Genomic DNA, 72,089 nt, shown 5'->3' on the forward strand with positions numbered 1-72,089 from the left:
AGAACTTCAATCATTACTACCAGTTCATATCATTGTAAACTAAACTTAATATTCCAAAATTTTAAATATGAGAGATCTTTTACCACTTTTACACGATATATCCATTCAGGTTCATCAACAATATTTCATTACATACAAAATATGCTTATACAACAATAACATAATAACCAACAAGACTTGCCCATAATTATGAATAGCTCTTTACTGCCTCAGCCCAATTCAAATATCTCAAAGAGTGACAAGCTAACCTAAAATACTTATATAACAACGGAGTGAGCTAAACACAGCTAAGCAAGTGACAAAACATATCCAGAACGAAAAGGAATAGTTTCAAATAAGTAAGGTATCACAATGCAAGGCAGAATACAAGATATTCAAGGGTACCATCTCATTATTTACATAATCACAATGTCATTTTATTCAAAACATATTTGGTTCATAACAAATGGAATAAAGAGTAATCGGAGCATATCAATAGCATAAGAAATGTTCTGGAGCATATAAACGGCGTATGGAACATTTTGAAACATATCAATGGCAAATGAAACATTTTGGAGCATATCAATAACAAATGAAACGTTTCGGAGCTTATCAAAGGCGTATGAAATGTTTTGGAACATATCAATGACAAATGGAACATTTCGGAACATATCAATGACATATGAAATATTTCAAAACGTATCAATGGTATATGAACATTTCAAAAGCATAGGGAGCATTTCGGAACATATCAATAGCATATGAAATATTTCAGAGCATATCAATGACATATGAACCATTTCGGAGTATATCAAAGAACAAATACGAAACAGAAGCTCAAACATCGTATTTGACGTTGCATTCATATCATTCTTATCCAAAGCATATATAGAAACACATAGCCAAAGCTATGGATATCATATCAAATATACAGAAGGTGCAGTGAAACCACAGACAGAATGTGATTCATCCATTTCTGAATGACTACCAAACAGAAGTCTAGAACATCACGGGCTCTAGACACATACCCTTTATCTTTTCTGGCAAAGTTTCATATTTCCCACAAACACCAGAGTCAAAAAGGGTATTGTGAACAATAAATTGAGACATATCAGAAATACATGCGGAATAACGAAACATACATGTGCCTTTATGAGTCAATATGATGCAAACATAATCTTTCACAAATGCATTCATACTTGAAAAGAACTAAAGGCAAGAGTATACAAGGATTTTGGCATATATCGTAAGCATATGCGGAACAACGGAATATACATGTGTCCATACGAAACAATGCGATACAATATAAACTTTACATAAAAGGTTTCAAGAATGCAAATAATTTAAGAACAAGAACATGAAAGAATTCAAAGCAGTAATATAAAGCTTAATTGAAGAAAAAATACTAGATAAAATCAATTTCCAAAGGGAATGGAACAAAAACAGGTGAAATCGACCAAAGCTCGATTTTTAGTAGAATTTGAGATGCACATTGAACAAATGATTCAAACTATCAATTATACTCTAATTTACTCAAAAAAATATATCATTAGAAATATATTTCAATCTAATTTCAGATAAAACAAGCATCATATGAATTGAACTTTCCACCAGAGAGTTACGAATAATTTGATAACCAAAAGTTAAAGAACAAAATCTCTGTTTTGTAAAAAACTGGGCAAACATTTAGACTCCAAATCTTTCGATCCAAGTATCAAAAGAAAGATCTACGAGTCTAGTTTCTAATGAAATAAGTTTTGAATAAATCAGAGTTTCCAACAAGGACTTATAGGCATTTAGTATCAAAAGGTCAAATGTTACGATCCCTGTTTTGCAAAATCCATAGGTTCAACTGAAATAGAAGTTTGGGCAAGAAAACTTACTCCAAATTCTTCAAATAAGCTATCAAAATAATGATTTAATAGTATATATTCTGATCAAATATGTTTTGTCCAAATTAAAAATCTATGCAGGGATTTATAACTAAAACAAGGTGGAAGGATCAGAATCTGGGATACTTTCCAGATTCAAATTGTTACGCCTAAACAAGAGATGTATTAAATGCAAGGCAAGAACAATTTAAAGTTTCTCATATTCAAAGCAAATGCAGAGATAAAATCACACTAAAGAATGATCAGGATACTTATAATAGGAAAGGTCAAAACACTTATAATAGTAAAGATCGAAACATTTGACTTTCAAAAATTTTGATCCAAATACTTGAAGAAAGTGTATACCCAAAATTTTGATCCTCTCACTGTTTCGTTTTCAACATCTATCTTCCTTTTTTTTCCAGCCTGCCATTGCCACAGTTACAGCCGCAACCGTAGCTACGGTCACAGCCGCAACCACCGCTGCAGCCCCTTTCCACTACAACACTTTCTTTTTCCTTTCTTTCATTCCTTCTTTTTCTTTCCTAAACACAGCCTGCAGCCACCTCGCTGTCGCAGCCACGCCGCAGTCGTATTGCTGCCGCTGCCGCTGCCGCAACCGCAGCCACCTTCCCCTCTTCCTGTTCTTCTTTCGCCAACGCAGCTACTACAGTCGCAGCCGCAGCCTTTTTTCCTCTCCTGCTCTTCTTCCTCTCCTTCTCTTCCAGCTGCAGCTGCCTTCGCCGCAGCCGCAGTCCCTTCTTCCCCTTCTCTTCTTCCTCTCCTTCCCTTCTTCCTTCCTCTTCCTCTTTCCCTGCCACAACTGCAGCTGCCACAGCCGCCGCCGCAATGTGGCAGCTGCAGCTCTCCTTCCTCTCTTCTTCCTCACCTTTTCTTCCTCTCCTTCTTCTCTTCCAACTGCCACCGCCGCAGTCGTAGCTGCAGCCCCTTCTTTCCCTTCTCTTCTTCTCCTATTCTTCCCTGCTTCTCTTCTTCTTCCCTTCTCCTCCCCGACGCACAGCGCCTCCCCCTCTGTTTCCTCCTATGGGAAACAGAGTTGCCGCAACCACCTCCTCCCTCTTCTTCTTCTTCTCTTCTTCTTCTCCTCCTCTTCTTCTTCTTCTTCTTCTCCTCCTCCCTAACGCCCCACACATCCTCTCCTCCTCTGTTTCCCTCTGCCCTAACTGCTGCAGCTACCTCTCTCTCCTCTCCCTCTTCCCTCTCTTCTCCTTCTTCTTTCCTTTCTTCTCCCTCCTCTTCTTCTTCTTCTCTTCTCTTCTCCCTCTTCTTCTTCTTCTCCTCTTCTTCTCTTTTCTCTTCCTCTCCTCTTCCTCCCTTCTCCACTCCGATGGAGGTGGTGGGAGAAAACCATAATTTGTAGTTTTTTTTTTTTTTTTTTTGACAGCCTAACCCTTTGATCACTGGATTTATTATGTTTACATATAGCATCCGAGTTTGAAATAGTTCCTTATAAAATTTTTTTTTTTTTTTGGAAGTGAGGGATATTAGACTCCCTCGTCTTTAAAAGAAAATTTAATCCTCTAAATTGGTCAATACCTCAATCGATGAAAATATGATGATTACGTTTTCTTCATTTCCTCCTCCAGCTTCCAAATAGTTTCATCAATATAATACAATTATATAATTATCCAATAATGATTGAAAATCCTCCTTGATCTTTAATAGATCGTAACTCGACATTCGATCAATCTTGGAAAGTACTTATGCACCTGTAATTCATCAAACAAGTCATCACTTCTGGGTAGAGGATACTTGTTTTTTATGATCACCTGATTCAATTATCTATAATTAATATAAATCCTGAATGTTCCATCCTTATTCTTAACTAACAATACCAAAGCACCTCATGGTGAAACACTGGGTCAAATAAAACCTTTATCTAATAGTCCTTCTAGTTTTTTTTTTTTTAATTCTACTTACACAAATGATGTCATTCTATAGAGAGGCTTAGATATTGAGATTGTCCCAAGGATCAAATCAAAAGCAAATTCACCCTCTTTGTCTGGAGGTAATCCGGGCAAGTCATCTTGGGATACATGAGACAAGGAGATAAATCATACCTAATACTCTCAAAATAAAAGATGGGATAATCTAGTATACAAAAAATGATCATTTTGTATAACAATCTATACTGGTATGATAGGAAGATAGTCAATCCATACCAAGTATAATATCAAAACTCAAAATCTGTATGAGAACCAAATCAACAAGAAGTTCATGTTCTCCAATAGAAATCAAACAAGATGACTAGTTCAAGTTTGTTATCAAACAATCCCCAATGGTCATATTTACATATAGCATATAATCCAGTGAGCTAGGTTGAATGCCCAAGTGATAAGCAAAATATTACGAATCAAATCATAGACAGGACCCATAGTCAAACAAATTTTTTGTATTCTTTCAACATAGATAATACCTTTGACCACTGATTCAGAAGCTTTAGAATCATATTCTGTGATAACATACACTCTGACAGCTAATGATTTAGGAGATAGTGACTTTTTTTTTATTCAAAAAGGTAATCTTTTAATTTATGATCCAACTTTGCATAAGCAAAATAGGCTCCAATCACCTGAAAACATAGACTTGTTTCATAATTTAACTCACATCTTACACAGGTCTTTTGTGGTGACTTCCCTTTTCAAATCCAAATGTATTGACCCTTTTGTTATCACTTTCTAATTCATTTTCAATCGCATTTTTATTGGTAAACTTGTCCTTGCCATTCTTGTCCTTTATTTCTAAAAATTCTTTTATTATCAGAATAATTTCGTACATCAAATATCTCCTCCATTCACATCATTCATTATTCTACCACCAATGGACTAGGTTCACCATGCTTCCGCTATGCCACTCTGATTTGATATCTCCAATCAACTCTTTTATCCCACTTAATTAATTAAAAGCAAATGAAGTAGGAAGACCAAATGTCCTCGTTATCCTATATTCCTAAAAGACATCAAAAAAATTTTCCACCAATCACTATAGTTTGCTAGACCTCAATATATTTTACACATCAACAAATCAAATATTTCAGTAATCCTCAAATAATGCTCTGATACCACCTCTGTCATGCCCCCTCAAAATATCGATAATATTAAAATTTTTCATCACAAATCAATCCATGATCTAAACTAACATTTGAGGACACTGAGAAACATTCAATCAAATTCACATCTATAAAACATGTGAAGTTTATAATCATATATCTCATCACTCGATAATTCACATTTATGAAAACCCAAACCAACTTAATAAAACATTAATGACACTTATAAATCCACAAGCTAAACAATTTATACAATCAGAACTTCAATCATTTACCACCAGTTCATATCATTGTACACGATATATCTATTCAGGTTCATCGACAACATTTCATTACATACAAAATATGCTTATAGAACAATAGCATAACAACCAACAAGACTTGCCCATAATTCTGAAAGAGTGACAAGTTAACCTGAAAGATTTATATAACAATGGAGTGAGCTAAAAATAGCTCAGCAAGTGAAAAAATATATCCATAATGAAAAGGAATAGTTTTAAATAAGTTATCACAATGCAAGGTAGAATACAAGAGATTCGAGGGTACCATCTCATTAGATACAGAATCGTAATGTTATTTCATTTAAAACATATTTGGTTCATAACAAATGGAATCGAGAGTAATCGAAGCATATCAATAGCGTAGGAAATATTCCAAAGCATATAAACGATGTATGGAACATTTCAGAAAATATCAACGGCAAATGAAATATTTTGGTGTATATCAATACCAAATGAAACATTTCAGAGCTTATCAAAGGCGTATGAAATGTTTCGGAGTATATCAATGACAAATGGAATATTTCGGAACATATCAATGGCATATGAAATATTTCAAAGCGTATCAATGGCGTATGAACATTTCAAAGGCATAGGGAGCATTTCGGAACATATCAATAGCATATGAAATATTTCAGAGCATATCAACGACATATGAACCATTTCGGAGCAAATCAAAGAACAAATACGAAACCGAAGCTCAAACATCGTATTTGACATTGCATTCATATCATTCTTATCCAAAGCATGTATAGAAACATATAGCCAAAACTTTGGATATCATATCAAACATACAAAAGGTACATTGGGGCCACAGACAGAATGTAATTCATCCATTTCTAAATGACCACCAAATAGAAGTCTAGAGGAACGCAGGCTCTAGATATATACCCTTTACTATTTCTAGCAAAGATTTATTTTATCCCACAAATAACAGAGTACAAAAGGGTATTGTGAACAATAAATTGGGACATATCGGAAATATATGCGGAACAACGAAACGTACATGTGCTACGATGCAAACAAAATCTTTCACAAATGAATTCAAACTTAAAAGGAACTAAAGGCAAGAGTATACAAGGATTTTGGCATATATCGGAAGAACATGCGGAATAACGGAATATACATATGTTCATACGAAACAATGCAATACAATATAAACTTTACATAAAAGGTTTCAAGAATGTAAATAATTTAAGGACAAAAGCATTCAAGAATTCAAAACAGTAATATAAAGCTCAATTGAAGAAAAAATGCTAGATGAAATCAATTTCTAAAGGAAATGGAACAAGAACAGGCAAAATCGATCAAAGCTCGATTTTTAGCAGAATTTGAGAGGCACATTGAACAAATGATTCAGACTATCAATTATGCTCCAATTTACTCAAAAAATATATCATTAGAAATATATTTCAATCTAATTTCAGATAAAACAAGTATCATATGAATTGAACTTTCCAACAGAGAGTTACGAATAATTTGGTAACCAAAAGTCAGAGAACAAAATCTCTGTTTTGCATAATTCATCAAGTTGACTTCAATAGAAAACTAAGCAGACATTTGGACTCCAAATCTTTCAATCCAGATATCAAAAGAAAGATCTACGAGTCTAATTTCTAATAAAATAAGTTTTGAATAAATCAGAGTTTCCAACAGAGACTTATAAGCATTTAGTATCAAAAGGTCAAATGTTACAATCCATATTTCGCAAAATCCATAGGTTCAATTGAAATAGAAGTTTGGGCAGGCAAACTTACTCCAAAATTTTCAAATAAACTATCAAAAGAATAATTTATGAGTATATATTCTGATCAAATAAGTTTTATCCAAATTGAAAATAAGTTTTATGCAAGGATTTATAGCTAAAACAATGTGGAAGGGTCAGAATCTAGGAAGCTTTCCAGATTCAAATCGTTACGTCTAAACAAGAGATGTATCAAATGCAAGGCTAAAACAATTCAAAGTTTCTCATATTTAAAGTAAATTTAGAGATAAAATCATAATAAAGACGGATTAGGATACTTGCAAGAGGAAAGATCATAACACTTACAATAGGAAAGATCAGAACACTTACAATAAGAAAGATCAAAACACTTGCCTTTCAAAAATTTTGATCCAAAGATCTGAAGAAGGTGTATGCCCGAATCCTTCTTATATTTTTCCTCTATGTCCTCTCCTTTGTTCGTTTTCTATATCTATCTTCCTTTTTTCCTAGTCGCTACTGCCACTGCCACAGTTGCAGCAACAATCATAGCCACGGTCACAATCGCAACCACCGCTGCAGCCCCTTTCCATTGCAACATGTGTTTCCCATATGGGAAACAGAGTGCATGAGAGGCGGTGGGATAAAACCATAATTTTTAGTTTTTTATTTTTTTATTTTTGGCAGCCTAATGCTTTAATTATTGGATTTATTATATTTACATATAGGTCATCCAAGTTTGAAATAGATGCTTATAATTTTTTTTTTTTCGAAAGTGAGGGATATTATAATGTCGGGAATCGATTTCTCCTTATAATGATGGAAGGTCACGTGGGTCAATCTAATTGCTTTACACTTATCGACTTAATATTATCGTGAGAGATTATTTTGATTCAGTCTCATAATATAATGTGTCATATGTTAAGACCGTATCGACACTAAAAGGGGGGGAGGTGAATTAGTGCTTTCGTAAAACTTATGTCGATTCGAAAACTTCATTCAATAAAGTCATATCGAAAAGATGTTTAACTTAAAAGCATAGTGAGAGTAAGAAATCAATTTGCAATGTAAACGAAAAGCATAAAGTAAATACATACTAGATTTTATAGTAGTTTGGTTGTCCCAACCTACGTCCACTCTCGATTCCTCTTCACTTGAGACCACCGGCTTTCACTACCGATCTTCTTTTTAATGGGTGAAGATAAACTATCCTTACATCTCTTTCTCCTTTTCACAAGCTCAGAAGAGAACCTTTACATCTCTCTTTTTTAGACCTCACTCCTCCTTTAGAAACCTTCTAACTCTAGGAGGAAGAGAGATTCTAATACTTTTTTTCTCAAGTATATTTTCCCCCTTTTCTATTCAATTTCATGCTCTTCCAAGCAGAAATAACATGGGTATTTATAGACCCCAAATGACTTAAAAAATAGAGCTAAAAAAGGTCTCATCTTAGGTTTCCCGGGTCCTAGCGGTACCACCACTTGTGCTGGGCGGTACCATCGCTTGCAGTATTGATACTATGTGGTAGCACTGCTCAGACTGGTGGTACCATCAATTGACATAGACTGGGAGACTGTGTCTAGGCGATACGATAGCTTGACAGCTTGGAAAATTGTGCTCTTGACTTTACCAACTCATAGGTGGTTCCACCTAACCTTGCATCACCGAATGAGCCTTTCATTTGACCCAAAACAGTCTCAAATCAGGCCCAATAGGCTCCTAATTGAGTTAGTATGGTTATTCAAAAAACTAACTCAATTACGACCTAACTACGACCAGTTAAGACAACCGATTACAAGACTAGAATTCTATGTTGTTCGTTATATCATTGGTTCATCCGGCGCATCGTCCTCTCCTACAGTGTATTACCTAATCGGCATGTTGACCTCTCGTAACTTTCGATCTCCTTGGCGCAATGTCCGATCCTTCGACCTGATGCCCGAACTCATGCAACGAAGTCCTTCTAGCACGTTGACCAGTCCTCCGACCCGACGTCTAATCTTCTGACATGTTCTACTCTGGCCTAACATTTTATTCTTCCTACTTTAATCAATTTGTCTTTTCTGATCTAAGTTAGTCCTATGCCACTTATCTCAAAGCACATATTATATCATAATTTCATCAATTGATTTTATCATCAAAATTTGAGATTCAATAATCTCTCCCTTTTTTTATGATGACAACCAATTGATGTTGGAATTTAAACTAAACTCCCCCTATCAATATGTTATAAAAACTTAAATTCAAAAGGGTAATAATTTTTGAATTCAAGTGAAATAATTTTAATCATAGTAATCATATGCAATATATCATATCAAAATTTCATATATTGTGCATCATCATAGTTTCAAATTATCAAGGCATAACATGTACAATTTCAAAACACCATCATCATACAATGTATGATTATCATCATAACTTCTCCCCCTTTGTCATCAACAAAAAGTAACAAAGTACAACTAGCATATTTTTGAAACATACAAGTTCTACTTCACTATAGAACATATAAGCTAGCAAGTTTTGAGATGTGCAAGTTAGCAATTTTACTATTTTTGAGATAAGCAAGCTAGCAAATTATTTCTTCTCTTTTGAGAAGTGCAAGCTAGCAAGTTTTTTCTTTCTTTGTGAGCTAGCAATTTTGCCTTTCTTGATATATACAAGTTTAGCAATTTTTGCTTCTTCTTGAAGTGTGCAAGCTAACAATTCTTTCTTCTTGAAATGTACAAGCTAGTAATTTTGTTTTTCTTTGTGATGCGCAAGCTAGCAAGACTTACTCCCCCTTTGTCATTGTCAAAAAGAAGGGAATAATACAATATTGTGATTCTTTTTTTTTCATTAATTTTTAAATTATGATAAAAAGGATAATAAGAAAAATTAATTCAATAATGAGATATATACTTCATGAATACAATGAAGTAATAAGACAACTTTCAAGTTGTGAATCGAATATCAAAAAATCAAGAGAAAAAATTATGATTTATTTGGATAAATCAAATAGTGAAAAGAAGAATAATAGTAAACAATCTTGATTCGTAAAAATCTAAAATTATAATTATCAAAGATCATGATTTGGATAAAAACTCCTCATTTGTAAAAAGCAAAAAGAATCATAGGAGAACAAATAATAAAATATCTCGATTCATATATAAGAAATCTCAAGTTGTTAAGATAAAACTTCTCTTTAGTAAAGAAATATAGCAGATCAAATAAGAGATCTTGATAAAAAAAATCTCAAGTATCAAATGAGAGATTTGGATAACACTCATTTAAATTTAAATCATCAAAACATCAAAATTATTTTCATAGATTTATAAAAAATAATATAAATAGATTCATTAATCTCTTTTTGAAAGATTCGATAAACTTTTAGGGATAGAGACATTTTTAAGAATAATGCATTCCTTTTTTATTTCAATTTAAGCGATTGATTTCATATAAGCATGTCCTTGTTTTCTATGTCAAATCCATGCATCATTGATTAAAACTGAAAAACAAAAAATCATCATAAAAATAATCATCAATATCAATAAGCCATAAATCATAAAAATCATCATGCATAATTTCAAAATATAAACTCATTAAGCATGATTTCATAAAGCATATTGCATTTTCAATCAAAATCATTTTGTTTCAGCTAGTGAGCTTTGTGAAGTGTGTTGGATCTCCGATCATAAGTCTTGAGCATCCACTATCAAAATTTTATTTTTGCTCCTAGCTTTTGATTGTAGGGTTATCTACAAGAAATGTGGGTTTGTTATAGGTATACCTATTTGACTTTGGGTCCCTAATCTACTCATCTTATTTTTTAACATAAGGTCATTTATGGTTCTTTTAGGAACCCAAACTAATTTATGCAAGTCATATCTTTTAAATGAATATTTATATACAAAATGACCACGTCTATCATAAAAATTATATTTATTTTTAAAGGAAATATTTAATGTGTGTCCTTTATGCAAGCCAATTACTTCTTTTCTATGAATATGATTCTTACGAGCAAGAATCATGTTTAAATATTTACTACCAATTTTAAATTTATCTAACATTTATTGTAATAATAAATTTTCCTTTTTGCATGAATCAAATTCTTCACATTTAGTACAAGAGTTAATATGTAATTATCATACTTATTTTTAAAATTTTCAAATTCACTAGTAAGAGAAGCATGATCCATTTTTAACAACTTATATTTTTTACCAACTGACTTACATCCATCAAATAAATCATGGAAAGCATTTAGTAATTCATCGTAAGGTAAAGACATTTCGGTTGATTTGTATACCTCGTCGTCGAAAGCCATTAAGGCATAGTTCGTCACTTTGTCTTTGTTAGTTTGCTCCTCGTCTTCAGATGTACTCGATTTGTCCCAAGCCGCCTTGAATACTTTCTTTTTCTTTTTCTTTGGCAACTTCTTCCTTTTAAGTTTATTTTTATTTTTTGATTCTTATTTTATGAACCTTTTAAATTTACTTGTGAGGAGTTCAAAGTCATCATCACTTGAGCTTTCGCTCGAGTGGTCTTCTTTTGTTCTATGTGTCAAATCCTTCCTATTCTTTGGAATGTTGTTTGCGAGTTTGTCTTGTGCCATACAAGTCATTTCATAGGTAATTAAAAACCCAATATCTTTAATAGAGAAATTGTTCAAGTCCTTTGTCTCTTGTATTGCCGTCACTTTCGGATCCCAGTATTTTATCTATCCTTGCAAAATCTCAATTTTATAAGAGTGGACAAAGGAGATCAACTGTCCTCCTCTATAGTGGTGATCCACACGGCAGATGCAGCGAAGATGCTCCTCAAATTATTACACGCTCTTCCTCTCTACACGCACCACGTGATCAAGAAGGGGTCGACCCTTCTTGCTATCCACATGCTCCAAACTAGGGCTATCAGCTGGGAGGAGAATAGGAGGTGGCAGCTAAAAAGAATTTAGTCTATGCTACTTTGGTTCCCTCTTATTTATAGAGGTCCCTATCAACTTAACCCTAATAGATCCTACCTTATTAGGTACTGAAAATCCATCTAACTACCCAAGCTTCTTGAATTAATAGATCTCTACCCAATAATCTTTAATTAGCTCTTATTGGATCTTATTCATAAGATCCAATAATTTATGGGCTTATTGGATATCCGATAAGATAGAGATTCTAGCAAATATCTCATATCTGTACCTCTACTCGTCGCAACCCCTATCATATGTGTGTGACCCTCTTGGCTCAATATCGAGCTGGCCATGAGTCATACTTGTTAGAACTTCTTCTGACTCGGTGAATTATCGTCTCTTATAATAATTCAGCCAAATCATCAACTACGGACGTACTATGCCACTATGCTATAATCCCTAGATGATATAGGGGAATTCAATCTATTGGACATGTCTGTCCTTAGTTACCGTATATCTATAGTCTCTCATCCATTTAATATCCCAAAGACTATATATCGGGTATGATGCTATCAGACCCATATGAAATCTACTCGAGTCTCGCTTTAATCGAATTCTCCCGGGGAACTCTTTCTCTCTCAATCCGAATGACCTTGGTCAGAGATTTGCCATAGCAAGAATACATAGAATATTTTTCTCATGATACCGAGAGCGGATGATCCTTTATCGACACTCAATTACCTTTGTAAGGTGTCTTACCACTCCTGATGATCGTCTGTACTAGATCTAGAACCTCCAACACCTATAAGTCTGGTATCAAAGGGTGGAGTACTCATATAGGGCATCCTTCGTATCTCAAGTCTAAGGACCAAATATATAATTAGGACTACGGAATTGTTATCTGACAATAATATATCATTAGCTATTCAGTATTCCGTGAGCGGATTAATTAGTGAACTCATTATCCATAGTGTCCTCACACAAGCAATTGTAAGATCAATCGTCTCGATTATATGGACGGGTATATATTACACCAGTCTATTTGATTATCTCGATTCCTTCTTTAAGTAACCTACAATTGAGATTATTTATGATCTATATTTAAAAACGAATCAGTCTAATTATCATGATCTCATCATGATTTGATTCTCATTGAACAGATTCATGAACATCACAATATATATAATATGCAACGTAAAATAAGAAAATACCAATAATGATAAGCAAAAAAAATATGTAACGTATCATGTACTAGCATATTTCAACAATTAATTCAATTTTTTTATTTTTTAATATACTTTTACTATTTGAGAGAGAATATTTAAATCACTCCACCATCGTGCTCAATTGAATCTTAAGATAAAATCCTTATAATCTCAGGACAACATTTGCGTGCTTCCAAGTTCATTTTAAACTTTATTCTTTTATTTTTATTATTTTATTTATTTCTTACTTGAAATCCGAATCTTTTAATTTTTACCCAACAAATTTCACAATAATTTCTCAAACATTTAAATAATAGATAGAAAGGTATGCATATTTAGGAAGGAACCGACATGTCTAGTAGATAGATGCTATTCGTGAAATAGAAGTTCTAAGAGTTTACCATAAAATAATTTGGTAAACTAAAAATGTGTCGGTTACAGATTGAGTGAGCATCACCGCGATGCAGGTTAGACTGAATTGAAAGAATCCGATAGGTCTGATGGAATAAATAAGAGACAGAACCCTTCTTCAGATGAGGGTGCTTCATGCTGCTTCTATTCAACCATATGGCTGCCTCCACTGACTCGTTCCATACCTACACAAACTGTTCAGATATTAGTGAACGACATATGGAAGCTGAGTATTTGCTAATAATTTAATTGTGCTTATGACTTCATTTGCTAAAAAACCACCTACAAGAACTTTTTGCCGAAAATATGCCACTAGCAACTATATTTATATATATGCTGCAAGTGGTCTTGTAATCTGAAATACCTCATGTTTTGTTGGATTTGTAGGTTGGCAAGTTTAGTAGAGCTTAATGGAATGTAGTTTAAATATGTTAAGTTAGTGGATTAGACTTAAACAAAGTTAATGTGTCTATCATAAATTCTATCAAGATCCATTGAGCATTAACATGAAGAGTGAAAGTAGGAAATAACTATCAATATATGCCCTAGAGGTATGACACAATATAGCGTCACTGCTAGACTGCACTTCATGCATTTAATCCTAGAAATTCTGTGTTATATTTGTACTTTGATTAGCACATCAAGTTTCTAAGTGTGAAGATAACTGAACCTTATATTTAGTAAGGCTTAACGAGATGCACTAGTTGTGCCTTAGTATTTTGTAAGCAACAATTGATATCCAAGCATGTTCGTCATGTCGATATGTATCAGGCAATATATATTGATCCAATAGGGAATCAACATGTGGATCATCCTACACTGAGCAATCCATAACAAGGGACTCCGTATCACTTGATACGAGGTCTATACTAGTCGAAACAGTCAAAACTGATTGTTACTAATATATACCGATTGATAAGAGTCGAATTTCGATCGATATCAATCAATGGTATGAATTTATTGAATTTAAATGGTAAAGTAGACCGTTTCAATCAAATCTAAGGGTTTTAAACTATTCTACCCGCTTATCCTTTTACTCTCCATAAAATCTAAGGGTTTTAAACTATTTCTCTCATTTGCTTGAACTCCATAAAGCTATAATTTATGAATTAGATCAAGCTTACTAGGCTAATTAAAGAGGATTAACACCTATATTAGAGGAAAAACTCTCTAATTAAAGGTATATAGATAACTTATCAATCGCATTCGATAACCCGCTCAGTCCAAAGATATAGCAATGACATGAAAAACAATGTCCCGACCAATGATTATGACGATACCAAGGAGTCAATGGTCTCATCTACATTATTTAAGGGTGGTGCATGGACTGAGAAATAATATTTTACACATACCACTTAAGATTTAGACCATGAAGCTCGATATGATATTTGGTCATTCTTCTTTGAGCAATAATGTAAAGATTAATTTTATGATACATAACAACATATCAGTGATGAAAAGTAGAAGTTTTGGAATTCTCCATACTATCGCACTAATATATGCCACAATCATACTTGCATCAAAAGTCGCACTAGACATGTGTGGTTCACGATGATTAAACTGACTATCACTACATTGATGCACTAATAACATATGATATATTAGTATACTATATCATAGGATCAATTTCAAGATTAAATCTGATAAACATATCAAATTAATATACAAATACATAGGATCAAATTAACCACTGATAGAATTATATCATTATTTCTTGTAGTAGAGCTAGATATATCCAGATCGATTACTTGATTCATTTGAATCTTAAGATTTAATTTTTTTAATAAATAATTTAAATCATTTCTTTATAGATAATTTAATATCAATGAAAGAACAATCTAATAAATAATGTCTGTCCATTCTTTTGCACGAACAAATAAGGAAACAAATAAGGATGTGTGATCAGTTTATTGGGTCTCAACAATTGTACATGTGTAAGTCATAGGTACATGTTCTCTTTCTTCGAGATGCTTAAATCTAAAAGCAATCTAACTCCTAAATCATTTTTAACTTGTAAGTCCAACATATTTTAACAGTGGTTAAAATCTATCAAGTTAACATCAGTGTGTTGTGACATGAATGCATAGGTTTAGTTTACACATGATGCTAGATGTTAGTAGGAAGTATTAGAGATGAGATCATAATGGTTACCTGCGGTAATTGGAGGAGGGACTGTGGTAGGCTTGGCGATGGTGGGAATGGTTGTCATTGCGGCACCAGTAGCAGCGTTTGTGGTAGGGAAGCAGTGGGAATAATGCACTCCCATGCCTTGATGATATTGCAAGTGGTAGAGTGGGTAGATTGGCATCATCCCATTGGGAACAACCATTCCACCTTGTGCTGGGTAAGGGAACTGCCCCTGGAAGTATCGTCCCCCACCAATGATGCCCAGCTTCTGCTCATCAAACTAGAAAAGAAGCGGGCACGTCATTGAACAGCAGTTATCTCTCTGGTGCATTCAACAATCACTGATACGATTTATTTGGTAGATTTAGGATCTACCATATAATATTAGGGACACTCGCACATAAATCATTTCCTTGCAATAGAGATGATTCATGTCACAGGGGGAATCATTTAATGAGCATAGGATGCTGAGATTACCGCATTGTAACCCAAGTCTGTCACGTAATTAGGGGGGTACCTGCAGGATATAAGCAACTCGTGGAGTCACAACCCAGAAATAGTAGTAAAAAAGTGAGTGTATGTGTTGTGCGCGATGTGAGCCAATGGATGAAGACACTTCAAAACAAAGGCGGGCCCAGAGAGTACACCACTGCCGTGCAAGCACGTGGTTGGCCAGGGCACTAGTGACGGATCCGTCTCCGTCTCCGTCGGTGTGCCCGCGTCACGGCTAGGCCACTTGCGCCAATCACGTTGATCGAGGCCATGTGACCGGTGCCCAGGTCGCATGTGCGAGCTGGGGCGGATCCTTTCCGGACGCAAATCATATTGACTCACAACCGTTCATCCCACCTTTTACTAAATCTGAAAAGTCCATCTGATTCGATCACATAATTTTTATTCAAGAAGGTCGGGCGACGGTTTTTGCAGGCCCTCCATTACCTTCCTGTCGAATCTCCACCCGATCCCGTGGGCGTTGTTGACCGGGCGATGACCGAGACGGGAGACGGGAGACGGCGGTGGCTTTCTCGCGGCACCGCCGCTGCTATTAGGCGGCAGTAGATCAGTGGAGAGAGTGTTAGGGGCTTACCCGTAGGCGGCGGCATCGTAGAAGGGGAGAACACCGTGCCAGTGGTGGAGTTGGAACGGCGAGAGTGGCGTCGGCGTCCCCGAGGTATGTGGGTAGGACCACGGTGCTGCCGGCGGGACCGTTGACACGCCCCTCGATTCCACCGCCATCCCTTCATCAGCTCACACCCAGCACCAAACACAACCAAGGATTAAGTCACTAACAATCTTCTAGTAGAGAAGGAATCGATTTTCTACTTGGTCACGTTGTCTAAGAAGAAACAAGAAGGCCGAGGCAGGCCCCTTCTTTGTTTCTCTTGGAAGTGAGCATAGAGGAGAGTTGCAGGGAGAAGAACCAATGATAGGGACGTACCAGGTGGGGGGTGGTAGCCGTGGGCAGGGAGCGGCGTTGGAGTGGTGGGAGGAGAGGGGCGCAGGCTGCCGCGCTTCGCGCCCAGGGAAGCGAGGTTGCAGTTGGCACGGCGGCCGTTTATCATCGGCGCCGCGTCTTCGCACGCCTTCCGCGCCGCCTCTGGTTCCTTAAACGTCACCTGCTCACGTTTGTCCGTCGCTGCAGCTTCAGTTGCAAAGATGTGAATATAACCACACGAGCAAATAGGGAAAGGACGTACGAAGCCGTAGCCCTTGGATCGGCCGGTGGTCTTGTCGGAGATAATGACGGCCTCGAGGATGTCGCCGTACTTGTCGAAGTGCTCGCGGAGCGCCTCCTTCTGCGTCTCCCACGCAAGCCCACCGATGAACACTTTGGTCAGTGTCGTGTCGCCAAACGGCTGCCCCATCGATCTCCTCCTCCCAATACAAAGACTCCTTTCCCAGCTGCTGCTCGATCGATATCAGAACCCTTGCAGTTAGGAAGGGAGGAGAACGGTGGGAAAGAGGAGGAAAGAGGCTGTGTATATATAGAGGATCTTTCGGGGGGAGGACCGGGGACACGGTGTGCTGGTGCTCCAGCTCTTGGGGTAAAAGGATGCCGGTATGGTGAATCATATCCATAAGCGAGGTGGCGGGGAAGGCAGTGACATGGGATGGGAGGACTGCTCGGCCGAGCGGTCCTAGCAACGTGCTTCCGCGTTGCTTTGACTAGAAAAGTTAGACCTTCATACTAAATATAAATGTATTATCATTGCCACCCACCATTAGGAAGCTTGACAATCTATGCCCCGACATCTATCTTGTGCACAAAGAAGACACGTAGGCTGTTCTCGGTCATGATCCGCGGTGGGATACGCTTGCCTGTCTTCTTTGGTTCTGATATAAACATGCAGTGAGATTTAATGACATTTAGAGTAAGAATTTAAACCAAACAAAAGAAGGCAGAAAAGGAATAACTCTTACTTCGATGTGAAGACGAGGCATTGCTGTTGGATTTTGTAGGGTGATGATCCGTGGTTCTTCGCAATCGTTTGCAGCAATGCAACGATGAAAAGAAAAAAAATTATGGTTTTCCAGTAAGATGGAATCGGATTTATTTATTGCTTCTCGATAGCAGATGATTGAAACAAGCACACTGTACGCTGCTCTCTCATGATGCCTTCTCTGTGACATGCTCAGCGGCCTTCCCTCGGAAAGGAGCGACAAGATGAGCAGAGGAGTGCACCCAGGTAACCGACCGTGGGTTATACTTCTGCTTAATCCCCTCCGAGTTTAGGAGATATAATATGAATGCGTACAAAATAATTTATCGGTAAATATTTAATAAAACCTAGCATTCTTTTGGTGCCAACGTCTCCGTTTTATACGCTCCATTCACGAAACGAAAAGATGCAGGAAACATTACGTTTTTCTATTATTCTATTCTTAATAAGTTCTTGATATATTTAAAATTTCAATTTTTTTTACTTCCTATGAGCCTGTGTTTTTCATTCTTTTTATCACCATGCCTGAAATGTACACTTCGAATCAATTTTTTTTTTTTTGTCCTTAAGTATGCACCACATTGAAAACAACCTTGGTTGGACTTGAGCACCTTGGGCTAATGCAAAATTGACATTCAATAATCTCAATTAACTTGCTATATTAAGATGTCTTATGTAGGATGTAAGATTGCCATATTAATTTCGATAGCAAATTTCGGACCAACTCATGTCAATCCAAGCTCTTGCGTTTGGAGCCGTAGCAGTAAGGGCAAGTCTAGGAAGCCATGGGCCACCTAAAAACCCATCTGTAAATATTATAAGATTGCATGGCCCAGGCACGTGCAAACTGCCCAAGCGAATGACGACTGTAGCATTGCCCTCCAAATCCTCCGTCAGCGGCAGCAACATAAACAAAACGGATTCCACCCTAATAAATGACACAACAGGACAGCGAACGGGAAGAAAGGCCGTGACGCAAAAGTCATCCAAACCTCCTAAGAACGGCAGATGGTGTGAAGCAGCTAGAACCTCCAAGTGGGCCACATCAATGCAAAACTTGTGTTCCGTTTGCTCCTGTTTCGATCTTTCTTTATTCCCAATTCCTTCTCTCCCACCGGTTCTAACGTGGACGGCAAAATCTACAGAAAGGTGGGACGGACGGATACGACTTATCATTATTCTTCTGCCCTCTGTGATCTGGTCATTATGGACAAGGGTGAAGGTTGGAGAGAGTCTCGTGCACTGGACTTTGAAGATGAGCTGGTGAACAGGTACTCTCTCTCTCTCTCTCTCTCTCTCTCTCAAGACGAGCAGGTTTATAAACTAGTAGTTAAAAAGAGGCGGTGGTTCACTTAACCATGTGGTGCGGAGTCCACCGCTATTCGGAGGCCGTGTGCATATTAGTACTCCATGTTAGCTTTAGTTTTAGTTTTGTTTATTTGTTTACGTCACAATAAACAATGGTCTAAGATTAACAAATTTGGCTGATAACTACATGATTCACTGCATGCGTACCAAACAACTTATTAACTCTAGGTGAATACGAGACATCAGCGTATGGCACATCCGTGACAAGCTGATTGATTCCAGTGACCCTATGAACTCCGGAGCACATGCCCTACATGTGCAGTGAACCTTTTTAACTGTACGAAGTAAAATACCATCGACCCTATCCCAACAAGTCCATCAACCAAGTCTGGAATAATGTGGATGAAAACCATGCTACCGGGTAACGGCGCCACGCCACACTGAGATCCACAGTTTGGGACTCCGACATGATTAGTTGTCGGCCGCACAAAGTTTCTGACAATCTAACAAAACACGGCTCGAACAGATCTAACAGAACATGGTTTCCCTGCACTGCGGACGCCCAGCTACATGCTCCAACTTGACTCGGCTCGACCAAGTTCCTTCTTGAATTGTCTCCAACTTGTAGATGTTCATGCCACCTGTAGCTACAGCAATCGATGTATTCCTTGATCATTTGTGCAAAATTGTGACGCGATCAATTGCGTTGCTCATCAAACCATGTGAGGACGCATGGTTTACGTATCGGCAGTGGTCGTGTTTTGTCTAGTGCTCAATTGTTGGTTCAGTAAAAGGGCGCTAAAATAGAGATCTGTTCAGGCTATACATCTAGGTCAGGTACTTTAGGGAAACCACCTAATGTTTGGAGAAATCAATACACCCTTACATAAAAAGAGAAGGAAAAGAAAAAAAACCTCTTAGATGTGATTTGCTATGTGATTTGTATAGGTGTGACATCCCTTAATTGTTGGGATTAGAATCATCAATTGTTATTTCATTATAACTTTAACACTTCTACTAATTAGGCTATATGATTGGTATAGTTGTGACATCCCTTAATTGTTGGGATTACAATAATCGATTGTTATTTCCTTATACCACTTTATGAGCTGAAACACTTAAACTAATTAGGCCAAGGATAGCCACTTCTACAAAAGAAAGCTGCTCCCGGTAAGGCTTTTAATTAGAAAACAGAACCAGAAGTATTCAATCATGCCTTCTGCTAGACTACATAGGCCACAAACAAAAGTAGATACATGGTAAGAAGACCATCCTTCAAGCAAGGGTTTCAACACAAACAAGATTGATAATGCTTCTAGCTTGATTAAGAGTCAGAATAGTGGAGCTAGAATGTCTCTCCTAAAAAAAATATATTCAATCAATCATACTATTCTGACTCAATTGTGTAATGATAGAGTGACTTAAACTTAACATGTGAAACTGAAATTTATCAAAGATATATATTTTTGTAATTATTTTAGGACTACGACAAGCTTCCAGCACAAGATCCTTCATGCTGATACTTTAATTAATGTCATTGCATCAAAAAGCTTAGGAGCCATGATCTATTGATTTGTATCCTTAACAGTCTCAACCTAGATTGCACTTATTGTTTGATCACAATTAAGTTAGTCCACAGGTGTGATCGACCACTACTAGATGATTATTTTAATTGAAAGAAAGGTATATAATATTAGAAGTAAGATCTGAAGGCCTAAAGGTGAAGCCAAACGAACAGACCCGCGAGGCAAGTAGTAGTTAGTGAGTAGTTGTTCCCTGATCAGTAAGATCGTTTTGTTCCCTATGCACAGACAACTAGGACTAAGATGCACTTCGATCTCCAACCAGCTGTTGACCTCAACATGATCATCACTTCAAGCACCCACAGTAAATATCACATTTTATAATCCACTAACCAAGAAAGAGTATTAAAAAAATGTCAAAGAACACTGGAAAATCTTAATCTATTGAACTATTTTATTCAAAGCTATGAATTAGAGCAGCTTCCAGAACTAATTCATGCCTTTGTATAAGAGTAACAAATCGTATCAGAAAGAGGAGTACCTGGTAGTTCCCATTGATACCAGGATGAGATCCCCCCCCCCCCTGCTTTCCTAGCAGACTAATCTTTCCCCCTTGTCAAAAAGCGTTGGTATCATCAGCATAATTGCTTTTGTATCTTAAAGCGATTTGCCACAAAGTAGATCTACACAATAGACAGACAGAGAATAATCAAAGAGGCAATGAGCAACACATGAACCAGGAGATCCAAGATAACCTACAAGACCTCGGTATTTCTGCCGGAACAAGTTTAGCGGCCCAATGTCCTCCACAAACCCTAACGTCGCAAATCGCCCACCGCATCGATCGATCGCCCTGCATCATCGACCATTAAGATCAACTGATTAGTAAAAGGACCGAGAGGAACAGGATTGGACCGAGAAAGACCTCCGATCTCGACCGCTAGTGATGAAGCTGACCGATTCGGATCCTTATAACCGCCTAGTTTCCTTGATGTTGGCGAAGGGGCGGCGGAATCGATCCTTCTCCGGGTCGAGGGCTTCCGCCTCCATCATCCGGAAAGAAACCCTGTATCGCGACAGAGAGAGGAGGAGAGGGAGAGGGAGAGGGGGAGGTGGAGGTGGCGGTGGCGTTTGGCAGAGCAAAGAAGAGTGCGAATAGTACGTTTTATTTGGTTCGTATTTGGCGCGTCGGCGCGCGGAGAGACGGTTACGGGTGCTTTCGAATTATTTTGAATTCGTTGTTCGGGAGGAGATCGGACGCTGCAGAAGAGACGGGACCGAGACGATGGAGACCACGTCCCATCATCTCTGCCGTCCGTTAACTTTTCTCTGTGTTGCGGTGCATCGCGACTCACTCTGTTCTTCTTATTGGTCTTCGTTATGTTGCTTCGGAAAGCTCGAATCCATCTTTACTCGCTAGTCACAGTCTTGGTCCAACCAGGAACTCGATCAGACAAAGTACGCTCCGGTCACAGAGCTATTGCGAAGCATATGTATCTGCACTCCTTGTCCATCATTCACAGTGTTCTTTGGTTGGATGTCGTTGCCTTTTTAATGTGGCACGCTTCCTCCATGGCGGCCCCACTCCCACTCCCAATGTGGCCATCCACCTTCCACTTGCACCTCCACCTTAAACAGTAGCAACACACTTGAATGGCCCCACTCTCCATCCCAATGTGGCCACCCACCTTCCACATGCACCTCCACCTTAAACAGCCGCAACACACTTGAATGGATCTGCTTTGGCTTTTAAGGAGATCGATACGGCTGCAAAAGCCAAGAATCGGTAGTCTTCAATGAATTCTTCCACTGTTGGATGTCAGCACGGTGATGACTACGGAAACGGAATCGCCTGCCCATGCCTGATGTAAATTGACCCAATCTCTTGAGATCAAACTTACTGCTGCATGCTGTTGCCAAACTAGTGTCTCTTTTAGTACTGCTTCTTCAGTTGTAGGGATGGATGGTTTTATCTGTGAGATTTGTTGACTGTTGTACTGTTGTTTTAGACACTCAGAAAAATATAATGTAGAGAATAATAATCTGAGGTGGTGCGATTCGCCTTTCTCCATTTAACATAAATCAGACATGGCCACCACAGTTAAAAGACACAGTTTGACTTGCTCAGGAGTTAGTTTGTCTTGCGGTGTCTAGGTGTGATAAATGGAATCAGTTTAATGCGATTTTGATTTCTGAATCGACGATTTTGATTTTATCCCACCGATTTCATTTGATATAAAAGATAAATTATTCTATAAATATTGAAATTCACATCAGGCTTTAAGCTTAAAAACACTAATCATTATACTGTACAGACTTTTTATTTTTTTTTTAATTTATTTAATTTAAAACTATTATTTTTAATTTTAATTTCTAAAAATCAAATTTAAATCGTATAACTCTGTTTCTGATTTAGTTAAAAATGATCGTTCATTGATTGATTTGGTTCAATTTCGATTCCGGTTCAGTTCGATTTGAACGGTATCTATGACCGTCAACCGGTATAATTGAACAACGTCTCTCTCACACACATGGGTTGCTGCAGGAGTTCATTTGAAATTTAGGTGAGATACAATAACAAGTACACCGGGGATAAAATACTAGGCGGTGATCCCACGAGGCGGTTACCTGATCCCACGGAGCACACGACTCCGCGCTCGGTGGATGCGGACAAAACGGGTCGTACGGCAAAGGATGAGGTGGGAGCACTGAAGGTGAGCGAGAAGAGTTCGCTCGGCAAAGAATCTCTCGGCAACTTCGCCTTCAAAGCTACCCGGACGCTGCGCAACAATGCAATATAATCTAAACCTTCCTCCGGAGTGCGGCGACAAAACCTACTCCCTTCGTAGCTCGTTCAGCGCCAATCTCCATGGCCGCAGCTGGGACAAATCCTGGAGCTCCTTCCTCCCCCCCGCCTACAATATGAATTGCCTTGTTAATGCTGCGTGTCCTCTGATTTGCTCCGGCAAACGTAGAGGACGAGGCTGGTGAAGGCCTGGGGAACAGCGAAGGTGGAGACGCAGCGAAGCAAACAAGGCCGAAGAAGAAGAAGAAGAAGAAAAAACGAGCGTGAGTTGATCCAAGATCTCTGGTGTTCTTTGTTTTCTTGTCTTTTCCCTCTCCATCAAACCCTGAAGAGAAATCATCTTAGAGAAAATATGAACTCCCCCCTTCCTATATATCTATCTTCGCCCTTTTGCTTCCATCAGGAACGATAATGGCGGCTTCTTTGTCTCTCTGTTCAACTCTTGGCAGGCTTTCGTAAGATTTCCTGACCGAAAAGCCTATTGAAGTCCTATGAAACGAGGCATTTTTTATGTCTGCACTTTGTTTCTCCATTTGATCTCTTATTACATGCTTTCCTGTGAACCCTGCTCCACTATACATTCGTTTCTCCTCTCGACTTTGATTCTGGTGTTATTAGCTTCTTCTCCCATGAGTGTCATGTAGTCACTTCAAACGAGAGCTTAACAAAGGTTGTCCTTTTTCCCCTTTGCTTTTTGGCTCCACAAAAATCCTTGCGATAAAAGTTTGAATTGAAAGGTAAAGTTCACATTTTTTCTTCTTTTACCTCTAAAAACTTGTCTTTTCGCTTCCACCCTTTGCACTTGGGCAATGAAATGATTTCTTAGAATACTGCTGAACTTCATCCCTTGCTTCTCGGCGATACTGAGGGAGACTCCTCAGCAACTGCGCCGTTCTACTTGTCTGCTCGTCTTTGACCACTTTCACAATCCCCCATCGGTTCGCTGTCTGTAGAATGCCGATGTAATTACTACACTGCCTTTAATACGTAATAGTTCTCCTTTCGAACGAGGGGCATATTGGTCTTCGCACAATCTCTCTCTCTCTCTTCATCTTTACTTTGCTTCGTTATTCGCGTTTAGTGGTTTTAGAGATGTCTTCTCGGCGAGGAAGAAAGAGAGACTTTTTCGTACTGCGTTGAAAATAGTTATTATGAGATCTGTAGATCCATTGGACTGCCTACTGTAGTTTTCTGTCGTTGCGGTACTACAGACAACATTGTGGGGTCTACATGACACATTTATTTGGTTGATCTTGAAGCTAATCTACAAGCCGTAAATTCACCTGATGGGTCTCACTCTGTGGGTCATCTGTTCCTTTGTGACTGCAGGTTTGGCTTGTGGACAAGGCCAGTTTCAGTGAAAATAAGATGCAGACGCCAAAACCAAGGTAAGTTCACAAGCTTTTGGCATTAATTGCTTACAGTTGTTCTTGAATGGTTCGGATTGCTGGTTCGGCAGCGGAATCCAAGATAATTTTGTACGTATTTTAATGGCATGGTTGAGGGAAAAACTAAAAAGAGTCTAATTTGTTCTTTACTTATGTTATTGATAAGACCTTTGTATGTGTTAATATGCTTTTTATTTGGACTATAGACCGAGGTTGTCTTTCTTGCTGTAAAATTGTGTTTGTCTGCTTGTAAACCAATATTTTGGCTTACCTTAATGGGTGGGTCCTGTTCTATGATGTGTTCATCTTCAACCTTCTGTCTTTTGCTATATTTGCAGGTGTTCAGATTTTGCACCCAAAATATTGGTTTGTATGCTTGAGACATGAGATTTAATGTTTTAGCGTCTTTATTTCAAAAATATTGTCTGGACCATAATAATGGTTCCAAAGAATAGCACCAAAATATGGACATTGTGGTGCAGCTACCATAATAATATATATCCTAGTCATCTTTCTTGTTTATCTGAACTTTTATCCGAGCTCTTTAATAACCATGGGAATTCTCATTTTTCATGGGAAATGTGGTGCAGCTACCTTTAATTCTATAGATATTTCTAAAAAATGGGAAATTCTCAAGTGATTTTGGATTTGGACTTGCCAGAATGCATTTATGCTATGCATGTTATGGGTTTGAAATCCCCTTTCCCCCCCACAATTTCCAAGTAGGAATTTCTCTAAGTTCTAATTAATCACCAAAACTTGTATTTGGTTTGGAAATTTCAACTGGGAATAAATTGAGCTTGAAGAAGTTTCTCTTCTGGATCTTCATTTTATCTAGCTTATGTGAAATTCAAATTGAGTTTGTCTTTAATAACCATGATTGCTGCTTTTAGAATTTTGCCTTCTGATACTTTTTGATGTTTTTTTCTGAATTCGAAAACCTTTTTTACAAAGCAAATGATTTAGTTAGTGCTCTATACCATCATTTTGAGCTATTTGCTTGTATTTCTTTGATTCATGTAGGAGTGGATCATCAGAAGTTCCTCAAAGAACATCTCCAATCACCCCTCGAACTCGTACAGCCAAGTCTGGTGATAATGAATGTAACTCTGCCACTTCAGCTACGTCAACAAGGACCTCAACTGAGAGGAGTCCCAAGGTGATTATGCGTCGATCACCTAGAAGCCCAGTGACTGAGGTATGAATGTTTTACAATGTGAAGTCACTCCAGTTTATTAAATTTGTTTATTGAATCTTCTTTTCCTTTAATAACGGAAGCAGTTATCGAATTAAGTTGGTTTGATCTCATGATTTCTCCAGGAGGCTCAACCATCCATCCAACATTCTGGCTAGCTATATATCACTTAAAGTCATATTGTTAGGTTTCCCTGGTGAATCTGTGATATCGTCCTGAAAGGAAAAGAAGAGGTCTTTATGCATGCTGTGTTCGACATTGTTCTGACCACTTGGAACTTGTGATTATCTAAGGTTTAAACTAATCTCTGTGGCCTTTAAATGTATATATATGACACAACTCAATCTAAATTTATCTTAGGCACATTTTTAGACTCTTGGATGAAGGTGTTAGGACCTTTTTATTTTATGAGCTTTTGAATAATGTTTATTGAGTCTATTTAGTTCAGTTAGAATCGGATAGAGATTTATTTAATATTTATTTATTATTAAGAGTCCAAGTCCTGATGGACTCTAGGTGGAACTCTATAAATAGTGATGTAACACTTTTTTTTTATAATCAATCAATCAATGAAATATTATTCTAGTTTGTGGATCAAACCCGAGGAGACCGATCCCCTCGAAGTGATCAAGGAGGCCGATCCCCTCGAAACGATCATTATCATTCCCTTTTCTCCCTTTTCTTCCACGATAAGACCTTAGGGTCTTACCAAAAGGGTAGTCCCATAATGTGGCTTGGATTCGCTACAGGATTAGCTTATTATGTCAGACATTTGCAATGGTATAGATCTAGCACTTATTACTGCAACACGTTGGGAACATTCATATTAGTGTTTGGGCCCGATTTGTCTTCTTCTTGATGTAATTATTGTATTACATTTACAAAATGCACATTTGATTTGCTTTATTCAAGAGGTTGCCACTCTGCACTGGAGGTTAAAGTAATCAGATCATTCTAATAGAATTTTTGCAGTCTTACTATTCATAGAAGATGAAACTTAAGATTTGTGATTTTGTTACTTTTGTGATATTTGTTATCCCTACATCCATATCTGGAACAAGACCAAGATTCATTCATTGTCCAAATTGAAAGGTACATCATGTATGTCAAGATGAGTATACAAAACATAATCTGTTCATCTGAAAGAGGTCATCTTGTTGCTATTATTTTCTTTAGTTTCTCTTTGTTCTAACAAGTAATTCAACTCTTATCTTGTGAGTTCCAGAAGAAGCATCCTACCAGGTTGTCTGAATTGGAAACTCAGATCTGTCAGCTCAAAGAGGATGCGAAGAAGACAAGAGAACAACTTAGTTCATCCGAAACATGTAAGAAACGAGTGCAGCAAGAAGCAGAAGAGGCCAAGAAGCAGCTTGAGGACATGTCAGCAAAGCTAGATGATTCTCAACGCCAACTTGTCGAGTTTTCAGCTGCAGAAGAAGCTCGGCTGCAGGAACTCCGAAAAATTTCTCAGGAGCGTGATCGTGCATGGCAGTCAGAGTTGGAAGCAATCCAAAAACAGCACACTGTTGACACAGCAGCTTTGGGCTCTGCCATGAATGAGATACAGATGCTGAAAGTGCAGCTTGAGGTGGTTCTCAAAGCCGAAGCTGCTTATCTAAAACAGTCTGAGACAGCAAGCACTGAGCTTCAGGTTTTGAAGCAAGAAATGACAGAGACACTTGCTACTGTTGAAAGCCTGAAGGTTCAGCTTAGAGATAGGAAGAAATCGGAGGCCGAGGCACTGCACTGTTTGATGAGACTTGCAGGCAATTAGAGATGTCTAAGACCACTATCGAGACTCTACGTTCTGAAGGGTCAACACTCGAGGAATCCTTCAGTGTCAAGGCCTCTGACTTTGAAGAATCTAGGACTAAAGTTGATTCACTGGAAGAAGTGAAGAATTCGATCACCAATAAGTATAATGAGGAAGTTCACTGTGGCAAATCTTCAGAGAAAGCAGCAGGTAATCCTTTGGTAACAGAAGTAGAACTAAGATCTGCACTTGAAGCTGCTGAAATCAAGTATCAGGCAGACCAAATCCAAAGCACAATGCAGGTCCGGTCTGCTTATGAGTTAATGGAGCGTGTGAAGAGTGATTGTGGAGTCAAAGAAACTGAACTCAAACTTGCATTGAGCAATGCAAAAACAGAGATTGCTGAGCTTAAGGCAAAACTAGTTGATAAGGAAGCAGAGCATCAGCAGATAGCAGATAACAAAGAACTGAGTGCGGATGATGGAGAAGTTCGGGGAGCACAATTGCTATCCGAATTGGAGTCGAAGTTTATGAAATCTACTAATGATATTGCAGAGCTGAAGGCCAACCTCATGGACAAGGAGACCGAGCTGCAGAACATTTTGGAGGAGAATGAGATGCTGAAATCTGAAATGTCAAAGAGGGAAGTGGAGAATCGTAGAAGTTCTGAAGCAATGATTGCCGAGCTGGAGTTGTCCAAGGCTGCGGAGCAGGACGCACTTATAAGGCTGGGATACGTCACTGAAGAATCTGATAAGAACAGCAGGAGGGTCGCGAGAGTGACCGAGCAACTTGATGCAGCTCAAGCAGTGAATTCGCAGATGGAATCTGAGCTGAAGAGGTTGAGGATACAGTGTGACCAGTGGAGGAAGGCAGCTGAAGCAGCGGCAAGTATTCTTAGTTCCAGTAACAATGGAGGAAACATGGAAAGGACTGGTTCACTAGATTCTGACTATAATTCGATTGCCGGGAAGTTGATGAGCTCACCATTTTCTGACGACCTGAATGAAGAATCACCCAAGAAGAAGAACAGTAATGTGCTAAGGAAGATTGGTGGCCTGTGGAAGAAGAGCCAGAAGTGACTATTCGGTTATGGCATGGTGTTTTGCTATCAAATTATGGCACTGCGCAAAGATGGGTGTTATGAAACGGCCTCAAGTTTAGTTTGTTTTTACATTGCACTCTTTTAGCTTTCTTGATGGTACTTTTAGACTACTTGGGAGGATGCTACTTTTGTGGAGCATTTAGTTCTGTTTTTTTGAACAGGATCTATCATATCTTAGTCTTTGATTGAGGCAGATGATTAAACTTGATGAAGTGTTTTGGACACTTTGCTCCCATTTAAGAACTAATAGAAAACAAACGTCTACCAAATCACTGATGTTTTGTTGGGATTGATAAGTATTTTTTAATTTCAAGATCTATTATTGAAGGATAACAAGTATTAGTATGGAAAAAATAAAAAAATCTTAAAAGTTAGGCTTTAGTTATTCTATAAATATTTTATGTATGTATATATTTTTTATAAAAAAATATGAGAAAATATTATAATTATTTTTGGGTTTATCTCTTGTAGATCTAGAAAAATTAAAAGAAAGGAGATGAAAATTTCTTTTGAAAATTATTTTTCAGTTTATCTCTTGCGATGAAAAATATACTTTTTGTTTTTTTGTTTATTATTCTATAAGATTTTTTTATGAGAAAAATGACATAAACTTATTTTTTGATTTATATGAGAGAATGTACCGAAAGACTTGCGTTTGATTTGAGGTTAATTTAAAATATATGTAATTGATCTCATACTACAAGATTTGTGCTTAATATAAGATTAATTTAAAATATATTTAATCGATCTCATATGATTAATAATCTAATTTTTTTCATAAGTTCGATAAATATACTTTTGGTATGTTTTTATTTATTATTTTATAAAAAAATATTTTAAAATTTTCTCCTTTAAAGAAATGAAGAGAACAATATGAACATATATATCTTTTTCGAACAATAATAATACTGTATTACTAGCCTAAGATCAAATCATATATATTAAACTTCTAAAAAAATTTATATTGAAGTTATCAGCTTGAAAATAATTGAGTGCGTATCCAAAGGTGGATGGATCAACTGCAACTTAGATTTGGTAATTGCCAAACCTATTCGTAGCTACTAGCTTGCGAAAGATAGATGTCCGTTATGATCTATAAGATCATGTCTGATTAGCCTTCGGGCATAATCAAGCATTCAAATCAAGAATTTTTTTTATACTATATGATTAAGTAAAAAGATTTTGAACCACACTTCCATTATGATGAATAAATAATTTTCTTAAAAAAGCTCTATTTGAATCTCATGGGATCTAAAATCTCTCTCTATGTTTTTTTGAACCTGTGAGTCTTTTGGAATTTTAATTATAACTAAAATTTAAGGGTTATTTAAAAAATATCATTCGTCCACTTTTATTTCTTTCCTTTGATTTTTAAATTATTTTTCATCATATTTTAGTTTAAATGTAAATGTATAATCTTATTTTATTTTATTTTTTTAATTCCTCTTGGCACAGTAAGGTTGTTTATTAGCACAGAAAGTGGTTGGTTTCAAATGAATGCAATGCCATGTTCTCCATCTCACATACACACACATTACCCCCACTATGGTGTATAATTCTCGATTCATGATTAATTTAGCCCTAATCCCTCCTTTCTCCACACTTCCATTTCCCTCTCTCTGCTCTCCTCTGCTTTGCTCTTCTCTCTGCTCTCTGCTTCCTTGTTTCTTCTTCCTTCCTTCCTCTTTCTGCCTTTCTCTCGTGTGTCTCTATCTTTCTTGTTCTTATTCCCTTAGTGTTCTATCATGTACTTCTTCTCTTGGCCTTCGTTCGATTACATTCACTAGTTGTCCTGGCGGGCGGGTGAGATGGGGTCGATAGACCGGTCGAAGAGGAGGAGTAGTCAGCTGTGGAAGAAGGCGCTCGTGCACTTCGCCATGTGCTTCGTGGTGGGCTTCTTCACCGGCTTCACGCCGCCCAGCACCGCTACCCTCTTCGAGCGCCGGCCCGTCAGTAGCATCGGCATCCTCCCCGCCGCCCCCGTCGAGGCCGTGGAGCGGGTCGTCGAGCGCGGCGCGTCCGTCAACAGGACCCTGGCCGAGATCACGAGCACGGTCCCGGCCGCCGCCGTGCCCGACGATCCGCCGCCGGACGCGGAGGCGTCGGAGACGCGCGGGCCGGAGCCGTCGTCCCGGCGGCTGCTGATCATCGTCACGACGACCCGGTCCAGCGACCGGTTCTTGGGCGCGTCGCTGCGGCGGATGGCGCACACGCTGCGCCTGGTCCCGCCGCCGCTGGTGTGGCTCGTCGTCCAGGCACACGCGGACGCTGCCGCCACCGCCCCGATGCTGCGGACGACGGGAGTCATGTACAGGCACCTGACCTACAAGGAGAATTTCACCGACCCGGGGGTGGAGGCCGATCACCAACGGAACGTTGCCCTCAGCCACGTCGAGTACCACCGTCTCACTGGGATCGTCCACTTCGCCGGCGCGTCCAACGTCTATGATCTCCGCTTCTTCGACGAGATTAGAGAGATCGAGTATGACCTTTCTTCCCTTCTCCTCCTCTATTTCATGAGCAAATAGGTTACATCTCAATGGGACCTAACTCGATTCTTTGGAAGGGAAAGTAGTATCTGATTCATCGAAAGAAAAGCTATAATCTTTGTCAGTTAAGCTCGAATCTCTTCCAAAGGAGTGTGATATACTCATCAAAATCTTTTATTACAATTCGTGCTTGTTTCCATCATAATTTTGCTCCTGATATCATGAGGGTTTGAGGGGAGAAAGATAAGGGAAGTTGAGCGCATGCTTGATGATGTTCTTCTTCCGAATTTTCTTCTCTTTGTTTTGTCATAAAAAAGCCTTCCATTCCTGTGATCCATCCATAGTCTTCATCTATGTTTTTCGTAAATCTGCATCTAGTGTCACCGCGTTACCCAAAGAAAAAGCAGCTTTCTTGATTCATCAATCATCAATTTGCCTTTGCCTGTTCTTTGCTGCGGTATCTGAAATATGACCCTTTTTTTCTAGATAGAATTGTTAGTTGTTGTCAAAGGAAGGAAAGACGTCATAAAGATATCTTTCTATAGAGATTCCTGTGTAATATTATTCTGGTTTCAATTCATTGACACTTTTCCTCTTCCCCCAATTCCTATGCCTCGTTGTACAGCAAAACTCCATAAATTCTTTTGCTTTTAACTGTTTCTTCCAACACTAATTTTCCTAATCTTCCGTCTATCTTTTTCTGCAATTATGTGATGACAATGGAGAAATAATGGGGAATTGTTTATTACATCTGACCCCTGACATTAGAAAAGCATTGCGTGATCGACTAACAAAAGAAAACAAGAAAAGTGAAATTTAAGTTGCAAAGATTGGCTCCTACACTCTGTGTACCAAACATTATAAAAGCAAATCAACCTCAAATTAATCTAAACCTTTTCCTCAAGTGGTTTCGAGCCAAATTTCCACCATCCCTTCCTATTTTTTACTTCAACATGCTGCTTTTATAATCTAATGAAACTATACAATTTCTTTCATTTATAAATTGTCTGATAAACTATATACCGCTGGGTTAAGATATGTAATTCTACTGATTTGTCTAAAGTAATTCAATTGAATTCCTCTGTGGAATTGGTTCCAAAAGGACAAAAGTAGACCAAGATTTCGGTTTTAGTGTTCCACCTTTTTCTTCTATCGTTCCTTTGACATTAAGATTTCAGATCATTACTCTGGTTGGTAGTAACATAATTGCTTTTACCTCCTCCCCCTCTTAACCAACAATTTGGTCGGTTTCTAATGCCTCCTATGCCATTCTTTTCAGGGTTTTTGGGACATGGCCAGTAGCAATGGTGTCAGAAAACAGGAAGAGAGTGTTGCTGGATGGTCCTATTTGTCTTTCGACAAAGGTCCAAGGATGGGTCTTGAAGGACTTGAGCAGTGACAAGAGGTTGTTGGTGGCTAGCACAGAATTGAACCCTAAACCTCCCAAGATTAATGTTTCTGGTTTTGCATTCAATAGCTCCATACTGTGGGATCCCGAGAGATGGGGCCGCCCTACCTCATTGCCCGACACATCACAGGTTAGTCTCTAGCATCTTCTGAGTACATTGCAAAAAAATTCACATGTTTTATCTCTTTTTCGTTTCTACCATGGATTGCCTATCTATTCACAATGGTCTTCTTCAAATGCTAAGTTCATTTGGATTATGTTTAAGTTTAGATTTCAATTTATATGAGAGTTTTGCTGATGCCAAATTGTCAATGTATGAAACCCTGTTTCCGGGACTCAAGAACTCTGATGTTACCGTCCTACCGAAGCTCACTCTCACTTCTGTTTCTTCCCTCCTCACCTTAAACCTATGGTCAACTAGTGAAAGGCCGATCTGTTATCTGATTGGTTGATCCACCGCGAAGTACAACTGTCTGTCTACATAAATTCTTTCTTGTTATCTGAGGTATGAGTTTGTGACTAGTGACACCACGTCGCTGACTATATGCATCACATTGATCTCCTTCATTTTCCTCTTACCGTCTCCGTTGACCAATTTTGGCACATAGCTGAGACACATGAGACTCTTTCCAGCTGTCTCTGGTAGATTGTACCACAACAAAGTTCGAACATTCCCGGACGTTTTCAACCAGCTAGTTGACAGCAGCCTTCCCCAATTATTAGCCCACAGAAAACTTCCTCGCCTCTTGATCAGGAATCGATGTCAAGCACAGGAAACCTTTGATTAGGACTAGCAACATGATTTTGCTGGTGGTTGGTCAATCATTCTCACAACCACTGCCACTTGAGTTTGTACATTGACATCTACCATGGTGATGATAATTTCAGGATTCAATCAAGTTTGTGCATGAAGTCATCTTAGAAGATGACAGCAAGCTGAAGGGTATTCCTGCCGACTGCTCCAAGATCATGGTGTGGCACCTCTACACACCGAGTGTAATTCCACTGCCCTTTCACTATCAAAAGCTTTGATCAGAAGGTAAATAAGGGGAGAGAGAGAGAGAGAGAGAGAGAGAGAGCTGTGTAAATGAGAGAGAGAGAAATATGTAATGTTAGTTGTGGTCTTTATTTCCTTTCTTTCGGGGAAAGCTAAATAAGCATCCTGATGGCCACCTCATTTAAGGGGGGAATCCGATGCCTGTCGGCTACCCTAATCTTAGATATCTTAGTTTAAGATTGATCATGATGCATGTTTACAGTACAAGAATTTTGCTTGTTGTATGGGTCATTGTTAATGATATGTTAGGGGACTAATGATTGAGAAGGACATTCTTCACAGAATGCCAAATGCCATGACCTGTCTACTAATTTCTTTCACCTTTGCTACAATTTTATTATACCATTTAGTCACCATGCATAATTGACGTGAAGCAATTGGTAATCAACGTACTTTTCATTGTCTTAAAAAAAAAACAAGTTAGAAAAAGAATACGGCGATGAAATAGTGTAACACTAGTAATGAAAGAAAAGATCAAAGAAAGGGAGTTTTGAAAAATAAGATGGTAATTATAGATTAAGCATAAAAATAACATAGTCGTTTTATATATTAATTTATGAAACAAAAGATGAAAATTATCATTAATCGGATTTATAGGAAAATATTTATCCCAATCATAACTTGACTTGACACATGATAGCACAACAAGGATTCGAAATCTAATTTAATATATTTTTTAAATTAAAATAATTAAAAGTATCAGTTAATTTAGTTGATAAAGATCTTGAGAGTTTATCGTAAGATGCTCGATTTGAATCTCGTATTTATCATTCATCTTTTATCAAAAAAAATTAATTAATAATTTAGTCATTTAGATATCAATCCAATATAAGATTTCGTTCATACTATAGAATATTCTTTAGAGTTGAATTCATTTAAATAATTTATCGGGATACACACTTTCACTTAAAATTAATTAAAGCATCACATAGATAACATCAAAATCTCAATTAATATCGATCTTCAAATCGATCATTTATTGAACACCCGAAACCTTCATCCATCCACGTCAAATTTTCTATGCACACAAATCCAAAGTCTAAGTTGATTTGGACATCATCACAATCCAATAAGTTACGGGAAAATGGAGATGGAGTCTCGTCAATGTTAAAAGACTTCAAAATTACAGTTGTGATGCATCTATTGCGACCTGCCACCCTCCACTTTTGGGTGGCATTCCCCATCGTAATTAATGCATGCTCATCAAATACCTACATGATTAGGGGCTACATAATTGCCGCTGTGATAGCGAGGGGAGCAAAGTTGGTACAGGATGCAAAATTATCTCTTGGATATTAATCTCTCCTTCCCGGAGAACTCGTCTCTTATCTCCTTCAAACTTTTTCTAATTTGCTTATTCCTTCCTCTTTTTATATGTATTGGTTTTTATTTAGGTAACTCAGATAAATTTAAATTATTACTTCTAAATTTAAATTCTTTTCTCATAATAGACTAGGGTGACACCTTTGAACCCAGGCACTTAGCAGCTTAGGCATGTGATCGAGAAATTGGAGTTTGGGTTCGATCTTTTTGGAATAGTTGGCTCAAACACACCATCGAACCCAATTAAACTCAATCGCAAGCCTCCTTGGCACTACACTATCATATGCTTCCTCAGCCCTACAACATCGAAACTGGACTATGAGCCTCCACCCTACTGTCACGGATAAACTTCTAAACAGGATGTTTGATGTAATACTTATGTATATCCGTGTCTTTTGGTATGTTCATATCTTGTACAGCATTTAGAGGGACGGTCGAAGGCTTAATAGTCTCATTTTAGTTGGGTTGGTGGCCTCTTTAGGCTTGTAAATAAAGGTTGTGTCATGTGGACACGTGCGAGAGATTTTCGATCTGTAATGGATCATTTTACCCTTTGTTGTGCAACTGTTCAGAACTTGTAAAGTCTGTTTGTAATTTGCATTGTCTATGAAGTGTTTTTCGGAGATGTTTGCTTGTGGATCCCGATTGAGGCGTTCTCTCTAACCCGTTCTCTCTTTTGTTGGTCCTAAGGGACAATGGGAGGCTTCGAGGAGGCTGACCTTTGCGGACGGACACGCAAGGGTGCCGCACGACTTAGGCAAAACTAGCTAAGTCCGTGACATATGGTATCAGAGTGGGACAAGCACTCATAGAAACAATTAGCATGCAAATGTGGGGGACCTAGCGGGACTGTGTTGAGGGTAGTCAGCACACGCGCGGCCGTTTGGGGGAAAACGGGCAGGGAGATGTAGGGAAAAGGAGTCGCTCGGAGGAGCGGGCATCTGACATTGACATTCAGAGGAATGGCCAACCCTTCGCGCAAGAGGCACCACGAGAACAGGCAAGCTTGGAAGAATATGGAGCGCACAAAGGTTGGGATGGCTGAGTTTGAGCTACGACTCAACGTTGACAACTATACTTGATGGTGCTCAAGCAAAGCGAGGCGCTTGGTAAAGGATGAGACCATGCAAGGTGGAATGAGTTGCTCAACGACCAAAAAAGTTATGCAAAGCTCACAGAGGTGAGGGGAATTGCTAACTCGAAGAATTTGATACTCATGCATGGGCTTGTATGCGGACGATGGAATGTTCATGGCCATCCCAAGGCGACCGAAACTCGGCGCCATGGAGCATTGAAACTTTCTCTTCGACATGTGAAGGATACGTCCATAGGAGGCTGAAGTGTGCAACGAGTTCAGCATGTTGCTAGGCCTTGAGTGGTGCAGCGGGGGTTGTATTGACATGGAGTCGCAATCTAGTAAGTGCGTTTGCAGGAGACAGAACAATGCACAGTTTGTTCAGCAGATCGGAGTAGTCCAAGGGGATGGTGGTCTCCGAAACGAAGAGAGATGTTGCTCCAATGGGACAGTTATCCAGGAGGGATAACTCCCGGCTCTCCAGAGGGAGAATCATATGGGACGGACCTCACATGTTGAGGAGGAGTACCTCAACAAACGACTCCATGAAGCTCAATGGACTGAGCAAGCGGCGAGGAGTCGTCGCATGATCTCGCTTGAGAGAATGCATTGGTGGATGCATTGCGAGATCAAGTGGGGGAGCGACCCAAAGCAACTTAAATAAAGGCACACTTGGAGTCGATGTGGAGATCGGACTCAAGGGAGGGCTGACCCGTGGAATGGTGGGCGCGAGGGCCACCATCGACTCAATGCAACAACAAGGAGCGGAGCAACTTGGGTGTAACTTGGCGAAGTACCCAAGCCGCTTGAAGGGAGCCAGCATAGAAGTTGGAACATGGAGCAGAGGCACAGTGCTTTCCTTAGACAAAGGTCAAGGACATGAACTCTTGTAGAGGCAAGAGTAGAATCATGTTGTTCCATGGGTCCTTCATTTTGACGGAGTGGACTCATCTTGCATGGTGCCAAAGACGAAAGGAGCTTCTGGGCACATGCACCTTATCTCAGAGAAGCATTTGATGGAGGAACTAAGGCGACTCAATTTGCGGAGGCGAAATTGGGTTCAGAAGGCCTTAGCATAGGGCAAGAGGACTCAGAGGTGGGTACTCTTGAAGAATATGCCACAGTGATGCCATTCAAGTTGTCATGAAGGAAGCGGTGCGCAGCGGAGGTTGTGCTGGTAGGGGCAGAGACCCAAGACCCAGACAATGGTGCAAATATTACAGTGAAGTCAGTGGACTTCGGGAGCTACTAGGAGACGGACTGTCCTAGAGTGGTGCTTCATCTAGGTGTGACCCAAGAGTGGGTGGATAAAGGTCGATTACCAAAGGAGCGAACAAAATCGAAGGTGGAAGAGACCCTGTGATGTATTGGCAGAGGCCACACATGGAGGGTTCACAATTCGAGTTCATCCCACAAGGATCAGAATGCAAAAGAGATGTCACCAGGAGGCGACATGGTGCAGCGGATCGTGGTGGAATAGTTCATGGCAATGCGATACACACGACATAGTCCTATGAGGGACTAGATCATATGGATGTATGATCGGGAGCTATTGGAAGCTCACTTCGGTGAACAACATGTCGACAAGAAGGGCTATGGATTCAAGGAGTGAAGGCCATGGTACCACAAAGGCGTGTCTTCCGTGCGTGCATCGAATTTTGCATCAGATGAAAGCCTTGGTCATCAGCATATGGGGGCTGTGTTCCACCAAGGGAAAAGTTCGAATGCAAGTACCAGTGAGTCCCATGGGAGGGACTTGATCATGCAGAGGTATGATTGAAGTAGTTGGAGAGTTGGACTGCTCCAGAGCTCATATTCGCTTAAGGGGGCTCAGCAAGTCAAAGGACTAGGTCGAGTAAGCGAACGTTGCTGCCAAGGAAGCTAAGGAGAACAGAATCGGTGCAAACCCTATAATGCGATGGCAGAGGCCATGCATGGGATTTACAGTCTGTCTTTCCATCGACCAAACGGACTGCTTGGAGAACACAGAGGTGTTGAAGCAGGGGGGGGTCGAAAGGGGCGAGGAAGCAATGACGAGTCCAGAGGGACTTAGCTACCCAAAATCAAGAATCAGTTAGAATGGAGGTGGACTCGGAGGAGTGCCACAGAGACATATCTACTGATTGTGAAGAAAATGGATGCAGATGTGAGGCGACGGATAGTAGGGCCATGGGCATGGCAGCGCCATGATACCGCAGAGGCGGGACTTCCGTGAAAGTCATTGATCCCTTGCTCTCATGGAGGGAGAGCGCTTGGTCATGAAAGGGGCTGAGGAGGTGGAGAATGCAGAGGCAATCTCTAAGTACCGAGACAAGGCTGAAGGGCAGAGGCCGAAGTGTTAGGATCGAGAGCACTAAGAGGGGGGGGGGGTGAATTAGTGCAGCGGATATTTTTCAGCGATTAAAAAGCGAAGGCTGCGTTCGTTCGACAAAGACTATTTTGATGCAAAAACCGATTCTAAGATTACTTATGATTAAGTGCAGTTTACGTTTAAGCGCAGTTAGCGTCTAAACGCAGTTAGCGTCTAAATGCAGATTGCGTCTAAACTCAGATTGCGTCTAAGCGCAGTTTGCGTCTTAGCGCAGATTGCGTCTAAACGCAGATTGCGTCTAAGCACAGATTGAGCAGAAGTATAAAGACAATGTGCTGTTGTTGTACAGCTCAAAAGGTAATCTGCAAAAAACAGATTTACGTCTAAACGCAGATTTGCGTCTAAACGCAGATTTACGTCTAAACGCAGATTTACGTCTTACACGCAGATTTACGTCTTAGACGCAGATTTACGTCTGAACTTTGAAACTCGTTTGTATATTCGCAGAGGGCAGTATGCAGTTGAAATCAAGACGTAAACGTAAACTGAAATCTGACGATTGTGCGAGGAAAGCCGATTTACGTCTAAATGCAGTTTTACGTCTAAATGTTGAAACTCGTTCGTAAAATTGCAGAAGACAGTTTGCAGTTATAAATAGAATCAAATTGTAAGTGTAAACTGCAAAGAAACTCGTTTGCAAAAGCACAGAGGACAGTTCTGCAGAATCAAAACGTAAACGTAAACTGTAATGTACTAAAACACGACTTTACGTCTGAATGCAGATTCGGAAGAACAACACTTGGAACTTGTTCGTGAAAGCGCAGAGAGCAGTAGTAGTGAAGGAGGTTTGCAGTAAAGATAAAGTGCTCAAAGATAAACGCAAACCAGAGATTTAGAGTGGTTCGGTCAGTCCTGACCTACTCCACTTTTGGCTTCCTCCACCGACGAGGTTGCCGACGTCAACTAGGGGCCTTCCTTCAATGGGTGAAGGCCAAACTGCCCTTTTACAGTTTCTCTCCTTTTGACAGGCTCAGGAGACAACCTTTACAGACCTTTCTCTCCTCACTTTACAACTGAAAACTTGAAGAACAGAAGGAGGAGACTTAAAGGCTTTACAATCACTTTTGAGCTCTTAGAATCACAGAAAAGATCAAGATTTCGGTGTAGGTCTGTATCTTTTCAGTGTTGAATGGATGGGGAATTTATAGGCCCCAACCCAATTCAAATTTGGAGCTCAAAACGATCAAATCCCGGAATTCCGGGATCAGGCGGTTGCACCTCTTGACTGGAGAGGTTGCACCGCCTGGCAGAGCTCGAAGACCGAGCTCAGGCGGTGCTACCTCTCTGCCAGGGAGGTTGCACCGCCCAGTCTAGCTCGAAGACTGAGCTCAGGCGGTGCTACCTCTCTGCCAGGGAGGTTGCACCGCCCAGTCTAGCTCGAAGACTGAGCTCAGGCGGTGCCACCTCTCTGCCAGGGAGGTTGCACCGCCCAGTCTAGCTCGAAGACTGAGCTCAGGCGGTGCCACCTCCCGGCTGGGGAGGTTGCACCGCCCAGTCTCGCTGGGAGGCTTAGCCCAGGCGGTGCCACCTCCTGGCCTGGGCGGTTGCACCTCCTGGTGCAATCAGGGTCCGAATGGTTCATTCCATTCGACCCAATTTCAATCTTTCAGGGGCCCAATTGCCCCAAGATTAAGCCAATGGGATCACCTCCCATTTTCCAACTTAATCATCGTGCTAACTACGATTAAATCTAAGACAACTTCTGCAGCTTTGCTTCGGTGCGTCAATCGCTCCTTCCGGCGAGTTTCCGGCGAACTTCCATCGATCATCCGATGAACCCTCGGTGATGCTCCTGCGGACTTCCGGCAAACTCCTGGACTTTGCGACGATCCACTTGGCAAGTTCCGACGAGCTTCGCTTGGCAAGCTTCTGGACTTCTCGGATCTGTTCTCGCAGAACCTCCAACGACCGTCCGAACTTCCGTCGAACTCTCGAACTCCCAACGTGATCATGAACTTGACTCCGGCGCAACTCCTGCTGCTTGTCTATCTTTCATCGTAGTTAATCCTGCACACTTATCTCAACACATAGATTAGACAACAAATGACAATTGACTTCATCATCAAAATCCGAGATTCAACAATCTCCCCCTTTTTGATGATGACAATCAATTGATAATGGAGTTATCCTTAACTCCCCCTGTCTATATGCCATAGTTGAGATAAGTCAACCTTGAATTCAAGACCTAAGAATTCAAGTGACGTATTGATAAGTTAGATCAGTTAAACTTATCAATACTCCCATCATGATACTCATCATGATGTATCTCTTCAAAGATGATGTCAGGGCTTGACATACATCATCAGATTTGTATGATTGTGTTTGTAACCATTCATCATGTAGTATGAACATTATCATATAAAGCTGTGAAGCACTATTACATGATGCATACATTTGAAATATACTAGTAAGTTTTTGCATTTTCTTCACATGATAACATATCAACTCAGGGCATAATGCAAACTTTAGCACATGTTTTTGTATCTCTTGGTGATGCAAGGATGGCATAATCATAGCAGTGTTTATAGCATCACTTATAGTATGGCAGTGTTTATCAATTCATATATATATATCTCCCCCTTTGTCATCAACAAAAAGCATAATAATCATGATACCAGGAAATTAATCAAAGCAAGCTTATAGAGGAATTTCACATAGATTGCTCTAAATACTTTTTCCCCTTTGTGTTATAATCCATTGTCCATGTAAAGATTTTGCAGGATGGAATACATACACATGAATCACTTCATCAAATCTATTTCAGATACTTATTTTTCATGAAAGTGTATCTGATGCATTCGAAAAATCTGGTTCATAGCATTCGAAAAATAAGATGCATTCGGAGAAGATTTTGTTGCATATAATCATAGAGACATGGCAATCAAGTGATTTGATCATACAATATAGTCCGAAAAATAATTTTAACAAATTTAAGTATTCGGACATATCAACATTCCTAATTCTCTTCTAATGAAGTCAAATTGTTTTTCACTTAGAGGTTTTGTAAAAATGTCAGCTAGTTGATATTTAGTATCAATGAACTCTATGGTTACGTCATGATTGGTGACATGATCTCGTATAAAGTGATGTCTGATATCAATATGTTTTGTTCTTGAGTGTTGTATAGGATTCTTGGTTAAGCATATTGCACTTGTGTTATCACATTTAATTGGAATATTTTTGAGATGAACTTTATAATCTTCTAAGGTATTTTTCATCCATACAACTTGTGCACAGCATGCACTTGCTGCAATATATTCAGCTTCGGTTGTTGATAGTGCAACCGAGTTTTGTTTCTTTGATGACCAGGAAACAAGGGCATGTCCTAAAAATTGACATGATCCTGATGTGCTTTTTCTATCTAATCTACAGCCAGCAAAGTCAGCATCAGCATAAGCAATTAACTCAAAATTCTCTGATTTTGGGTACCATAATCCTAGATTTGTGGTACCATTAAGATATCTAAATATTCTTTTAACTGCTTTGAGATGAGATATCTTAGGGTTTGATTGAAATCTAGCACAAAGTCCTACACTGAACATGATGTCTGGTCTGGTTGCAGTGAGGTAAAGTAAACTTCCTATCATACCCCTATAAGTTTTTTGATCAAAGCTTTCTCCACTTTCATCAGTTTCTAACTTAGTGGAGGTGCTCATAGGAGTGTTACTAGCCTTTGAGTTATTCATATTAAACCTTTTTAATAAATTCATGGCATATTTAGTTTGACTAATAAAGATGCCATTGCTTAGTTGTTTGATTTGTAAGCCTAAGAAGAATGTTAATTCTCCCATTAAGCTCATTTCGAATTCAAGACTCATAGTTTTAGCAAAAGATTCACACAGAGATTCATTTGTAGAGCCAAAGATGATATCATCAACATAAATCTGAACAATGAGAAAATTATTTTCAAAATTCTTGATAAACAATGTAGTATCAACCTTGCCTTTTATGAAATTATTTTCAATGAGAAAAGAACTAAGTCTCTCATACCAAGCCCTTGGGGCTTGTTTTAAACCATAGAGAGCTTTAGTTAATCTAAACACATGATTAGGGAGGCTATTATTTTCAAATCCAGGAGGTTGTTCAACATAAACTTCTTCAGAAATAAAACCATTTAGAAAAGCGCTTTTAACATCCATTTGAAATAACTTAAAATTATTACAACTAGCGTAGGCAAGGAGCATCCTTATGGCTTCCAATCGAGCCACAGGTGCGAAGGTTTCTTCGTAATCGATACCTTCTTCTTGGTTGAAACCTTTGGCCACTAATCTAGCCTTGTTTCTAACCACGATACCATTTTCATCTTGCTTGTTTCTAAAGACCCATTTAGTACCAATAACTAAATGGTCATTTGGCCTAGGAACAAGCGTCCACACCTCATTTCTCTCAAATTGATTCAATTCATCTTGCATTGCGATAATCCATGAATCATCTTTCATGGCTTCATCAACACATTTGGGTTCAATTTGGGAGAGAAAGGCGGCGTTGGCACAAAAATTTTTAAAAGAAGATCGTGTTTGAACCCCCTTTGATGTGTCTCCTAATATTAGCTCCTTAGGATGAGCATCTACATACTTCCAATCCTTGGGTAAGGATGTTTCGGAAGTGGATGCATCCAAGTTGCTAGTTGGAGAAGGGGTTTCATTTAAATTTAAGGAATCAAAATTAACATCATCATCAAGATCATTTTTCTTAGTTTCGGAAATCTCATTAAAAACAACATGAATGGATTCTTCAATAATTAAAGTTCTTTTATTGAAGATACGAAAAGCTTTAGAAACCGAAGAATAACCAAGAAAGATTCCTTCATCGGATTTAGCATCAAATTTTCCTAAGTTATCCTTTTCATTTAAGATAAAACACTTACACCCAAAGACTTTAAAATATGAAACATTGGGTTTTTTGTTATTCCATAACTCATAAGGAGTTTTGGTGAGTAAGGGTCTTACTAGTACTCTATTTAAAATATAACATGCAGTGTTTACGGCTTCGGCCCAAAGATATTTGGGTAGGCTATGTTCATTCAACATGGTTCTTGCCATTTCTTGTAAATTTCGATTTTTTCTTTCTACAACCCCATTTTGTTGAGGATTTCTTGGAGTAGAGAAATTATGGTTGTATCCATTGAGTTCACAGAATTCTTGGAAGTCATGGTTTTGAAATTCTCCACCATGATCACTTCTAATTGACGAAATCATAGAACCCTTCTCATTTTGAACAAGTTTACAAAACTTGGTAAAGCATTTAAAGCATTCATTTTTCTGTCTTAAGAAGTAGGTCCATGTATATCTGCTATAGTCATCAACAATGACAAAGGCGTATTTGCTACCTCCTAGACTCGATGTGGAGATTGGTCCGAACAAGTCCATATGGATCAATTGTAAGGGCCTAGAGGTGCTTATTTGATTTTTAGATTTGAAGCTGCTCTTAATTTGTTTACCTAATTGGCAGGCATCACATACATTGTCCTTGATGAACTTGATATGAGGAATTCCTCTTACAAGTTCTTTGGATGATATTTGAGTGATCAGTTTCATGCTAGCATGACCTAATCTTCTATGCCATATCCAAGCATCCTCATTTAAGGCAGAAAAACACATTTCATTACACAAATCATTGATGTCAATAGTGTATACGTTATTTTGTTTCAATGCAATCATAGATATATTTTTGTGTGGTTTTTCAATGATGCAAGCATTAGATTCAAATTTTATAATATATCCTTTATCACATAATTGACTAATGCTCAAGAGGTTATGTTTTAAACCATCAACTAGCAAAACATCTTCAATAGAGAAGTTGGATTTGTTACCTATGGTTCCTTTGCCAATGATTTTACCCTTGTTGTTGTCTCCGAAGGTGACATATCCTTCGTCTATGCTAGTGAGCTTAGAGAATTGAGATGGATCTCCGGTCATATGCCTTGAGCATCCACTATCAAGGTACCATCTCTTGCTCCTAGCTTGCGATGGTTTAGTTTTCTACAAGAAAGGATGATGTTTAGGTACCCATTTGCTTTTGGGTGCCTCATAAATAGATCTACATTTTCTATCATGTTGCATCGAGTTTATCATGGTTCCTTTAGGAACCCAAATCAGTTTGTTTGGACTTATTTTCTTGAATGGGCAACAATGTGTCCTATGTCCATATTTGCAACAAAAGTTGCACTTGGTTTGGTGTTGAACATGTAAGATGGAGCTTTTTATGAAGGAGGTTGGATTTTGGTGAGGACTTCTCACAAATCCAATTCCGCTCCTTTTTGGAACGTGACCCTTGTTTGCAAGGATCATGTTCAACGACTTGCTACCAACCTCGAATTTCTTCAAGGTATCCTTGAGTAGCAGGTTTTCTTTTTGTAAAGTTTCTAAATCATGACATTTGATACATGAATTTAAACTATCATGATGTTCGACTTTTAACTTATCAAACTCACAAGTAAGACTATCATGCACCTTTTTCAGCAATTTATATTTTCTACTTATACTCTTGCATTCGTCAAATAAGTCATTGAAAGCATTTAATAATTCATCGAAAGATAAATCAGCATTTAATGAATCCGTTACCTCCTCTCCGATAGCCATTAAGGCGTAATGAGCAACTTGCTCGGTGTTGGACTCCTCTTCCTCAGATGCGCTTGAATCATCCCATGTTGCTTGGAGCGCCTTCTTCTTTGTTGTTCTTTTCTTGACTTGGGGACAGTCACTCTTGTAGTGTCCCGGCTTTTTGCATTCATAGCAGATTACTTGGTTCTTTTTGGGTTCAAGTTTATTTTTTGCATCATTCTTAAACTTGTTTCTTTTAAAGAACTTTTTAAACTTTCTTGTTAGAAGTGCCAAGTCATCATCACAGTCCTCATCACTTGAGTTTTCTCTCAAGTGGCATTCTGAAGTTTTGAGTGTCATATCCTTCCTGTTCTTTGGAAGGATGTCTTCTTGCTCTTCATGAGCTTTACAAGTCATTTCGTAGGTCATTAATGACCCGATTAGTTCTTCAAGAGGGAAATTTCGCAGATCTTTTGCCTCTTGAATAGCGGTGACTTTAGGATCCCAATTCTTAGGAAGGGATCTTAGTATCTTATTAACAAGCTCAAAATCCGAAAAGCTCTTTCCGAGTCCTTTTAGACCGTTGACGACATCCGTGAAACGGGTAAACATGTCGCCAATGGTTTCACTCGGTTTCATCCGAAAAAGTTCGAAGGAGTGTAACAGCAAATTGATTTTTGACTCTTTTACTCTACTTGTGCCCTCATGGGTCACTTCGAGTGTGTGCCAAATATCGAATCCAGTTTCACAAGTTGAAACACGGTTAAACTCGTTTTTATCAAGTGCACAAAATAAGGCATTCATAGCCTTTGCATTTAGAGCGAAAGCCTTCTTCTCCAAATCATTCCAATCGATCATTGGAAGAGAAGACTTTAAAAAACCATTTTCGACAAGATTCCACAGTTCAAAATCCATAGAAATAAGAAAGATCCTCATTCGGGTCTTCCAGTAGGTGTAGTCCGTCCCATTAAACATGGGTGGACGTGTAATAGAATGGCCCTCTTGGTTTCCGGCGTAAGCCATCTCTCTTGGGTTTTAATCCTTTTGAGAGTTAACCGGGCTCTGATACCAATTGTTAGGATCGAGAGCACTAAGAGGGGGGGGGGTGAATTAGTGCAGCGGATATTTTTCAGCGATTAAAAAGCGAAGGCTGCGTTCGTTCGACAAAGACTATTTTGATGCAAAAACCGATTCTAAGATTACTTATGATTAAGTGCAGTTTACGTTTAAGCGCAGTTAGCGTCTAAACGCAGTTAGCGTCTAAATGCAGATTGCGTCTAAACTCAGATTGCGTCTAAGCGCAGTTTGCGTCTTAGCGCAGATTGCGTCTAAGCGCAGATTGCGTCTAAACGCAGATTGCGTCTAAGCACAGATTGAGCAGAAGTATAAAGACAATGTGCTATTGTTGTACAGCTCAAAAGGTAATCTGCAAAAAACAGATTTACGTCTAAACGCAGATTTGCGTCTAAACGCAGATTTACGTCTAAACGCAGATTTACGTCTTACACGCAGATTTACGTCTTAGACGCAGATTTACGTCTGAACTTTGAAACTCGTTTGTATATTCGCAGAGGGCAGTATGCAGTTGAAATCAAGACGTAAACGTAAACTGAAATCTGACGATTGTGCGAGGAAAGCCGATTTACGTCTAAATGCAGTTTTACGTCTAAATGTTGAAACTCGTTCGTAAAATTGCAGAAGACAGTTTGCAGTTATAAATAGAATCAAATTGTAAGTGTAAACTGCAAAGAAACTCGTTTGCAAAAGCACAGAGGACAGTTCTGCAGAATCAAAACGTAAACGTAAACTGTAATGTACTAAAACACGACTTTACGTCTGAATGCAGATTCGGAAGAACAGCACTTGGAACTTGTTCGTGAAAGCGCAGAGAGCAGTAGTAGTGAAGGAGGTTTGCAGTAAAGATAAAGTGCTCAAAGATAAACGCAAACCAGAGATTTAGAGTGGTTCGGTCAGTCCTGACCTACTCCACTTTTGGCTTCCTCCACCGACGAGGTTGCCGACGTCAACTAGGGGCCTTCCTTCAATGGGTGAAGGCCAAACTGCCCTTTTACAGTTTCTCTCCTTTTGACAGGCTCAGGAGACAACCTTTACAGACCTTTCTCTCCTCACTTTACAACTGAAAACTTGAAGAACAGAAGGAGGAGACTTAAAGGCTTTACAATCACTTTTGAGCTCTTAGAATCACAGAAAAGATCAAGATTTCGGTGTAGGTCTGTATCTTTTCAGTGTTGAATGGATGGGGAATTTATAGGCCCCAACCCAATTCAAATTTGGAGCTCAAAACGATCAAATCCCGGAATTCCGGGATCAGGCGGTTGCACCTCTTGACTGGAGAGGTTGCACCGCCTGGCAGAGCTCGAAGACCGAGCTCAGGCGGTGCTACCTCTCTGCCAGGGAGGTTGCACCGCCCAGTCTAGCTCGAAGACTGAGCTCAGGCGGTGCTACCTCTCTGCCAGGGAGGTTGCACCGCCCAGTCTAGCTCGAAGACTGAGCTCAGGCGGTGCCACCTCTCTGCCAGGGAGGTTGCACCGCCCAGTCTAGCTCGAAGACTGAGCTCAGGCGGTGCCACCTCCCGGCTGGGGAGGTTGCACCGCCCAGTCTCGCTGGGAGGCTTAGCCCAGGCGGTGCCACCTCCTGGCCTGGGCGGTTGCACCTCCTGGTGCAATCAGGGTCCGAATGGTTCATTCCATTCGACCCAATTTCAATCTTTCAGGGGCCCAATTGCCCCAAGATTAAGCCAATGGGATCACCTCCCATTTTCCAACTTAATCATCGTGCTAACTACGATTAAATCTAAGACAACTTCTGCAGCTTTGCTTCGGTGCGTCAATCGCTCCTTCCGGCGAGTTTCCGGCGAACTTCCATCGATCATCCGATGAACCCTCGGTGATGCTCCTGCGGACTTCCGGCAAACTCCTGGACTTTGCGACGATCCACTTGGCAAGTTCCGACGAGCTTCGCTTGGCAAGCTTCTGGACTTCTCGGATCTGTTCTCGCAGAACCTCCAACGACCGTCCGAACTTCCGTCGAACTCTCGAACTCCCAACGTGATCATGAACTTGACTCCGGCGCAACTCCTGCTGCTTGTCTATCTTTCATCGTAGTTAATCCTGCACACTTATCTCAACACATAGATTAGACAACAAATGACAATTGACTTCATCATCAAAATCCGAGATTCAACAATCTCCCCCTTTTTGATGATGACAATCAATTGATAATGGAGTTATCCTTAACTCCCCCTGTCTATATGCCATAGTTGAGATAAGTCAACCTTGAATTCAAGACCTAAGAATTCAAGTGACGTATTGATAAGTTAGATCAGTTAAACTTATCAATACTCCCATCATGATACTCATCATGATGTATCTCTTCAAAGATGATGTCAGGGCTTGACATACATCATCAGATTTGTATGATTGTGTTTGTAACCATTCATCATGTAGTATGAACATTATCATATAAAGCTGTGAAGCACTATTACATGATGCATACATTTGAAATATACTAGTAAGTTTTTGCATTTTCTTCACATGATAACATATCAACTCAGGGCATAATGCAAACTTTAGCACATGTTTTTGTATCTCTTGGTGATGCAAGGATGGCATAATCATAGCAGTGTTTATAGCATCACTTATAGTATGGCAGTGTTTATCAATTCATATATATATATCTCCCCCTTTGTCATCAACAAAAAGCATAATAATCATGATACCAGGAAATTAATCAAAGCAAGCTTATAGAGGAATTTCACATAGATTGCTCTAAATACTTCTTCCCCTTTGTGTTATAATCCATTGTCCATGTAAAGATTTTGCAGGATGGAATACATACACATGAATCACTTCATCAAATCTATTTCAGATACTTATTTTTCATGAAAGTGTATCTGATGCATTCGAAAAATCTGGTTCATAGCATTCGAAAAATAAGATGCATTCGGAGAAGATTTTGTTGCATATAATCATAGAGACATGGCAATCAAGTGATTTGATCATACAATATAGTCCGAAAAATAATTTTAACAAATTTAAGTATTCGGACATATCAACATTCCTAATTCTCTTCTAATGAAGTCAAATTGTTTTTCACTTAGAGGTTTTGTAAAAATGTCAGCTAGTTGATATTTAGTATCAATGAACTCTATGGTTACGTCATGATTGGTGACATGATCTCGTATAAAGTGATGTCTGATATCAATATGTTTTGTTCTTGAGTGTTGTATAGGATTCTTGGTTAAGCATATTGCACTTGTGTTATCACATTTAATTGGAATATTTTTGAGATGAACTTTATAATCTTCTAAGGTATTTTTCATCCATACAACTTGTGCACAGCATGCACTTGCTGCAATATATTCAGCTTCGGTTGTTGATAGTGCAACCGAGTTTTGTTTCTTTGATGACCAGGAAACAAGGGCATGTCCTAAAAATTGACATGATCCTGATGTGCTTTTTCTATCTAATCTACAGCCAGCAAAGTCAGCATCAGCATAAGCAATTAACTCAAAATTCTCTGATTTTGGGTACCATAATCCTAGATTTGTGGTACCATTAAGATATCTAAATATTCTTTTAACTGCTTTGAGATGAGATATCTTAGGGTTTGATTGAAATCTAGCACAAAGTCCTACACTGAACATGATGTCTGGTCTGGTTGCAGTGAGGTAAAGTAAACTTCCTATCATACCCCTATAAGTTTTTTGATCAAAGCTTTCTCCACTTTCATCAGTTTCTAACTTAGTGGAGGTGCTCATAGGAGTGTTACTAGCCTTTGAGTTATTCATATTAAACCTTTTTAATAAATTCATGGCATATTTAGTTTGACTAATAAAGATGCCATTGCTTAGTTGTTTGATTTGTAAGCCTAAGAAGAATGTTAATTCTCCCATTAAGCTCATTTCGAATTCAAGACTCATAGTTTTAGCAAAAGATTCACACAGAGATTCATTTGTAGAGCCAAAGATGATATCATCAACATAAATCTGAACAATGAGAAAATTATTTTCAAAATTCTTGATAAACAATGTAGTATCAACCTTGCCTTTTATGAAATTATTTTCAATGAGAAAAGAACTAAGTCTCTCATACCAAGCCCTTGGGGCTTGTTTTAAACCATAGAGAGCTTTAGTTAATCTAAACACATGATTAGGGAGGCTATTATTTTCAAATCCAGGAGGTTGTTCAACATAAACTTCTTCAGAAATAAAACCATTTAGAAAAGCGCTTTTAACATCCATTTGAAATAACTTAAAATTATTACAACTAGCGTAGGCAAGGAGCATCCTTATGGCTTCCAATCGAGCCACAGGTGCGAAGGTTTCTTCGTAATCGATACCTTCTTCTTGGTTGAAACCTTTGGCCACTAATCTAGCCTTGTTTCTAACCACGATACCATTTTCATCTTGCTTGTTTCTAAAGACCCATTTAGTACCAATAACTAAATGGTCATTTGGCCTAGGAACAAGCGTCCACACCTCATTTCTCTCAAATTGATTCAATTCATCTTGCATTGCGATAATCCATGAATCATCTTTCATGGCTTCATCAACACATTTGGGTTCAATTTGGGAGAGAAAGGCGGCGTTGGCACAAAAATTTTTAAAAGAAGATCGTGTTTGAACCCCCTTTGATGTGTCTCCTAATATTAGCTCCTTAGGATGAGCATCTACATACTTCCAATCCTTGGGTAAGGATGTTTCGGAAGTGGATGCATCCAAGTTGCTAGTTGGAGAAGGGGTTTCATTTAAATTTAAGGAATCAAAATTAACATCATCATCAAGATCATTTTTCTTAGTTTCGGAAATCTCATTAAAAACAACATGAATGGATTCTTCAATAATTAAAGTTCTTTTATTGAAGATACGAAAAGCTTTAGAAACCGAAGAATAACCAAGAAAGATTCCTTCATCGGATTTAGCATCAAATTTTCCTAAGTTATCCTTTTCATTTAAGATAAAACACTTACACCCAAAGACTTTAAAATATGAAACATTGGGTTTTTTGTTATTCCATAACTCATAAGGAGTTTTGGTGAGTAAGGGTCTTACTAGTACTCTATTTAAAATATAACATGCAGTGTTTACGGCTTCGGCCCAAAGATATTTGGGTAGGCTATGTTCATTCAACATGGTTCTTGCCATTTCTTGTAAATTTCGATTTTTTCTTTCTACAACCCCATTTTGTTGAGGATTTCTTGGAGTAGAGAAATTATGGTTGTATCCATTGAGTTCACAGAATTCTTGGAAGTCATGGTTTTGAAATTCTCCACCATGATCACTTCTAATTGACGAAATCATAGAACCCTTCTCATTTTGAACAAGTTTACAAAACTTGGTAAAGCATTTAAAGCATTCATTTTTCTGTCTTAAGAAGTAGGTCCATGTATATCTGCTATAGTCATCAACAATGACAAAGGCGTATTTGCTACCTCCTAGACTCGATGTGGAGATTGGTCCGAACAAGTCCATATGGATCAATTGTAAGGGCCTAGAGGTGCTTATTTGATTTTTAGATTTGAAGCTGCTCTTAATTTGTTTACCTAATTGGCAGGCATCACATACATTGTCCTTGATGAACTTGATATGAGGAATTCCTCTTACAAGTTCTTTGGATGATATTTGAGTGATCAGTTTCATGCTAGCATGACCTAATCTTCTATGCCATATCCAAGCATCCTCATTTAAGGCAGAAAAACACATTTCATTACACAAATCATTGATGTCAATAGTGTATACGTTATTTTGTTTCAATGCAATCATAGATATATTTTTGTGTGGTTTTTCAATGATGCAAGCATTAGATTCAAATTTTATAATATATCCTTTATCACATAATTGACTAATGCTCAAGAGGTTATGTTTTAAACCATCAACTAGCAAAACATCTTCAATAGAGAAGTTGGATTTGTTACCTATGGTTCCTTTGCCAATGATTTTACCCTTGTTGTTGTCTCCGAAGGTGACATATCCTTCGTCTATGCTAGTGAGCTTAGAGAATTGAGATGGATCTCCGGTCATATGCCTTGAGCATCCACTATCAAGGTACCATCTCTTGCTCCTAGCTTGCGATGGTTTAGTTTTCTACAAGAAAGGATGATGTTTAGGTACCCATTTGCTTTTGGGTGCCTCATAAATAGATCTACATTTTCTATCATGTTGCATCGAGTTTATCATGGTTCCTTTAGGAACCCAAATCAGTTTGTTTGGACTTATTTTCTTGAATGGGCAACAATGTGTCCTATGTCCATATTTGCAACAAAAGTTGCACTTGGTTTGGTGTTGAACATGTAAGATGGAGCTTTTTATGAAGGAGGTTGGATTTTGGTGAGGACTTCTCACAAATCCAATTCCGCTCCTTTTTGGAACGTGACCCTTGTTTGCAAGGATCATGTTCAACGACTTGCTACCAACCTCGAATTTCTTCAAGGTATCCTTGAGTAGCAGGTTTTCTTTTTGTAAAGTTTCTAAATCATGACATTTGATACATGAATTTAAACTATCATGATGTTCGACTTTTAACTTATCAAACTCACAAGTAAGACTATCATGCACCTTTTTCAGCAATTTATATTTTCTACTTATACTCTTGCATTCGTCAAATAAGTCATTGAAAGCATTTAATAATTCATCGAAAGATAAATCAGCATTTAATGAATCCGTTACCTCCTCTCCGATAGCCATTAAGGCGTAATGAGCAACTTGCTCGGTGTTGGACTCCTCTTCCTCAGATGCGCTTGAATCATCCCATGTTGCTTGGAGCGCCTTCTTCTTTGTTGTTCTTTTCTTGACTTGGGGACAGTCACTCTTGTAGTGTCCCGGCTTTTTGCATTCATAGCAGATTACTTGGTTCTTTTTGGGTTCAAGTTTATTTTTTGCATCATTCTTAAACTTGTTTCTTTTAAAGAACTTTTTAAACTTTCTTGTTAGAAGTGCCAAGTCATCATCACAGTCCTCATCACTTGAGTTTTCTCTCAAGTGGCATTCTGAAGTTTTGAGTGTCATATCCTTCCTGTTCTTTGGAAGGATGTCTTCTTGCTCTTCATGAGCTTTACAAGTCATTTCGTAGGTCATTAATGACCCGATTAGTTCTTCAAGAGGGAAATTTCGCAGATCTTTTGCCTCTTGAATAGCGGTGACTTTAGGATCCCAACTCTTAGGAAGGGATCTTAGTATCTTATTAACAAGCTCAAAATCCGAAAAGCTCTTTCCGAGTCCTTTTAGACCGTTGACGACATCCGTGAAACGGGTAAACATGTCGCCAATGGTTTCACTCGGTTTCATCCGAAAAAGTTCGAAGGAGTGTAACAGCAAATTGATTTTTGACTCTTTTACTCTACTTGTGCCCTCATGGGTCACTTCGAGTGTGTGCCAAATATCGAATCCAGTTTCACAAGTTGAAACACGGTTAAACTCGTTTTTATCAAGTGCACAAAATAAGGCATTCATAGCCTTTGCATTTAGAGCGAAAGCCTTCTTCTCCAAATCATTCCAATCGATCATTGGAAGAGAAGACTTTAAAAAACCATTTTCGACAAGATTCCACAGTTCAAAATCCATAGAAATAAGAAAGATCCTCATTCGGGTCTTCCAGTAGGTGTAGTCCGTCCCATTAAACATGGGTGGACGTGTAATAGAATGGCCCTCTTGGTTTCCGGCGTAAGCCATCTCTCTTGGGTTTTAATCCTTTTGAGAGTTAACCGGGCTCTGATACCAATTGTTAGGATCGAGAGCACTAAGAGGGGGGGGGGTGAATTAGTGCAGCGGATATTTTTCAGCGATTAAAAAGCGAAGGCTGCGTTCGTTCGACAAAGACTATTTTGATGCAAAAACCGATTCTAAGATTACTTATGATTAAGTGCAGTTTACGTTTAAGCGCAGTTAGCGTCTAAACGCAGTTAGCGTCTAAATGCAGATTGCGTCTAAACTCAGATTGCGTCTAAGCGCAGTTTGCGTCTTAGCGCAGATTGCGTCTAAGCGCAGATTGCGTCTAAACGCAGATTGCGTCTAAGCACAGATTGAGCAGAAGTATAAAGACAATGTGCTGTTGTTGTACAACTCAAAAGGTAATCTGCAAAAAACAGATTTACGTCTAAACGCAGATTTGCGTCTAAACGCAGATTTACGTCTAAACGCAGATTTACGTCTTACACGCAGATTTACGTCTTAGACGCAGATTTACGTCTGAACTTTGAAACTCGTTTGTATATTCGCAGAGGGCAGTATGCAGTTGAAATCAAGACGTAAACGTAAACTGAAATCTGACGATTGTGCGAGGAAAGCCGATTTACGTCTAAATGCAGTTTTACGTCTAAATGTTGAAACTCGTTCGTAAAATTGCAGAAGACAGTTTGCAGTTATAAATAGAATCAAATTGTAAGTGTAAACTGCAAAGAAACTCGTTTGCAAAAGCACAGAGGACAGTTCTGCAGAATCAAAACGTAAACGTAAACTGTAATGTACTAAAACACGACTTTACGTCTGAATGCAGATTCGGAAGAACAGCACTTGGAACTTGTTCGTGAAAGCGCAGAGAGCAGTAGTAGTGAAGGAGGTTTGCAGTAAAGATAAAGTGCTCAAAGATAAACGCAAACCAGAGATTTAGAGTGGTTCGGTCAGTCCTGACCTACTCCACTTTTGGCTTCCTCCACCGACGAGGTTGCCGACGTCAACTAGGGGCCTTCCTTCAATGGGTGAAGGCCAAACTGCCCTTTTACAGTTTCTCTCCTTTTGACAGGCTCAGGAGACAACCTTTACAGACCTTTCTCTCCTCACTTTACAACTGAAAACTTGAAGAACAGAAGGAGGAGACTTAAAGGCTTTACAATCACTTTTGAGCTCTTAGAATCACAGAAAAGATCAAGATTTCGGTGTAGGTCTGTATCTTTTCAGTGTTGAATGGATGGGGAATTTATAGGCCCCAACCCAATTCAAATTTGGAGCTCAAAACGATCAAATCCCGGAATTCCGGGATCAGGCGGTTGCACCTCTTGACTGGAGAGGTTGCACCGCCTGGCAGAGCTCGAAGACCGAGCTCAGGCGGTGCTACCTCTCTGCCAGGGAGGTTGCACCGCCCAGTCTAGCTCGAAGACTGAGCTCAGGCGGTGCTACCTCTCTGCCAGGGAGGTTGCACCGCCCAGTCTAGCTCGAAGACTGAGCTCAGGCGGTGCCACCTCTCTGCCAGGGAGGTTGCACCGCCCAGTCTAGCTCGAAGACTGAGCTCAGGCGGTGCCACCTCCCGGCTGGGGAGGTTGCACCGCCCAGTCTCGCTGGGAGGCTTAGCCCAGGCGGTGCCACCTCCTGGCCTGGGCGGTTGCACCTCCTGGTGCAATCAGGGTCCGAATGGTTCATTCCATTCGACCCAATTTCAATCTTTCAGGGGCCCAATTGCCCCAAGATTAAGCCAATGGGATCACCTCCCATTTTCCAACTTAATCATCGTGCTAACTACGATTAAATCTAAGACAACTTCTGCAGCTTTGCTTCGGTGCGTCAATCGCTCCTTCCGGCGAGTTTCCGGCGAACTTCCATCGATCATCCGATGAACCCTCGGTGATGCTCCTGCGGACTTCCGGCAAACTCCTGGACTTTGCGACGATCCACTTGGCAAGTTCCGACGAGCTTCGCTTGGCAAGCTTCTGGACTTCTCGGATCTGTTCTCGCAGAACCTCCGACGACCGTCCGAACTTCCGTCGAACTCTCGAACTCCCAACGTGATCATGAACTTGACTCCGGCGCAACTCCTGCTGCTTGTCTATCTTTCATCGTAGTTAATCTTGCACACTTATCTCAACACATAGATTAGACAACAAATGACAATTGACTTCATCATCAAAATCCGAGATTCAACACGAAGAACTTCGTAAGACCGGTGTCAATGAGCTTCTCATCAAGATAGCCGAAAGTGAAGGACTTCGGGTCATGCAAGAGTGCATAACCAAGGAACGAAGCAGGTAGTATGCGGTGCTGTACCTTTGCTACTCAGTGGAGTAGGCGACAGGGTTGATGGAGAAGACGGTACAATCCCAGAGGCGACCAAACCTATGAGAGAATTACTCCAAGTTGGGGTGAAAACTTCCTGCATTCCAGAAGTTCGATGGCATTGAGAAGGTGAATCACAGTAACTAACTCAACGCAAGGAGTGCAAACACTTCAAGTGCTTCAGAAGTGTGAGCAAAGAGCAGGCGAAGGCTAGTAACCAGCTTGATGCATGAAGTACAACCTCGAGGAGGCGAGCGAAGTCAAGTAACCTTTGCCTTCTCAACTCTTAAGAGAATGGGCGAAACCGAGTACCCCAATTCTCTTATCTATCCAGTAGAGGAGCTCTGTATATGTTCAAAGACCCTTCGAAGATAATAGAAGACAATAGTTGTCAAATCCTCACCAACGGTGATCAGTGTTACTGAGAGTAGATTGTCCGCTTCATTTCCCAATGAAATTCAAATCGAAAGCGGAAGTGATGCGAACCTACTTGGATGTGACAACTAAGTGAAAGAAGAGTCAATGAGCAAATTTCATGGAGGAAGGACCCAAAACTTCAGAAGTTTGCGAGACGATGCTCGTTAAAGCTCCAACAAGCATCCATCCAGTTCAAGCAGCATGAGGCATTTGAGAGACTAGTGCAGTAAGGATGGTCTTTTCCTTCATCTGGGGGATCTGCAGGAATCAACAAGGATCAACACAACTCAGCCAACCCTACACCAGAGTCAGAGTCATTGGTGAGTTGAAGCAGTATGGCGGATCAAAAGGTTCGACTACTCAAAAACAACAGCGGGGAGCAGTTGGGAGCCAAGAGGCGCATTGTAGCTAGAGCAGAAGATTGAAGACTCAGCAAAGGCGAGGAGTTGCAGTGTCGACAAAGGCTTCAACGAGGACGTCGAAAGAATAAGTGGGGGAGAATGTCACGGACAAACTTCTAAACAGGATGTTTGATGTAATGCTTATGTATGTCCGTGTCTTTTGGTATGTTCATGCCTTGTACAGCATGTAGAGGGACGGCCGAAGGCTTAATAGTCCCATTTTAGTTGGGTTGGTGGCCTCTTTAGGCTTGTAAATAAAGGTTGTGTCATGTGGACACGTGCGAGAGATTTTCGATCTATAATGGACCATTTAACCCTTTGTTGTGCAACTGTTCAGAGCTTGTAAAGTCTGTTTGTAATTTGCATTGTCTATGAAGTGTTTTTCAGAGATGTTTGCTTGTGGATCCCGATTGAGGCATTCTCTCTAACCCGTTCTCTCTTTTGTTGGTCCTAAGGGACAATGAGAGGCTTCGGGGAGGCTGACCTTTGCGGACGAATACGCAAGGGTGCTGCACGACTTAGGCAAAACCAGCTAAGTCCGTGACAGATGGTATCAGAGCGGGACAAGCACTCATAGAAACAATTAGCATGCAAATGTGGGGGACCTAGTGGGGCTGCGTTGAGGGCAGTCAGCACATACGCGACCTTTTGGGGGAAAACGGGCATGGAGATGTAGGGAAAAGGAGTCACTCGGAGGCACGGGCATCTGAGATTGGCATTCAGAGGAATGGCCAACCCTTCACGCAAGAGGCACCACGAGAATAGGCAAGCTTGGAAGAATGCGGAGCGCACAAAGGTTGGGATGGTTGAGTTTGAGCTACGGCTCAATGTTGACAACTATACTTGATGGTGCTCAAGGTAAGCGAGGCGCTTGGTAAATGATGAGACCATACAAGGTGGAATGAGTTGCTCAGCGACCAAAAGAGTTGTGCAAAGAGAGGTGAGGGGAATTGCTAACTTAAAGAATTCGGTACTCATACATAAGCTTGTATGCGGACGATGAAATGTTCGCGGCCATCCCAAGGCTATCGAAACTCGGTGCCATGGAGCATTGAAACTTTCTCTTCGGAATGTGAAGGATACATCCATCGGAGGCTGAAGTGTGCAACGAGTTCAACATGTTGCTAGGCCTTGAGTGGTGCAGCGGGGGCTATATTGATGTGGAGTCACAATCTAGCAAGTGCGTTTGTAGGAGGCAGAACAATGCATAGTTTGTTTAGCAAATCGAAGTAGTCAAAGGATGGTGGTCTCTGAAATGAAGAGAGTTGTTGCTCCAATGGGACAATTATCCAGGAGGGATAAGTCCCAGCTCTCCAGAGGGAGAATCATGTGGGACGGACCTCACATATTGAGGAGTACCTCAACAAACAACAACTCCACGAAGCTCAATGGACTAAGCAAGCGGCGAGGAGTCATCGCATGATCTCGCTCAAGAGAATGTATTGGTGGATGCATTGCGAGATCAAGTAGGGGAGCGACCCAAAGCAACACAAATAAAGGCACACTTGGAGTCGATATGGAGATCAGACTTAAGGGAGGGCTGACCTGTGGAATGGTGGGCGTGAGGGCTACCATTAACTAAATGCGAAAAAAAAAAGAGGAGCGGAGCAACTTGGGTGTAACTTGGCGAAGTACCCAAGCCGCATGAAGGGAGCCAGCATAAAAGATGGAACATAGAGCGGAGGCACAGTGCTTTCCTTGGACAGAGGTCAAGGACATGAACTCTTGCAGAGGCAAGAGCAGGATCATGTTGTTCTATGGGTCCCTCATTTTGACGGAGTAGACTCATCTTGCATGGTGCCAAAGATGAAGGGAGCTTCTGGGCACATGCACCTTATCTCGAAAAAGCATTTGATGGAGGAACTAAGGTGACTCAATTTGCGGAGGCGAAGTTAGGTTTAGAATGCCTTGGCACGGGGCAAGAGGACGCGGAGGCGGGTACTCTTGAAGAATATACTATAGTGTTGCCATTCAAGTTGCCATGAAGGAAGCGATGCGCAGCGAAAATTGTGCTGGTAGGGGCAGAGGCCTAGGATCCAGACAATGGTGCACTAATTGCAGCGAAGTCATGGGACTTTGGGAACTACTAGGCGACGGACTGTCCTAGAGCGATGCTTCGTCTAGGTGTGACCCAAGAGTGGGTGGATGAAGGTCGATTGCCAAAGGAGCGAACAAAATCAAAGGTGGAAGAGACCCTGCGATGTATTGGCAGAGGCCACACATGGAGGAATCAAAATTCGAGTTCATTACACAAGGATCAGAATGCAATGGAGATGTCACCAGGAGGCGACATGGTGCAGCGGATTGTGGTGGAACATTTCGTGGCAATGCGATACACATGAATGAGTCCCGTGAGGGACTAGATCATATGGAGGTATGATCGGGAGCTACTAGGAGCCCCACTTTGGTGAACAACACGATGACAAGAAGGGCTATGGATTCAAGGAGTGAAGGCCATGGTACCGTAGAGGCGGGTCTTTCGGGCGTGTATCGAATTTTGCATCGGATGAAAGCCTTGGTCATCAGCATATGATGGCTGTGTTCCACCAAAGGAAAAGTTCGAATGCAAGTACCAGTGAGTCCCATGGGAGGGACTTGATCATGCAGAGGTATGATTGAAGCAGCTAGAGAGTTGGACTGCTCCAGAGCCTATATTCGCTTAAGGGAGCCCGGCAAGTCAGAGGACAAGGTCGAGTAAGCGAACGTTGCTACCAAGGAAGCTAAGGAGAACAGAATCAGTGCAAATCCTACAACGTGATGGCAAAGGCCATGCACGAGAGTTGCAGTCTATCTTTCCATCGACCAAAGTGAGCTGCTTGGAGAACACAGAGGTGTTGAAGCAAGGGGTCAAAAGGGGCGAGGAAGCGACAACGAGTCCAGAGGGACTTAGCTACCAAAAATCAAGCATCAATTAGAATAGAGATGGATTCGGAGGAGTGTCACAGAGATATATCTACTGATTATGAAGAAAAGGGATGCAGATGCGAGGCGACGGATAGTAGGGTCATGGGCATGGCAATGCCCTGGTACCGCAGAGGCAGGACTTCCGTGAAAGTCATTGATCCCTTGCTCTCATGGAGGGAGAGCACTTGGTCATGAATGGGACCGAGGAGGTGGAGCTGCAGAGGCAAACTCCAAGTACCGAGACAAGACTGAAGGGCAGAGGCCAAGGAACTTCGTAAGACCAGTGTCAACGAGCTTCTCATCAAGATAACCGAAAGTGAAGGACTTCGGGTCAGGCAAGAGTGCATGACCAAGGAACGAAGCAGGCAGTATGCGTGCTGTACCTTTGCTACTCAGTGGAGTAGGCGGCAAGGTTGATGGAGAAGACGGTACAATCCTAGAGGCGACCAAATCTATTAGAGAATTACTCCAAGTTATGGTGAAAACTTCCTGCATTCTAGAAGTTCGATGGCATTGAGAAGGTGAATCACAGTAACTAACTCAATGCAAGGAGTACAAATACTTCAAGTGCTTCAGAAGTGTGAGCAAAGAGCAGGTGAAGGCCAGTAACCAGCTCGATGCTTGGAGTACAACCTCGAGGAGGCGGGCAAAGTCAAGTAACCTTTGCCTTCTCAACCCTTAAGAGAATGGGCGAAACTAAGTACCATAATTCTCTTATCTATCCAACAAAGGAGCTCTGCACAGGTTCAAAGACCCTTCGAAGATATTAGAAGATAATAGTTGTCAAATCCTCACCATTGGTGATCAGTGCTACTGAGAGTAGAGTATCCGCCTCATTTCCCAACATAATGCCAATCAAAAGCGGAAGTGATGCCAATCTACTTGGAAGTGATAACTAAGTGAAATAAGAGTCTATTAGCAAATTTTGTGGAGGAAGAACCAAAAACTTTGAAAGTTTGCAAGGTGATGCTCGTTAAAGCTCCAACAAGCATCCACTTAGTTCAAGCAGCATGAGGCATCTGAGAGACTAGCGCATAGTAAGGATGGTCTTTTCCTTCATTTGGAGGATCCGCAGGAATCAACAAGGATCAACACAACTCAGCCAACCCTACACCAGAGTTAGAGTCATTGGTGAGTTGAAGCAGCATGGCGGATCATAGGTTCGACTACTCAAAAACAGCAGCGGAGAGCAACTGGGAGCCAAGAGGTACATTGCAGCTAGAGCAGAAGATTGAAGACTCAGCAAAGACGAGGAGTTACAGTGTTCACAAAGGCTTGGGCGAGGACGTCGAAGGAATAAGCGGGGGAGAATGTCACGAACAAACTTCGAAACAGGATGTTTGATGTAATGCTTATGTATGTCCATGTCTTTTGATATGTTCATGCTTTGCACAGTATGTAGAGGGACGATCGAAGGCTTAATAGTCCCATTTTAGTTGGGTTTGGTGGCAGCTTTAGGCTTGTAAATAAAGGTTGTGTCATGTGGACACTTGTGAGAGATTTTTGGTCTGTAATGGACCATTTTGACCTTTTATTGTGCAACTGTTCAGAGCTTGTAAAGTCTGTTTGTAATTTGCATTGTCTATGAAGTGTTTCCTGGAATGTTTGCTTGTGGATCCCGAGTGAGGCATTTTCTCTAACCCATTTTCTCTTTTATGGGTCCTAAGGGACCATAGGAGGCTTTGGGGAGGTTGACCTTTACAGACGGACACGCAAGGGTGCCGCACGACTAAGGCAAAACCAGCTAAGTCCGTGACATTATGGCTCAGTGAATTATTATCTTCATAATAATTCACTCGACTTATCGACTACGGACATATTAGGTTACTACGCCATAATCCCTAGACGATACAAGGGAATCAAATCCTTTGGACCTATCGGTCCTCAATTACCATGTATATATATTCCCTTATCCATCTAATATCCCAAAGACCGTATACTGGGCATGGTGCTGTTAGGTTCATACAGTTTCTATTCTAATCTCGCTTTAATCAAATTCTCTCGGAGAACTCTTTTTCTCTCAATCCGAATGACCTTGGCAATGAATTTGCTTGAGCATGAATACATAGGATATTCCTCTCATGACACCAAGAGAGAATGATCCTCTATCAACACTCAATAGCCCTCGTAAGGTTGACTATCACTCCCGATGACCGACTGTGCTAAATCTGAAACTTTCAGGTTTATAAGTCTAGTATCAAAGAGTGGAGTACTTATATATGATATCCTTGGTGTCTCAAGTCTAAGGACCAGATATGCCATTGGGACGACGAAATTGTTGTCTGACAATGAGGTACCATCAACCATCCAACATTCCATGAGTGGATCAATAAGTGAACTCATTCTCCAATGAGCACCTGTGCGGTATCCCTAGTGTCCCCACATGAGCAACTATGTGACCAACTGCCTCTATCATATGGATGAGTATACAACACATCAGTCTATCCAGTCATTTCAATGTCTCTTTCGAGTGACCTATGACCGAGATTATTTATGGTCTATGTTTAAAGACGAATCAGTCCTATTATCGTGATCTCATCACGATCTAATTCCCATTGAACAGATCCACGAATATCATAATATATGCAACATGCAAGATATAGTGATAAAATATCAAATAATATAATAAGTAAAAAGAATGTGTATCATGTCACGCGTGTCATCACTCATGTGATTGGCTTGTAGGGCACCTATGACTTTCATTGACTCATTTGATAAATTAATTTCCATCTAGATGATGACGTAGGCAGAAGAACCTATGCGTCTCCCTTTCCCAATGACGAGTGGTAAGGTAGCCCAGGCCAACCATAATTTCGAGAAAGGAGGTATAGGTTGGCTACTAGGAGCATTAACCCTCGACGATAAAATATGTTTCCTCCCTTTTTCAATCGCTTGGCATAGGCAATCGCCATCCGCTTATCTTGGACAAGCACTAGTGTTGACAAATGATGCCTTCATAGTCGTCCTTCATTGATGACACACTACAAGGAACCATACCAATCGACCATCAGCATAAATGAGCTATTGAAGAACATATTGCTAGTCATAGGTGCCCTGCAAGCCAATCATGTGAGTAATGACATGTGTGACATGATACACATTCTTTTTGCTTATTATATTTTTAATATTTTTATAACTTTATATTGCTTATTGCATATATGCATATATATTGTGATGTCCGTGGATTTGTGTAACGCGAATCAAATCGTGATGAGATCATGATAATGAGATCGATTCACCTTTAAACACAGACCCTAAATAATTATGGTCATAGGTTACTCAAGAGGGACATCGAGATAACCAGATAGACTAGTATGTTGCATACCTGTCCATTTGATGGAGGTAGCCGGTCTCATAGCTGCTCATGTGGGGACACTAAGGATACAATGTAGGTGCTCATTGGAGAATGAGTTCACTGATTGATCCACTTACAGAATACTGGATGGTTGATGATGCCTTATTATCAAATAGTGATTTCGTAGTCCCAGTAGTGTATCTGGTCCTTAGACTTGAGATACTAAGGATGTCCTGTATGAGTACTTCACTTTTTGATATCAGACTTATAGGTTTGAAAGTTCCAAATCTAGTATAGCCGGTTATTGGGAGTGACAACCAACCTTACGAGGGCTATTGAGTGTCGATAGAGGATCATCCACTCTTGGTATCATAAGAGAAATATCCTATGTGTTATTGCTTAGACAAATCCTTTGCTAAGGTCATTCGGATTGAGAGAGAAAGAGTTCTCCGGGAGAATCCGATTAGAGCGAGACTTGAGGAGAAACCATATGGGCATGACAGCACCATGCTTGGTATATGATCTCTAGGATATTAGATGGATGAGAGAGTATATGTACATGGTAACTGAGGATAGATAGGTCCAAAGGATTGGATTCCCCTGTATCGTTTGGGGACTATGACATAGTGGCCTAGTACGTCCACAATCGATGAGTCGAGTGAATTATTATGAAGATAATAATTCACTGAGCCAGAAGGAGTTCTGATAGGTATGACTTATGACCAGCTTGATATTGGGCCTAGAGGGTCACACACGTATGATAGGTGTTACGACGAGTAGAGGTTCGAATATGATATATCCGCTGGAGTCCCTATTTTATTGGATATCCAATAAGCCTCTGAATTATTGGATCCCATATATGAGATCTAATAATAACTAATAAGAGATTATTGGGTAGAGACCCACTAATCTAAGAGGCTTGGGTAATTGGATGGAGATCCAGTACCTAATAGGGTATGATCCATTAGGGTTAACTGGGGGCCTCTATAAATAGTAGGGAACTAAAGGCCTATAGGCTAGGACTTCTAAGTTGCCACCTCCTATTCTCCTCCCCCCTTCTCATCCTCAGATAGCAGGCCTAGAGATTTGAGAAGCATCGTTGCAGCTTTGCTTTGTAGATCACCGCTAAAGAGGAGAATGCTTAACCTCTTTCATCCACTCCTATAGATTTGCAGTGATTCAGGGATATACGATCTCCCTAGGTAACGTAACTATCTCACATGTGATTTTCTATGTCGCGGGTTTTGCGCACCAATCTTCGCACGACGACGAACACCTTTTGGGAAATTTAGGATTTTTCTTTTATGTTCTTCCGTTGCACATGTGATGTCACCCCTAGATTTTCCTACAGTAGTATTAGAGCTAGGTTGTTCATGCGAAAGATTGGTTTTGAACTACGTATGTTATGTTTTAGAGAGGATTTTAACATCAAAATTGTTAACACAAAAGCGAGAAAGGACAACAACTATTGCTGCCCTCATTGTGCTCGTAGATGGCAGCTTTGGCTGCAATCCATGTGCAGGCAGGCCGCTTGCAGTGCAGGCGGTGGCACTTGCGGGCATTGCCTGCAGGCACAGTGCCCGTAGGGGTGACCGCCGCTTGTAGTGGCGCCCACAGTGGCGCTTGCCTGCAAAGGGGGCATTGACATGCTGCGAGCACTGCACCCCCACCCACACACAGCAAACCCCCCCCCCCCCCCCCCCCCCTAATAGTGGTCGCCTCCAATAGGGTGGCAACGGTGGCAATGCAACAAGCAGAAGGAAGGAGATTAGGGTTTTTTATATTAAGAATGAGTCAGCACTAAGGAGTGGGGGTGAATTAGTACAGCGAAAAGATTGCGTCGGTTTAAAAAAAAATTTGTACGATAAAATTGATTTCGACGAAAATCATTTCGTAAAGATCTTAACTTGAAACACGTTCGTAAATGTACTGAAAGTAGTAAACAAGTAAAGTGTTTTGCAATTAAAGTAAATTGCTCAAGACAAAATGCAAACTAGATTTTATAGTGGTTTGGTCATCGTGACCTACATCCACTCCGCCGATTCCCCTTTCGTCGAGGCCACCGGCATCTACTAACGATCTTCCTTTAATAGGCGAAGATCAATCTCCTTCTTACAACTCTATTCTCTTTTTCTAAGCTTAGTAGAGAAAACCTTTACACCCCCTTTTTACAAAGCTTCTCTCACACTCTCCCTTAGAATGGTCTCTAAATTTTAGGAGGAGGGACTCTATACTTTACAAGGGTTTCCAACTCTAGAAACATAGAGTTTTTGTTCACTTTTCTTGTTTCTCTATGCAGGAATAGTTAGGGTATTTATAGACCCCAAATGGTTTCAAAAATAGAACCAAAATTCAAATCCCCTAAAATTTTAGGGTACGACCGGTACCACCGCCTGCATTGAGCGGTACCATCGCTTGTAGCCTGACATTGGGCGGTACCACCACCTAGTCTGGTGGTATCACCCCCTAAAAGACTGTGTATAGGTGGTACCACCGCCCAGACTGACGGTACCACCGCTTGACATAGTCTCGGAGATTGTGCCATGACGGTTTCACTTGTTTGGTCACTGTTTGCGCCTTTCTCTTGGCCCAACATAGCCCAAACTTGGGCCCAAATATCCCCTAATTAGGTTGGCCCAATTCTAATCCAAATTATGTGCTAACTATGAATTTTAAGACATTTACTAAGCTAAACAAAGTCCATAAGTCTAGGTTTCTTCCGGCGAGCTTCCGACGATCTTCCAACGAACTTTCGACGATCTCTCGGCAATGTTCCAGCGGACTCCCGATAAGCTCCTGGACTTCACAACGATCTTCTTAAAGAGTTTCGATGAGCTTCTTTGGCAAGCTCTTAGACTTCTCGGTCAATTCCAGCAGAACTTTCGACGAACGTTCGGACTTTCGACGAACTCTCGAACTCCCAACGAAATCGCGTTCTTGACTCCAGGACTTCATTTTGCTTTATGCCTTGCTATCGTAGTTAATCTTGTGCACATAAAACATACTTCAATCTAGACAATTATTACTAAGCACGAACCATGTTGTCCGGCATGTCATTAGTCCATCGACGCTTCGTCCGATTCTTCGGCGCATCATCCTCTCTCGTGGCCTATTGCCCAATCGGCCAATTGACCTTTGCAACTCTAATATCCTTAGCACAATATCCGCTCTTCTTGGCCCAATGCCCAAAACCATGGCCCGAAGCCTTCTGTCGATACGTCGACCGATCCTCCGGTGCGATGTCCAATCTTTTGACGTGTTTTTCTCCAGCCCAACATGATTCTTTCTGCTTTAATTGTCTCTCCCTAATCGAAGCTTCCTGAGTCACTTAAAATACAGATTAAATCATAAATATTATCAATTGGTTTCATCATCAAAATCTAAGACTCAATAATCCTTCCCTTTTTTATGATGACAACAAATTGATGACGGAGTTAACCTTAACTCCCGGAGTTTAAACAAACTCTCCTATCAATATGCTATATTGATAGAACTTTTGGATTAAAAAATCCAAGCAACATGTTATCAAAAACTTATGCATAACATCATCATACTTCTCCTCCTTTGTCATCAACAGAAAAGGAGAAGTGCAACTATCAAGTGTTTAGAGATATAATGTCAAACATTGCATTTATCATCATGCAATTTATAAGCTAGAAAATTTAACAAGTGTTATATCATATTTAGAACATGTAAGCTAGCAGATTTTATATCACTTTACAACATACATAATCACCAAATCATCATTAATTTTAAAGAAGTGCATGATTGTAAATTTTGTAAGTTTGTATTTTTGCTTCTTAAGATAGACAAGCCACTGATGTTCAAGATAGCAAACTCTTTCTTCTATTTTGAGAAGTGTCATTTTTGCTTCCTTTGCAAAGTGCAAGCTAGCAAAATTTTATATTATTTTATAACATGCAAGTTAGCAATTTGGCAAGTGTTACTTCTCTTTGAAGTATGAAGGTTAGCAAGTTTTTGAAAAATAATGTAAGATAACAAGCTAGCAAGACATAATGTTTTACAAGAAGCAAGCTAACAAGTTTTGCATCTTTTTGTGATATATACGTTTGTAAGTTTTGCTTCTCTTTAGATGTGTAAGTAAGCAAGTAAGTTTTTCTCCTTATGATTTATGAGCGAGCAAATTTTACACATATGAAAGTTGGCAAGATTTTTACATCTTTTGAGATGAGCAAGCTTTTTGCTTCTTCTTAAAGTATGCAAGCAAGCTAGCAAAATTTGCTCCCCCTATGTCATTGTCAAATAGAAGGGAAGAATACAATATTATAATTCTTTTTCTTTTTTTATCGATCTTCACATCATGATAAAGGTAAAGTATCAACCTTATTTCAATATGTTTGTGCATCATTATAGTTTCAAATTACAACATGCACAATTTTAAAACTTTATATATCATTCTTATTCTATGCATGATACTAAAAATAAATCAATCATCATATCATACATGATACTCATAAGCTAGCAAATTTATATCATTTTAGAGCATCAAAACAATATCACGAGTATTTCATGCATTCATATCATGAAGAATATTAAGACGAATTAGGTGATGAGATATACTTCAAGAATACAAGGAATTATACAAAGATAAAAAAAATCATATCATGAAAGATGAGACCATGTGAATATCAAAAGACATGATTCATTTTGACAAATCTCCTCTTATATATTCAAAGAGAAATCTTAGGAGATCAAATAATAAAAGATATTCAAATAAAATTTTAAGTCATGAATTTTAAAAAAGATATTCGAATGAAATTTTAAGTCATGAATTTAAAAAAAATATTTTCTTTAGTAAATCGTAAAAGGAAACATATGAGAAAAATATTTTAATTCATGCATAAGAAATCTTATGATTCATATAGAAAATCGTCTCTTTAGTAAAATACCAAGAAAAATCATAGGAGTACAAAGAAGAGATCTTGATTCAAAAAATCTCAAGTAATTCCAAGAAACCAAGATCATGATTTTGATAAAACTCATTCAAATTCAAATCATCAAAATTATCAAAATCTCAACATTTCTTTCAAGAGATTCAAAATGGCATAAATAATTTTATTGGTCTCTTAGTGAAAAATCGATAAGATAGAGAAAAATAAAATTTTCCAGAAAAATGCTTTCCTCCTTTTGTTTCAACTTATTGATTGATTTCATTCATGCATGTTCTTTTCTTTCAAATCCATGTATCATTCATTAACACCAAAAAAGAACTTTCAAAAGATCGCAAAAATTATCATGCATAAGTTCGAAATATAAACTCGTTAAGCATGCTTTCAAATCATCATTACATTTTCGTTAAGACTTCAAGCATGGTTTCGTTGAACATACTGTTGACTGATTCTTAAAGATATCTAAACTTCTTTAGTTTCAATTTGTGTGATTGACTTTATATTAGCATGCCCAAATATTTGTTCTTATATCAAAACCATTTATCAACGTTTAAAACAGAAAGATAAAAAATCATCAAGATCAAAAAGTGTAACACATAATTCCAAAACATATGATTTCAAATCATTACTTCAAGTCCTCATGCATAAAAATCATCAAGTATGATACAAACATTTATTTTCAAAACATTTATCATGATAAGGCATACAAGCTAAAGAAATCATTAAACATAAATCATATTCATCAATCATGGTTTCATTGAGCATAAGACATTTTCAAACAAAATAAAAAATCAATACGAAAATCATCAAGATATACATTATTGCTTCTTAAAACATACATAGGATTTATCTTAAGTATTAGATTTAAGTCTAACATTTTTGTTCATTTATCATAAAACATGCAATTTTCATGATCATTTTCAAAATTACTAGAAAGATAAGCATGATCCCAATTTTTTAGCATTTTCATTATATTATTAAACATGTAATTTAAAAAAAAAATAATTAAACTAAATTAATTATTAAACTAATTTTTATTTTATGCATTGTGCGTCATTTCATATGTTATTAATGAACTAAAAAGTTCTTCAAGTGAAAAATTATTAAGATCTTTTGCCTCTTGTATTGTGGTTACTTTTGGATCCCAACTCTTATTAAGAGAACATAAAATTTTGTTTATAAGTTCAAAATCCAAAAAACTTCTATCAAGTGCTTTTAAACCATTGACGACATCCGTAAAATGGGTGTATATGTCAATAACGATTTCGCTTAGCTTTATTCGAAAAAGTTTAAAATCATGCATTAAAAGATTTATCTTAGAATCTTTTACTCTACTAGTGCCTTTGTATGTGATTTCGAGAATGTGTTATATATTGAAAGTAATTTTGCACATAGAAATTCGATTGAATTTGTTTTTGTCTAAGACACAAAATAGAGCGTTCATAGCTCTAGCATTTAAAGAAAAAGTCTTCTTCTCCAAATCATTCCAATGGTTCATTGGAAGAGAAGACCTTTGAAAACCGCTTTCGGTAATATTCCATAAGTTCAAGTCTAAAGAGAGCAAGAAAACTCTCATTCGAGTTTTTCAATATGTATAGTCCATCCCATTGAACAAGGGAGGACGAATGAAAGAGTGACCGTCTTGAAAGCCAAAAAGAGTCATTTCTCTTAGATGTTAAACTAAATGAGAAATCACAAGGCTCTAATACCAATTGTTAGGAATGAGTTGGCACTAAGAGGGGGTTGGGGTGAATTAGTGCAGCGGAAAGATCATGTCAGTTTAAAAAATTCTTCGTACGATAAAACTGATTTCGACGAAAACCATTTCGTAAAGATCTTAACTTGAAACACATTCATAAATGTATTGAAATTAGTAAGTAAGTAAAGTGTTTTACAATTAAAGTAAATTGCTTAAGACAAAATACAAATCATATTTTATAGTGGTTCGGTCGCTATGACCTACATCCACTTCGCTGATTCCCCTTCCGTCGAGACCACCGGCATCCACTAATGATCTTCCTTTAATAGGTAAAGTTCAATCTCCTTCTTACAACTCTATTCTCCTTTTGCAAGCTTAGGAGAGAACCTTTACACCCCCTTTTTATAAAGCTTCTCTCATACTCTCTCTTAGAATAGTCTCTAAATTTTAGGAGGAGGGACTCTATACTATACAAGGGTTTTCAACTCTAGAAATATAGAGTTTTTATTTACTTTTCTTGTTTCTCCATGTAGGAATAGCTAAGGTATTTATAGACCCCAAATGGCTTCAAAAATGGAGCCAAAATTCAAATCCCCTAAAATTTCAGGGTACGGGCGGTACCACCACCTACAACCTGACACTGGGCAGTACCACCGTCCAGACTGGTGGTACCACCACCTAGAAGACTGTGTTTGGGTGGTACCATCGCCCAGACTGCCGGTTCCACCGCTTAACATAGTCTCGGAGATTGTGCCATGACGGTTTCATTTGTTTGGTCATTGTTTGGGCCTTTCTCTTAGCCCAACACTGCCCAAACTTGGGCCCAACTATCGCCTAATTAGGTTGGCCCAATTCTAATCCCAATTATGTGTTAATTATAAATTTTAAGATATTTACTAAGCTAAAAAATATCCATAAGTCTAGGTTTCTTCTTGCGATCTTCTAGTGAACTTCCGACGATCTCTCAGTAATGTTCCAACGGACTCCCGGCAAGCTCCTGAACTTCACAACGATCTTCTTAGAGAGTTCGGATGAGCTTCTTTGGTAAGCTCCTGGACTTCTCAGTCAATTCTGGTAGAACTTCCGACGAACGTTCGGACTTCCGACAAACTCTAGAACTCCCAACGAAATCGCGTTCTTGACTTCGGGACTTCATTTTGCTTTATGCCTTGCTATCGTAGTTAATCTTGCACACATAAAATATACTTCAATCTAGATAATTATTACTAAGCATGAACCATGTTGTCCGGCATGTCATTGGTCCATCGACGCTTTGTCTAATTCTTCGGCGCATCATCCTCTCTCGTGGCCTATTGGCCAATTGACCTCTACAACTCCAATATCCTTGGCGCAATATCCGCTCTTCTTGGCCCGATGCCCAAAACCATGGCCCGAAGCCTTCTATCGATACGTCGACCGATCCTCTAGCGTGATGTCCAATCTTTTGACGTGTTTTTCTCCGGCCCAACATGATTCTTTATGCTTTAATTGTCTCTCCCTGATCGAAGCTTCCTGCATCACTCAAAACACAGATTAAATCATAAATACTATCAATTGGTTTCATCATCAAAATTCGAAATTCAACATTTTGGACAAAAGATAGTTTTGCCCCTTAGAATTTTAGAAATTTTGAGTTTGTCCTTTATGTCCGAATTACCAAAATGCCCTGTACAATTCGAAAAATTCCCTGCATATCACCAATTTCAGAAAATATTAATTAATTAAAAGTTTTAATTGATTATTATTATTATTATTATCTAGTAGTCCTATATAATAATATTTACATGTGATGTATGATCTATGGACGGATGATCATGAATCGTGTGATATGTGTGTATATGTGATTATTATTATTATTGGGGCATGCGAGCCTCTAATTTATTTTTTGTTTATTGTCGGGCCTACATGCCTATGATTAAATTATAATCACACGAGGAGGCATAGGAGCGTGGAAGCGATTGTGGGACCCACGAGGCTGAGACAGACGATCGCGACGCATGGAGATGCATTGAGATGTCGACGGAACTAACGATGATAAGATAAACGATCACAAGGTATGGAAATGCGTCACTGCATACATAGATCTTGATGTGAGTGATTAGACCCACTGGCTCGGGCTTAATCACATTAGGGTATGTTCCATGATTATCTAGTG

At 39.6% G+C, this 72,089-nt stretch overlaps 2 protein-coding genes and 1 pseudogene across 4 annotated transcripts; 2 read left to right on the forward strand and 1 right to left on the reverse strand.

Annotated features, from left to right (window-relative positions):
• Positions 1–13,318: 13,318 nt before the first annotated feature.
• LOC103978210 (probable RNA-binding protein ARP1) lies at positions 13,319–17,667 on the reverse strand. Of its 2 annotated transcripts, none has more exons than XM_009393923.3 (6): positions 17,220–17,667; positions 16,961–17,138; positions 16,610–16,760; positions 16,000–16,039; positions 15,547–15,802; positions 13,319–13,580 (listed from the first exon to the last, which is right to left on the reverse strand). In XM_009393923.3, exons 1-6 carry the CDS (start codon positions 17,385–17,387, stop codon positions 13,540–13,542), a joined length of 834 nt encoding a protein of 277 aa, XP_009392198.1. In that variant the 5' UTR covers positions 17,388–17,667; the 3' UTR covers positions 13,319–13,539. The 2 variants fall into 2 exon arrangements, with proteins under 2 accessions (XP_009392198.1, XP_009392197.1); XM_009393922.3 differs by having other exon boundaries at positions 13,319–13,589; positions 17,220–17,666.
• A 5,921-nt stretch (positions 17,668–23,588) lies between these two features.
• LOC135595232 (interactor of constitutive active ROPs 3-like) lies at positions 23,589–29,234 on the forward strand (annotated as a pseudogene). The gene is made up of 4 exons (XR_010480316.1): positions 23,589–23,863; positions 24,930–24,988; positions 26,012–26,186; positions 27,409–29,234. The product of XR_010480316.1 is annotated as an interactor of constitutive active ROPs 3-like (transcript).
• A 1,332-nt stretch (positions 29,235–30,566) lies between these two features.
• On the forward strand, positions 30,567–34,306 carry LOC135595233 (beta-1,4-xylosyltransferase IRX9-like). Its single transcript, XM_065085878.1, has 3 exons — positions 30,567–31,523; positions 32,810–33,068; positions 33,827–34,306. Exons 1-3 carry the CDS (start codon positions 30,850–30,852, stop codon positions 33,968–33,970), a joined length of 1,077 nt encoding a protein of 358 aa, XP_064941950.1. The 5' UTR covers positions 30,567–30,849; the 3' UTR covers positions 33,971–34,306.
• Positions 34,307–72,089: the final 37,783 nt, after the last annotated feature.

The sequence above is a fragment of the Musa acuminata genome, chromosome BXJ1-10, assembly GCF_036884655.1.
Source record: "Musa acuminata AAA Group cultivar baxijiao chromosome BXJ1-10, Cavendish_Baxijiao_AAA, whole genome shotgun sequence".
NCBI classification, from domain to species: domain Eukaryota; kingdom Viridiplantae; phylum Streptophyta; class Magnoliopsida; order Zingiberales; family Musaceae; genus Musa; species Musa acuminata.

Bases quoted from the DNA above. Each gene is read 5' to 3' on its own strand.
- LOC103978210 (XM_009393922.3), bottom strand. From the start codon at position 17,387: ATGGGGCAGCCGTTTGGCGACACGACACTGACCAAAGTGTTCATCGGT. The intron at 16,761-16,960 runs GTACGTCCCTAT...GAGCTGATGAAG, and splicing joins CGGCTACCACCCCCCACCTG to GGATGGCGGTGGAATCGAGG. The intron at 13,590-15,546 runs GTAACCATTATG...ATATCTGAACAG, and splicing joins CCCTCCTCCAATTACCGCAG to TTTGTGTAGGTATGGAACGA.
- LOC135595233 (XM_065085878.1), top strand. From the start codon at position 30,850: ATGGGGTCGATAGACCGGTCGAAGAGGAGGAGTAGTCAGCTGTGGAAG. The intron at 31,524-32,809 runs GTATGACCTTTC...CATTCTTTTCAG, and splicing joins GACGAGATTAGAGAGATCGA to GGTTTTTGGGACATGGCCAG. The intron at 33,069-33,826 runs GTTAGTCTCTAG...TGATAATTTCAG, and splicing joins CATTGCCCGACACATCACAG to GATTCAATCAAGTTTGTGCA.